Below are 72,089 nucleotides of genomic sequence, written 5' to 3' on the forward strand. Positions count from 1 at the left end.
ACACGCGAAAGGTGAGCGCGAGAGGCCTCGGTGCGCCTGCTCGCTGCTGAAGTCAAAGTAAACTTTATTGCTGCTTCCGAATAGAGCACATTTCATTCATAATGTTGTAAATCCAAGCCCATCATGTATTCATGATTTGAATCCTGGGTTGTGCGAAATCCCAGAAATAAACCTTAGACAAAGTGAATCTGTGAATTAAGTTCATACTGGAGTGCAAAATTAAAACCAAGATGGACAAGAAAAGTTCAAAGCCATCAGGTGCTCAGTTTAGAAAAAAGAGAAAAGAAGAGGAGGAGAAACGAGCAAAAGATGCAGGTAAGCAGATGTGTGATTGGATAATGGCAGCTCATCCTGAAACAATCAGAATCAGAATACTTTATTAATCCCTAAGGAAATAATGTGTGTTACAGTTGCTCCAAGAAGAAATGGTAAAAACAGCAACAGTAACAGACTAAACTCCAAACAATACATTATGTTACAGGTTTTACACATTTAAGAAACAGCACTAATATATACAGATCACTCAGTTATAAATATCAAGGATTAACAGAGGTGATTATAAATAAATATCAAGAAAATTGATGAGAATATTCCAGAGTAGAAAAAAGCGTGTGCAAAAAGGCTGTAACTGTTGCAGTGTTCACAGTGTGTTAGATGGAGGAGCTGTACAGGGAGCCACAGACAGGAATGATTCCTGTGTCGGTCAGTGGTGCATTGTGGGTAATCTCAGTCTCTCACTGAACGTGCTCCTGTGAGTAGCCAGCATGTCATGGAGAGGGTGGGAGGTGTTATCCATGATTGTCCTTATCTTGGACAACATCTGCCTTTCAGACACCACCCTAACGTCCAGCTCCATCCCCACAACATTACTGGCCACGTGGATCAGTTAATTTAGTCTGTTGGGGACAGTGAAAACTTGGGCGCTTCTCTGGCGCTGATAGTTGGCGTCTGTCTTGTGTCAGTGACATAAAAGACGGATTTAATGCGACATGACGATCAAACAGCAGTCGCTTTCTAAAACATCAGATATGTATCGGATTCAGCACCCAAGTCGGATTTGTGCCGTTCACACTGTCACACCATGATGGGATATGGGTCGCATAGGGTTTGGCAAACAACATATGTTCATTACCCAGAAGGAATTAGACTTGCCGAAGGTTTCCTTGAAGCTAACAGCTTGTTATGTGAAGGGGCTCGTCCGGGATATCGCACAGGGTCAAAAAAGTCGGATTTGATGCGCTTTCGCCTGCAGTGTGAACGTAGCCTTAAGCTTAGGCACAGAAGCGCCCGAGAAGACATCGTGAACGCTTCCTGGCCATCCAGTGTAGATGTTAGTGAAACTGTTGGGAAGACAACGTTGGAGAAACGGGAACATTTTATTTGTAGTGTGAACAAGCAGACAAAAAAAAGCAGATTTGATCAAAAAATCGGAATTGAGCATTAAGACCTGCAGTGTGAACGCAGCCTTAGAGATGAAAGAATTTGGGCTGGTTTTAACTTTCAGCCATGCTGCTGTGTATGTTTGAGTTTGGACCAGGAAATAGCCGATGACGTCACAAAACTGTGCAGCAATATTCAAGAAAAAGTTCCAAAACATGAGTACAATCAGTCAAACAAGAAGCTGGACTTGGCGACCTGCTCTGACTCATCACAGAATCTATGAGAACTGACGGCACGGAGCCGTGCTCGTCCTGACAGCAGTCACTGACAGGTGAGACCTTTACTAACACCTCTTTTTTCCTCAAAGCTCGAATTTGTGGCCTTCCTGTAATGTGATCCTGTATCTGTCGTCTTTATCCTTCTGCTGCTCGGAGCAGCGATCTGCTGCTGCAGAAGTGAGCTGCACATTTCATTTCTTTTGTTTTTATTTAAACTATTGAAAAATATAAAACTAAATAGGAACGAATTTCCCAGCAGTCGGGAGTTTTTGGGGAAGCTGTGAGAGGGCTGAATGACACAGCTTTAGAGCTTTAATTTACAATTAATATTAGGAAAACATACAGTTGATATCAAATGTTAAAAAAGTATAAATCCAATATCTTGGTTACATTTTCCAGTCACCGGCATGCAGCCAGTGTCAGCCGCTCCTGCTCTTTTCTTAGTGTTTTACTCAGTATTGGAGTGCTGGTTTGTTCCCCTCAAACGAGTGGGTTGAGACAGTTTTGGTTCTCCTTGATGCTGAGGAACTGTTGCTTTCATTGAGGAACGTGGCCGCGGCGCAGCAGATACACACTGCACGCTTTGTGATTGCCCTGATGGCGCCGGTGTTCTGACAAACCATCCTACTTTTGGCAAAACGTCCTACCATAAGTAGTTTATGCACATTTCTGCTGTCACAGAGTAATTTCAGCACCAATTTAAGTAGGTATGACGGTTTGCCATGTAACTGTGCCCATCACAGTATGCTTGTAGCTCATATTCATAAAGCCAGGACGGTTGGCCACTTCATTTTACCCGTGAAAGTATGTTTGTAGGTCACATTCACAAAGGTAGCATGGTTTGGCACTGAATTTTACCCGTCAGAGTATGTTTCTAGCTCTTATAAACAAAGGTAGGATGATTTGGCACTGAATTTCGTGTTGTGCGTATGCGCAGAAATAACGGGTAGGATGGTTTGTCAGGTAGGATGGATTCCCTGATGTGTCAGCAGACTCACGGCTGACATCAGGAGACTAACACATCGCAGGTATAGAACGATCAAGTGCTGATTCTGGTTAAAACATTGCTTTACTGAGTGTGCACTGAGACGTCCATCCATCATAACACAACAACAGAGAAAACAACTCTACGATCCTGCTGCTGTAAAAGTACTGCAGTGATGTAAAGCTGTGTCACCTCAGCGTATTGTACGCATGAACATAAACCCGTAGACGACTTTTCCTCCCTTTTCCCTGTTATTGTGAATTAAAAAAAACACATATAAACCGCAAAAAGTAACCACAACATGTTAGTCGTGGGTTTGTCTCATAAGGGAATGAAGGTGAAGTTAACCAAGGTCACTTGAAGAGCAGTTGAGTATGGGGAGCAGTTTGTAAAGTGAAACATGCTGAAATTAACGGCAACATTTTTCCACATTTAGCTCAAAGCCTTACAAAAACATATTTTTTCGAGTAATTTTTTACAACATTTAGTAAAATATTTGTAACTTTTCATCAGATGTTAAATGTAAAATCTAAATATTATATTTAAATCTAAATGTTAAATGTTAAACCTAAATGTTTAGGCTAATATGCAAATGTATTGTACGGATCAACGGAAATACCAAAATAAAAGCTTCCCGAAAACCTCCGGTGCAAAAGTGTGCCGGTGTTGTGCCAGAAACTGATTGCCGTCTGCGGGAGCGCGCGCAGCTGCTTAAAGCTGCAGCGCCCGGATTACTTGCGTTGCCAGCTACTTCCATGCAACTGATATAACGGGCGGGGGGGGGCAAACAAACACATTTATGCCTTTGTTATTAGGCAAAGGTATGCATTTATGGAACTTCAACGTTTCTTGTAACTGAATTATGACGCTTTTCAGAACATTGCTTTCAGTGTGTAGCGCAGTCACGAATGACTACACGCATCAGGATGGAATAATTAATGCCTACAGGTTTAGTATGTCTACTCTCGTTGTTCATATTTGTTATAAGACTGTCGAATAGTAGTTAAAACAATAAAGACCTATTGTGCCAGTATCACCATGACTCTTTCTTGTTTGTTCAGAATAACGACTGAGAACATGGCATTTTAGCTCTACCAAAAAGTGATTGTGGCCTATAACTCGTCACTGATATTTCTGCTTCAAACTTGGCGGATGTCATTCAGAAGGGTCATATGTCAAATATTACATCTCAAACAGTCCCTTAGAACTGCTGGATAACCTGTAAAGGAACATTAACATTGATAATATGCCATTTTCAGCCTGCCAAAAAGTGATTGTGGCCTATATCTTGTCACTGAAACAATGTTTCTGCTTCAAACTTGCTGCATGTCATTCAGAAGGGTCCTATGTGACAAATTATATCTCAAACATTCTCCAAGAACTGCTGAAAAACTTTTAAAATAACATTAATACCGATAATATCTCATTTTCAACCTGCCAAAAAGTGATTGTGGCCTATATCTTGTTAATGAAATACTATTTCTGCTTCAAACTTGCTGCATGTCTTTCTGAAGGGTCCTATGTGACATATTATATCTCAAACAGTCCCTTAGAACTGCTGAATAACCATTAAGGGAACGATAAAACTGATAATATGCAATTTCCAACCTGCCAAAAAGTGATTGCCGCCTATATCTTGTCACTGAAACAATATTTCTGCATCAAACTTGTTGGGTGTCATCCAAAAGGGTTACATGTGACACATTATATCTCAAACAGTCTCTAAGGACTGTTGAATAACTATTAAAGGACCATTAATACCCATAATATGCCATTTTTGACCTGCCAAAAAGTGATTGCCGCCTATAACTTGTCACTGAGATACTATTTCTGCTTCAAACTTGTTGGGTATCATCCAAAAGGATGATATGTGGCACATCATATCCCAACCAGTCTCTAAGAAATGCTGAATAACCTTTAAAGGGTCATTAATACCCATAATATGCCATTTTCAGTCTGCCAAAAAGTGATTGCCACCTATATCTTGTCACTGAAACAATGTTTCTGCTTCAAAATTGTTGGATATCATCCAGAAGGGTTACATGTGACATATTATATCCCACACACTCCCCAAGAACTGCTGAATAACTTTTAAAGGAACATTAACATTGATAATATGCCATTTTCAAGCTGCCAAAAAGTGATTGTGGACTATAACTTGTCACTGAAACAATATTTCTGCATCAAACTTGTTAGGTATCATCCAAAAGGGTTACATGTGACACATTATATCTCAAACAGTCTCTAAGGACTGTTGAATAACTATTAAAGGACCATTAATACCCATAATATGCCATTTTCGACCTGCCAAAAAGTGATTGCTGCCTATAACTTGTCACTGAGATACTATTTCTGCTTCAAAGTTGTTGGATGTCATTCAGATGGGTCATATGTCAAATATTACATCTCAAAAAATCCCTCAGAACTGCTAAATTACCATTAAGGGAACAATAAAACTGACAATATGCAATTTTCAACCTGCCAAAAAGTGATTGTGGCCTATATCTTGTCACTGAAACAATATTTCTGCTTCAAACTTGTTGGGTATCATCCAAAAGGATGATATGTGGCACATCATATCCCAAACAGTCTCTAAGAAATGCTGAATAACCTTTAAAGGATCATTAATACCCATAATATGCCATTTTCAACCTGCCAAAAAGTGATTGTGGCCTATATCTTGTTAATGAAATACTATTTCTGCTTCAAACTTGCTGCATGTCTTTCTGAAGGGTCCTATGTGACATATTATATCTCAAACAGTCCCTTAGAACTGCTGAATAACCATTAAGGGAACGATAAAACTGATAATATGCAATTTCCAACCTGCCAAAAAGTGATTGCCGCCTATATCTTGTCACTGAAACAATATTTCTGCATCAAACTTGTTAGGTATCATCCAAAGGGGTTATATGTGACACATTATATCTCAAACAGTCTCTAAGGACTGCTGAATAACTTTTACAGGAACATTAACATTGATAATATGCCATTTTCAAGCTGCCAAAAAGTGATTGTGGACTATAACTTGTGACTGAAACAATGTTTCTGCTTCAAAATTGTTGGATATCATCCAGAAGGGTTACATGTGACATATTATATCCCAAACACTCTCCAAGAACTGCTGAATAACTTTTAAAGGAACATTAACATTGATAATATGCCATTTTCAAGCTGCCAAAAAGTGATTGTGGACTATAACTTGTCACTGAAACAATATTTCTGCTTCAAACTTGTTGGGTATCATCCAAAAGGATGATATGTGGGACATCATATCCCAAACAGTCTCTAAGAAATGCTGAATAACCTTTAAAGGATCATTAATACCCATAATATGCCATTTTCAAGCTGCCAAAAAGTGATTGTGGACTATAACTTGTCACTGAAACAATATTTCTGCATCAAACTTGTTGGGTATCATCCAAAAGGGTTACATGTGACACATTATATCTCAAACAGTCTCTAAGGACTGTTGAATAACTATTAAAAGAACTTTAATACCGATAATATGCCATTTTCAGCCTGCCAAAAAGTGATTGTGGACTATATCTTGTCACTGAAACAATATTTCTGCTTCAAACTAGGCGGATGTCATTCAGATGGGTCATATGTCAAATATTATATCTCAAACAGTCTCTAAGGACTGCTGAATAACTTTTACAGGAACATTAATACCCATTAATGTTCCTGTGGGGCGACCGTGGCTCAGGGGGTTGGGAAGTGCATCTGTCGCCGGTTCGTTCCCCGGGCTCTCTGTTCTGGTCGTTGTGTCCTTGGGCAAGACACTTTACTCTACCGCCTACTGGTGAGGGGCCGATGGCGCGATATGGCAGCCTTGCTTCTGTCAGTTTGCCCCAGGGCAGCTGTGGCTACAACCGTAGCTGCCTCCACCAGTGTGTGAATGTGAGAGTGAATGAATAGTGGCATTGTAAAGCGCTTTGGGTGCCTTGAAAAGCGCTATATAAATCCAATCCATTATTAATGTTATCATCTATAGGCCATTGTGTAAGCCAGTTCTTGTCATTTAGTTAGTATGACATGTATTTCTTGTCTGTGTGTTTCTTGTTGTCAAGCCTCCCTTGTTGGTTCGTGTCATGTCTGTAATTTGTTATACTTGCTGTTTTACTTTGACAGTCCTGTGCTTCTTTCTTCTTAGTGCTTAATTTTACTCTTCTACTGTGATGTCATAATTTTCATTTCATTAAGCTGTTTCCCTATATGTTTCCAATGTCCATGATCACCTCCTGTCTGTATCTCAGACCTTTTTCTTCCTTTGTTTTGCTGTCAAGTCATCTGTGTATTTTACCTTCACGTCTCATCACAATACTCATTGTAGTCATCATAGATAAGATAACATAAGATAGGATAGGATAAGACTTTATTGATCACACAATGGTGAAATTTTTGTGTTACCTCAGATCAAGTAGGTAGGTATCAGAAGGAAAATACAAAAATAACAATAAATACAAACAAATATAAAATACACTTTATACAACGGTAGCATACAAAGTATGTGCTTATGGATGTGCTTGTGGAAATATCCAAGACATAAACTATATAGCTTAACATAACTATTCTACCATTACTGTTCCTGTGAAGTAATAGATATCTATACGTATAGACATGTACATGAACACACACGTAGACAATAAATATACATATGTATACATACATATATACCTGCACACCTCCATAAACAGAGAAGGTGCATTTTGCATTAATTTTGACCATGGATGACCACAAAGTCCAGTGAATTATGACATCGTCATTGAGGAGTTATAGAGTTTAACTGCTGTTGGGATGAAAGATCTGCGAAAGCACTCCTTCCTGCAGCAAGGATGTTTCAGGAAGGAGCTGTGATAGTTGTCTAAATTGGTTTATATTTAGCATAGTTTCATAACAGTTTTCATAATTATTTTCCAACTTTAGTTGTTTCTCCTGTTCCATCTTTGCTTGAGTTTTGTCATGTTTACCTGCCTTAATAAAATCACTTGCTTTTGGTTCTAGTCTCTGCTCTGTCTCTTCCAGTGTCTCCATTTGTGTCCTCTTTCTTGTTCAACACAAGCACTTACTATGATTTTCTAAAAATAAATATGATTCCAATTTTTGGAATAGCAAATGTTACTTCAAATAATGACTGCATTGTTATATATTTTATTCACAGTTTGCAGAGTGCATCTTAAAAGATGTTCCAGTAGAGTTTGAGAACTCTGCTTCAAGTATTGCAAGTCTGAGACAACAGATTGCAATATGTCTTCTTGAGAATACAGGTATCATTACAAATATAAATTAAATAGTAAACTACAAATTGTTTTATTGAACGTGTTTTTAACATTGTTCTTTTATTGCTATAATCTTATTATGTAGTCATGCAAACAGATTTCATTATTATTAAAATTAAAGTAATTGCTTCTTGTTGTTGAAGATGACCTGACTGACCTATGCCACTATTGTGGGAACCACGATGGTGACACCGATTGGGTAAATGCTTATGTTTTACATGTCCATAGCCCATTCAGTCTAAAAAGATGATAAAAAAATCACGAAACAAAAATATAATTTTAAAAATGTTACAAACTATGTGGATACATCATCTGAATTATTGTAGTTGTAATGAATGGTGGACTGCTTTATGATCTGCGTATTTTGCAAAATTGTTATTTAAATACTTCTTTGTATACCACTATTAACATAATACTTGTGTTTCCTTGTTTTGTCTAATTCAGATTGGCTGTGACATTTGCTCACGGTGGTACCACAGGGGCTGTGCAAAGAAGCCCCGCAAGAGCACAGAAAACAAATTTGTCTGTGAGCATGCTGGTCAGACAGTTAGGTTCTCTGGCAATTTTTCTAAGGCTTTGAAATGTGTGTTTTGTATCGTTGTCTCCAATAATATTAATTCGTTGTTTATTTATTGATTTATTCATTCATTCATTTATGTTTGTGTTGCTGTGTGTGCTTATGTATTGTTAACAACATTAAAATTCAGCTTTGATTTGAATTAGTTTGTAGGATTATTCAATTATTTCCTGTTTCCTAACATGTTAGCATTATAGTTACTGTGGGAAAAGAATTAATATATATGTTGTTTCATGGTTTACTGGTGTTCAGCTTCCACTATACCCCCTGTTTCTGGTATATTTGTTAGTTTATTTAAATTGGTGGTTTCTTCTTTAATTGGATGTTATTGTTATTGTTTTTTGTTTTTTGTTTAAATTAATAAGTGCCGTATTGGAATGACATTTTTTTACCTTTTGTTTTCTCTTTCCTATTACTTATTGTTCCTAATTTATTTATGCAGATCTCCTCCCAGCTGTTTCCATTTGGTGTTATATTTGGTTTTATATTTGAAATTTGACATTTTATGCGCTGTCCAATAAAGGCTTTATTTAAATTTTCAGCAGAATGTGTCACATATTATCCTTCTGAATGACATCAGTCAAGTTTGAAGTAGAAATATTGTTTCAGTGACAAGTTATGGTCCACAATCACTTTTTGGCAGGCTGAAAATGGCATATTATGGGTATTATTGTCCCTTTAAAAGTTATTCAGCAGTTCTAAGGGACTGGTGGAGATATAATATTTGACATATGACCCATCTGAATGACTTCCAGCAAGTCTGAAGCAGAAATATTGTTTCAGTGACAAGATATAGGCAGCAATCACCTTTTGGCAGGTTGGAAATTGCATATTATCAGTTCTATTGTTCCCTTAAAGGTTATTAAGGATTTCCTACAGACTGTTTGGGATATGATGTGCCACATATGATCCTTTTGGATGATACCCAACAAGTTTGATGCAGAAATACTTTTTCAGTGACAAGATATAGGCCACAATCACTTTTTGGCAGGCTGAAAATGGCATATTATCGGTATTAATGTTCTTTTAAAAGTTATTCAGCAGTTCTTGGAGAGTGTTTCGGATATAATATGTCACATGTAACCCTTCTGGATGATACCCAACAATTTTGAAGCGGAAACATTATTTCAGTGACAAGTGACTTTCCCTGGAATAGCCTCCCACTGTCGTTCTCTAAACCTAAAAGAGAACTATGGATTTGATCAACTGGTCTCTGAATGCTATTGACTCCCTTTTCTCAACGAGAAATCTGGGCTCGGGAGAGCCTGAGTGCCCTGGAGGGACTTTCCCTGCCGGATACACGATGGACGGGTGGCAGAACTGGAGGATCATGTGCCTGGCGGGACTGTCGATCGAGGACGCTGAAGATATCTATCTATTCGGAACCATGATAACAGGGTTCATGCTGATCGGAGTTGGCTTAGCCCTGGTTTATCGGAGAAATAAGAGAGCGGAACCGGCTGTTCAAACCCCCCCCCAAGGCTGCCCGCTGGAATCGAAATGGAACGAGGCGCAACCTCTCACAACGAACGTAATATGGTCAACACCTTGGAGACGCTTGCAGCTGCTGTGAAGGCTCAAAGCAACAACATTGAGCGTATGAGGGGATACATCAGAGAGGGGCCTGCTCAGAATGGGACCCTTGAGCGACAGTTGGAAAACATCGCGGAACGGATCACTGCAGCTGTGAGGTCTCAGAATCAAAAGAACGATAACACCATGGAACAGAAGTTTGATACCATCATGGGGAGGCTCCCGGCTCTCCAACGGGAGATCGAGAGGCCAGTGTCGGAGTGTTAAAGAGCAGCCTGAAAAATTCTCCTGGGCTGCTCGCATGAAAATTAACAAAATCAACATGAACATTGCGGACCCCCATAACGCGCCAGCTGCAGGCCCAAGGCTGGAGCCAAACAATCACTCCCTGATAACGACTGTGTACGGCTATTCTTCCCATCCCATGCAAGGACACCTGGATTGGCTGGAGGACTGTTTACTTAGCCTGATAGGCCGAAGGACACTGTCTCAGCTGAACTATGGACACGCACACACATACACTTACACTGATAAGCACTCACTCATCCCCCCTCCCTTTCCAACGCCTTCGATGCTTGTTTCCTGCGAGGGAACACGGCGGGTCTGAGCCCGCGCTGGAATGATAGCGCTGTGCAGGGCGGCTGCTGTGTTTGCTTCGGATTACTCCTCACCCCCCACCCACCCCTGTGGCTTGTCATGTCTTCACAATGTTGTGCTGTGGACATTTATGTGCTTTTTTGTGCAAAGGAGTTTTTTTCTCTGATTCTACCAATCTCCGACCTGTATCCCCATGTAATGTTTGTGCTATATGTGTAAGGTCGGGGGGGGGGGGGGGGGGGCAACCTGCATGTGACGAATAAAGCTTTGATTGATTGATTATAGTCCACAATCACTTTTTGGCAGGTTGGAAATTGCATATTATCAGTTTTATCGTTCCCTTAATGGTTATTCAGCAGTTCTAAGGGACTGTTTGAGATATAATATGTCACATAGGACCCTTCAGAAAGACATGCAGCAAGTTTGAAGCAGAAATAGTATTTCATTAACAAGATATAGGCCACAATCACTTTTTGGCAGGTTGAAAATGGCATATTATGGGTATTAATGATCCTTTAAAGGTTATTCAGCATTTCTTAGAGACTGTTTGGGATATGATGTGCCACATATCATCCTTTTGGATGATACCCAACAAGTTTGAAGCAGAAATATTGTTTCAGTGACAAGTTATAGTCCACAATCACTTTTTGGCAGGTTGAAAATTGCATATTGTCAGTTTTATTGTTCCCTTAATGGTAATTTAGCAGTTCTGAGGGATTTTTTGAGATGTAATATTTGACATATGACCCATCTGAATGACATCCAACAACTTTGAAGCAGAAATAGTATCTCAGTGACAAGTTATAGGCAGCAATCACTTTTTGGCAGGTCGAAAATGGCATATTATGGGTATTAATGGTCCTTTAATAGTTATTCAACAGTCCTTAGAGACTGTTTGAGATATAATGTGTCACATGTAACCCTTTTGGATGATACCTAACAAGTTTGATGCAGAAATATTGTTTCAGTGACAAGTTATAGTCCACAATCACTTTTTGGCAGCTTGAAAATGGCATATTATCAATGTTAATGTTCCTTTAAAAGTTATTCAGCAGTTCTTGGAGAGTGTGTGGGATATAATATGTCACATGTAACCCTTCTGGATGATATCCAACAATTTTGAAGCAGAAACATTGTTTCAGTGACAAGATATAGGTGGCAATCACTTTTTGGCAGACTGAAAATGGCATATTATGGGTATTAATGACCCTTTAAAGGTTATTCAGCATTTCTTAGAGACTGGTTGGGATATGATGTGCCACATATCATCCTTTTGGATGATACCCAACAAGTTTGAAGCAGAAATAGTATCTCAGTGACAAGTTATAGGCGGCAATCACTTTTTGGCAGGTCGAAAATGGCATATTATGGGTATTAATGGTCCTTTAATAGTTATTCAACAGTCCTTAGAGACTGTTTGAGATATAATGTGTCACATGTAACCCTTTTGGATGACACCCAACAAGTTTGATGCAGAAATATTGTTTCAGTGACAAGATATAGGCGGCAATCACTTTTTGGCAGGTTGGAAATTGCATATTATCAGTTTTATCGTTCCCTTAATGGTTATTCAGCAGTTCTAAGGGACTGTTTGAGATATAATATGTCACATAGGACCCTTCAGAAAGACATGCAGCAAGTTTGAAGCAGAAATAGTATTTCATTAACAAGATATAGGCCACAATCACTTTTTGGCAGGCTGAAAATGGCATATTATCAATGTTAATGTTCCTTTACAGGTTATCCAGCAGTTCTAAGGGACTGTTTGAGATGTAATATTTGACATATGACCCTTCTGAATGACATCCGCCAAGTTTGAAGCAGAAATATCAGTGACGAGTTATAGGCCACAATCACTTTTTGGTAGAGCTAAAATGCCATGTTCTCAGTCGTTATTCTGAACAAACAAGAAAGAGTCATGGTGATACTGGCACAATAGGTCTTTATTGTTTTAACTACTATTCGACAGTCTTATAACAAATATGAACAACGAGAGTAGACATACTAAACCTGTAGGCATTAATTATTCCATCCTGATGCGTGTAGTCATTCGTGACTGCGCTACACACTGAAAGCAATGTTCTGAAAAGCGTCATAATTCAGTTACAAGAAACGTTGAAGTTCCATAAATGCATACCTTTGCCTAATAACAAAGGCATAAATGTGTTGGTTTGCCCCCCCCCCCCCCCCCCCCCCCCCCCGCCCGTTATATCAGTTGCATGGAAGTAGCTGGCAACGCAAGTAATCCGGGCGCTGCAGCTTTAAGCAGCTGCGCGCGCTCCCGCAGACGGCAATCAGTTTCTGGCACAACACCGGCACACTTTTGCACCGGAGGTTTTCGGGAAGCTTTTATTTTGGTATTTCCGTTGATCCGTACAATACATTTGCATATTAGCCTAAACATTTAGGTTTAACATTTAACATTTAGATTTAAATATAATATTTAGATTTTACATTTAAAATTCTGTTTTAATTATGAGAAGTTACAAATATTTTACTAAATGTTGTAAAAAAGGACTTGTTTTGAGCTAAATGTGGAAAAATATTGCCGTTAATTTCAGCATGTTTCACTTTACAAACGGCGCCCCATAGTTGAGGTGCTGCTGGAGTGGGTGCAGTATGACTCCCTTCAAACCCTCTGAGGTCCCGGGTATAATCGGCTGTTTTTGACTACTTCTGATTTTGCATTTCACCTTTAAAAGCGGTTTCCTCGCCTTGTTTAGTGTCATTCTTTGAGCACAACGTCACAGGTCTGAATTTACTGTTATTTTTTCATTTTAACTGTATTAAGAAAATTGAAAACAAAACAACATTTTAACAGCACAAATTTTGCAAATAGCAAAGTTACAACTCCTTACCTAAAAATGGAGGCAATACATATTTTTTTCTTTATCATAATTCTGGTTTAGGGGCGTAAGGGTTAGTTAGTCTACACATGCTGACATGGAGACTCAGTGTGGCAGCATTTTGTTGCTGTGGCATCTTTAATCGGTCATGTGAGTTTGAGTGGTAAAGCTGGACTCAACATATATGAGACCAGAAGCAAGAATTGCTAAACTCATAACATATGTTTCAAAACTAAACGATATAAAGCTGCTAAAACACATAAAAACGATGACTTCATGTCCAGAAACAAATCTGGCACTTGTGTGTAATACCAGTTTATTCCACAAGATGGTGCAGCGAGTCAACGAGCCTCTGGAGGACACGTCTGGAGGAGAATTTTAAAAAGAAGCTGGTGGAAGTTAAACTTAGTATTGTTGCACCTTCAGATGCTCAGCTGATATCTGAGTCTTTTCATGTCCTGCAGCCTGAACGAGCACACAGCGAGGCTTCTGCTGAATGCTTCTGCCCTGTTTCCCCTGTAATGGCCTGAGGAGCCACGAGATGGCTGCATTCTTAAATGTTTGATGGAGAAGACGCAGGAGGCGGGTCCACAGGGGGAGGAGAGTGAGGCTGAGGAGGAGGCGCAGATGCAGAAGCGGGCAGAGAACATGGACAGGGAGCTGGCCACGCTCTTCCATCTGATGAGGAAAGTTTCCACACAGTGTGCAGAGAGTAGGCCTCCCTCACCTCCTTCCTCCTCTCAGCCCCGGCTCTGCCTCCATCCCGGCCTCCTCTCCCTCCCCCCCTGCTCGCAGGCAGAGTGATGAGTGTTTCCTGCCAGCCTGCAGACAGACGTGGACGCTGCTGCTGCTCTCACCGCCGCAGGAAGCAGGACGATCAGCCCAGAGCTCCGTGCCACCTGAACCCGCTGTGAGCCGCACATGTGAGTGCACACACACACACACACACACACACACACACACACACACACACACACACACACACACACACACACACACACACACACGCACACTGATGTCTGTGAATGAGTGTGTGTGATTGGAGCTGCGATGGTGGTTCCAGAGGATCGGTCAGGTCAGTAATGAGAAGCAGACGCTGCTGAGATCACAGAGAAACCAGCAGAAAGCTGAGTCATCATCCGTCTGTCCTGATGGCCGCTCACAGCTAAACCCACAGACTCACCGCATGTTCTGACCTCGTCGGGTCATCGCGTCCAGGAGCTTCAGCATCAAAGTAAACCCTGAGCTCACTGGCTTCATTTGAACTCTGAATTCATTTCTTCCATCTTTTAACAATCAGGAGCTCCTGCAGCAGCCAGAGGGCTGATCCTCTGACGGTAACGTGTTGTGAAGCCAGCGCAGTTTCACGCTCCGCGCTTGAGTCTGTGGACAGCCCACATTTTACTGACTTTTTACGTGTGCGCTGTTAGAGCCTGGCCAGGAGAGCGGCTCAGAGAGATTCACTGCTGTGAATGTCCAGCCTCTATATGTGCTCATTTTAAAGCTTCAGCACACTTTGAAGAGGATCTGAGACCTTCAGGTTCCACAGACACAGAGAAACACTTCTTCACACAGATGCAGCGGATATCTTCATATTCCAAGGAAGTCTCTCACAAGTGGATACAAGAACTCTTAATGATAAAAATCTATTAGTCATTTAAAGTAACTTGAAGATGGAAAGATTGTAGAGGTTTCTTTGAGGTAAAGTCCATATATGCACTCTTCTTAAATAATCTCACTGTCAGATCGGATGTTTGACCCTGTGAGAGGTCGTCTGGATGGATAGATGGATGGTGCCCAGGTATAAGAGTCTGGACTTTAGTTTCACAGCCTGCCGTCTACTTAAAAATAAAGAGACCACAGTCTCAATGTGGGGAAAAGTATGGGGCAGGGGGCGTCTGCAGCAGCACAGATTTAAACCTCCAGTGAACGGCTGATGGAGGTCAGTGACGCGTAAACACGCTCCACACACAGGAAGCTCTTCATCAGCACTGAAACACCACTTGTAACCACGAAGAAGGGAGACGCTGAGAGCCTCACAGCTTCAGTCATTTCTCTTTACTCAGCTGGTCTTAGAGATGGAAGTGCAGATTAACCCGATACGCCTCAGGCTGCTCGACAATTTCCCCCAAATTTCCCCTCAAACATCTGCTTATATTGGTATGAGAGAAAAATCATTCTGCTGCTGGATGTAAGCTTTCTGGGTCTACGTCTGGATCTCTGAGCCTTTCTAAACACATGCAGCCCCAACGCTTCCAAACTAGAGATGCACCGCTCGTGCATTCAGACTTTTCTCTAGCAATGACCTGCTGACGCCGATATTCTTTCCAAGAACTTTATTTTCATAATGAAAGAAATGCTTAAACTTTATGATTTCCCCCAAACTCCAGTCAGTTCCAGGATCTGCTCTCAACAGCTGACTGCTTTCATCCTTTCATTGCTCATACCGAGGCTCTGGACAGCTGTAGCCTTGTTTCCTTTGTTATCTAATCTAAAATATCCCTGTTCGGTTGGGTGACAGTGTCAGTGTCTCATTAGGTTTGTTGTTACAAACATTGTGGTTTAATTAGGTCCCACTGACAGGAGAGTGACGAGGCTAAAGACATGTTAGCATGTGCACCGCTCTGCATGTTACACTTGCATGAAACGGACGACTCGCACTCGGACATATGGGAGGCTGACCAACCGAGAACACTGGAAACCAGCAGATTATTATTCATGGATGATTACCCGGGCTTTTCTTTGGCCTCTCCTCGTTCGCCTCCCCGCACATTGAGATTACAGATTCTGATTTTTGGAGTTTTTTGATTTGAATATTTTAGCCCGTACTTGTTTTTAGTGTTTTTTCGTCTAATTGTCTGATGTCTTCTTTAGTGTGGGTTTTTCACACCTGAGCTGGTTACTCAGGTCGGATGAGATCTCCGCTCAGTTCCAAGCAATCGCCAAAGCGCTTCATTTGTGGTGTGTGGCGTACACAGAGGGTACCTGTGTTTACCTTTGTCGCTCCTGCCTCAAACACACCTGGCCAATAAGCAGACTGGACGTTCCCACCTGGTTCATAGTGACGCGTTGCGTTTCACTCTGTGTGAGCAGACACCAAAGCTCCGACTGATTCAGACCACAGCAGGCAAAAAGCCTGATCATTAGCTTCCTGCGTTCCTTTGAAGGCTGATCATCTTTTATTGTTCTCCTGATTCTCTTCATCCTCGCCTACATCGATCGACCTTGTAAACTTTACTTGGACCTTGATAATAACAATGAATGACTTTCTCTTCTTATGCTTCGGGATTTGTTACCATAACATATGTAATCATCACAGCACAGCCTCCATAACTGTGATGGTAGGAAGATAGAATAAAAGTGCTGGGCTCATATAATCGATGTTTACAGCAGGTAAACTGTGTTTTAAGGTGTTCAATCATCATCAAAGCCAAAACGTGGCTCTCGCTGTCAGACATGTCTGGGCTTGTCTTGTTGTGCTGTGGGGAACACAGTTTTTTAACCAAATTTAAGTGTCTGATGGATGATGGTGTGGCTGTGAGCTGTTTTAAAGACGGTTACCATGAAGACGCCACAATAAAGGCCTGAGCTTGGTGGTTAAAAGAGCACATGATGCAGCCCACTGGGTCACAAGAACACGGTGAACCGCTCGGGAATAAACCAATAAATCATGTTAGATAATCGGTTTTACGTTCAGTGTTCAGAGCTGTGAGTCTTTCAGCTCTGCCTGTGAAGCTGCAGCTGCTCAGAGGGAGATGGAGGAAGAAACGAGCTGTAGCTGGAAGAAGGAGAAAGGAAGGGCGGATTAGGGTGGGTGCCTGTGGCGGAGCATGATGTCAGAGGAATGTGCTGAGCCTCTCCTTTAACGAGCAGCGGCCACCTCGCACTCATACGCTTCAACCCCGTCCAGCTCGTTTCGCTGTCGCTTTTCTGTCCTCGGGTCGCCTATTGTGGTCCGAGCAGCCCGTTTGTATTTGTCGCACACATGTGACAGATATTTACTGAACAAAGATGCTTTAAAAGAGCACAAATATGACACGCAATCACATGAGAGGAAGAAGAGTGTCGTGTCAGAGTGTGGAATGTGTTTTCAGTGGTCGATTTCCAGCATCCGGCCCTGCAGCTGCAGCTCGTTGCAGGATTACAGATGGAGATGGAGGAAAGGGAGTGGAGAGAGCGAGGGAACACACACAGAAAGTGACTGGTATCATGAGCGGGAGGGCCAGATGCTGGGAACAGCTGGAAAGACTATGACTAATATTAGCAGTGAGGTAAGACGGTGGAGGATGGAGGGGACGGAGGGCAGCTGCTACTGTAAACCAGCCACGCTGAAGTCACGTTTATTTATAGCCACACAGTCATCTCACCAGAATCTTTCATGGTCGACGGCTCGATTTACTCTACAGACTGTATATAAAAGATGGAGGTGGCCACCGTGACCTCCTAGAATCCAAAGTTTGACAAATCAACACCTGCCACCTTGTTACCTGCTAATTAACATCCAAATTAAACACTTGAGTTTAATTAGTGCATTCAACTGGAAAAAAGAGCAGACGCCAGCCAACGCTGCAGTTCCTCTAACGTCCAGCAGAGGCTCCAGCAGGGAGGCAGTCCCCCAGACTCCCATGTTAGAAGATCCAACTTTACAGCAGAAACAAACATGAGCCTGAGGCCTTAAATCAGAGGCGTGGCCTCTGCCAGGTGGATGGTGACACAGCTGGCTGTAGCTGCTAGCTGTCTGCTAGCTTCACATGAACCTGACCTCTGAACCGTGTTCGTGCTGTTGGATCATTTTTAATGGCATCATGTGACCAATAATATGGCTGCTGTGAGGTCACTGTACCAACTGCCCAGGAAGCCTGAGTGATTATGAAGCGTTGTGAACAGGTGTGTGTGTGTGTGTGTGTGTGTGTGTGTGTGTGTGTGTGTGTGTGTGCGCGCGCTATGTTCCTATAACTCCTAACTAAGCTAGCTAGCTGATATCTTAGCACTGCACCCTCTGTTCAGCTCCAAATAAAAGATGGTGCTGACCGTGAAGTGTCTAAACTAGTGTGTGATGTCATGGCGAGACTATCCAGCCTTTATAAACGAGTAAAAGGTTGACTTTACTTCACACACACGCGCGCACACTTGTTTACACTGCACTGAAATCCATAAAAGGCTGGCAGGTTAACAGTTTGTGTTCTGAAAAAAGATCTTCTCAGAAACAAAGTCCGGGAACATTTCTATAAATAGCGTCCCCTGTGGCTGCTAAAGCGGTGTGTAGAGCTGAGAAGTGTTTGCCGAATCCGTGAGTGCAGAAGCACCTCGAGCAGAGCTGGGTCGGCCTCGTAAAGCCGCTGATCGCTTTATATCCCAACAGTCTGCAGTCGGCTTCAAACGAGGGAGCAAAACACGATAAAACCGAGCGCGATCCCAGAGTGAGACGGATCCCACTGAGCATTTAAATACAGCCCGAGTGAAGCATTTAAACTGCGTCAGCACTTGGAGCACAAGCTCAGCACAGGCGTGTTCTCAACTACAAACTGACCTGGGATCAGTGCAGCTTCAGACACACAACACAGAAAACACCACAACACAAATATGTGAAAACCTCTGAAAGGTCTGCCTCACTGATGCTTTCAAAGCCAACATCATGTTTGTTGTTGACATTTATGACATCTCCTTAATCTCTGGTTTTCCAAAGCTCCCAAAGAAACAGTGCTGAGTAAAACGACAATCTGAAACACAACAAAACCGACGAAAACAGAGCGAAGAACAGGAGAGATTTATTAGAAACATGAGCAGGTTAGCAGAGCAGCACAATATCACCTTAAAATCGTGCCTCAAGAGTTGAAAGAGAGCTGTGATAATGATATTTATGGTGGTAGGGACATACTGAGTGATGGCAGACCGTATGACATGTAAGCACAGGCATCGCCTTAGTGATGATTTCAGTGGAACAGCTATTTAACCGTTTACTTGAACAACAACTAGACTAACTAACCACACTCTGTCACAGGATGAAACTGAAACTTCCTGTGATGTTGTCTCGGGCCACTTAAAGCTTACCTTTACCACCGTGTGACCACATCATCACTTTCCATCTGCCGCAAGCTCTTCCTGTCTCGTGGAGCGCAGTTAGCGAGCGTTTCCTCGATGTGTTTACATCGGGGTCATTGCCAGTGGCTCGTACCTCCTCCTCGTGTGCCCTCACAGTCTGATCACGTTTCCAGAGCACTGTCATTTGTTGGTGGTTGTGGCTCATTGGAAGCTGGCGGGAACATGAAAACTGTTCTTTCAAAAAAAAAAGTCAGTTCCAGGTAAACTGTTTTATTGGTTCACTTAAACATTCAGTAATCCTGATGTTTGAATCTGTTTGTACGTCTGTGTGGACACAAACCAAACCAAAAGCAAACACAAACTTGTGAGTCTGGATGTGCTCACTGTTTCATTTGGGGCATAAAGCGAGTAAATGAAATTATTTTAATGAATGTAAACAGGAAGCTGAACATCTCGCCACAGCTCAGCTCTCACAGACTTCAATTTAAAATCCCAGAACATGTGAAGCAAACACAGCGAGGTGTTCCTGGTCCTGTCACTGATGGATGGATGATGGACGGATGATGGATGGATGGAAGGATGATGGATGGATGGTTTGATGGATGATTGATGGATGGATGGTTTGATGGATGTGTAACGCGCGGCAACACTAAAGCGGTCGCGCCAGAATGTCACGCTAAAAAGAAAGATTCTTTAAAATACAAGGGGGAGCAAGCGAGTCAGATACCACGGGCACAGAGAGGGAGCAGGTCTGATCAGAAACAGTTTATTACTGGGCCAGGGAGCACAAATAAAACACCCTTAAAATGTACGTAATAAAATGTTGTCTCTCTACTAAAAACAATTCTAAAACACGTAAAACTACCATTTTCTGCATTCACTAAAACCCCCCCTGCTATAATTATGCCACATGTTCATTATGGGTCCATCAGCAGGCCAGGAATTCCTCCTTTAGAGCAGAGTCCACGCCAGCCTCGTCTTCGGCAGACAAGAAAGAGCCACCCATCTTCTTGTCCTTCCGCTGGCCCATCACTTCCCAGCCCGGCTTGCGTTCTGCACCCGAATCCATCATGCGACCACCGCCACAGCTCCCCTTGCGTCGGTGTCCTGTAAAATAACAAATAGGGGCCAGAACAATGGTCCCAGAAGCGGCCCTGGCTCATGGCGACCCTCTCCCAATCCAGCTGCACCCAGTAAACAACAGTAGAGACCCTACTCACAAATGCAGGCAGAGGTAAACCTCTGCCCTGCTGCCAATCACAGCGTCGTCTCTTACTGTTGCCGTTCCATCAGGTCAGGACTTGGTCGCCGCATCACACTGGCCATCTCGCATTAACCTTCCAGTCTGGGGCCTCCCTCCTTCAGTGCTCAGCTAGCCTGTTTTTAAAAGGTCTTTACACAGCTGATAGGTCACCTCTGGACACACCCCTGCCTCAGCAGGTGGTCCCTATCAGCTAATTTGTCCCATGTCCACAGTGGATAAAAACCATGTCACATAAAACACTAAAAACCATGCAATAGAAACAGAATAAAACCATGCAAATAAAACACTCATAAATAAACACTAAAAATCAGAATAAAAATAAAATACAAATTTCCACTGTGTGACAGATGGATGGATGATTTGATGGATGATGGATGGATGGAGTTCACATGTGAAGAATTCCTCCTTCCTGCTCGGGTTGTCCTCACAGCACTCAGTGTGGGAACAATGATCCTAGTGTCTCAGGTTCTGTTGGAGCAGCAGGAAAATTACTCCGAGTGCCGACGGGAGAAGTGAGCACATCATTGCGTTCGTCTGATTGTCATTAAAGTGTTTACAACAGCAGCAGGGTCTAAAGTGACCCCTGACCTTTCCAGGACAACGTAATGATTTCAGGTTTCAGACGTGTCACAGGTCGAGCGATGTCTGCAGAAACTTTGCATTTAAAGTTATTAGTGAAGAATAAGAAATGGCTGTGACCTTCCTGAATGCATCACTTGTTTGTGTTTTTTGGAAAACTGATTCGACTTTGTCCGACATAAACTCTGGAAAGAAGAGGGGAAAGTTTCGCTCTGGAGGTCTAGACTGCTTATTCAGTCCACTTTTCCACGACTGAGCCGGAGAATAAAGAGAGCAGTGTGCTCATTCCTGAGCGTTTAACACGGTGGGACGCAGCCGCGCTGACCGCAGCGCAGCGTGGCACAGGAAACTTCCATCAACCCAGCGCCAGCCCGAGGCCTGGAAGGCAATCAGCCCATAAAGCTGTGTGTGTGTGTGCACCATGTTCAGAGATCTTTGTGGGGACCAAAAACTGGCATGCTGCTATACTTGTGAGGACCAACAGTCCTTATGCAGACAAAACGCCGTCACCACGAGTTTGAAGACGTTTCTGAGGCTCAAAATGTGGTTTTAGTGTCAGGGTTACAGTTATGGTGGGAAATGATGTCATGATGATGGCAACGTCATTTAGATCCTTACTTACTTAGGTCCTTACTAAGATATGAATGTGTGTGTGCGCGCGTGTGTGAGCGTGTGTGAGCGTGTGCGTGTGAGCGTGTGTGAGCGTGTGCGTGTGAGCGTGTGTGAGCGTGTGCGTGTGAGCGTGTGTGAGCGTGTGCGTGTGAGCGTGTGTGTGTGTGTGCGTGCGTGTGAGCGTGTGTGTGAGCGTGTGCGTGTGAGCGTGTGCGTGTGAGCGTGTGTGTGAGCGTGTGCGTGTGAGCGTGTGCGTGTGAGCGTGTGTGTGAGCGTGTGCGTGTGAGCGTGTGTGAGCGTGTGCGTGTGAGCGTGTGTGTGTGTGTGCGTGCGTGTGAGCGTGTGTGTGTGAGCGTGTGTGTGTGCGCGTGTGTGTGAGCGTGTGTGTGTGCGCGTGTGTGTGTGCGCGTGTGTGAGCGTGTGTGTGTGAGCGTGTGTGTGTGCGCGTGTGTGTGTGCGCGTGCGTGTGAGCGTGTGTGTGCGCGTGTGTGTGTGCGCGTGCGTGAGCGCGCGTGTGTGAGCGTGTGTGTGTGTGTGCGCACGAGCGTGTGTGTGTGTGAGCGTGTGTGTGTGAGCGTGTGTGTGTGAGCGTGTGTGTGTGTGTGCGCACGAGCGTGTGTGTGTGAGTCAAGCTCTCTGGTGCTGTCCATGCTAACACCCTGCCCCCCCCCCCCGTGTGTTCTCAGGTTGGTCCTCTCCTTCCACCTGGTGAAGATGTAGTCTGTTTGGTCTCCATGGAGATGTCTCCAGTCTCATTCTTTGCCCTGTTGCCATGGTCACTGTGCTTGCTGTTCTTCCTGACTGCCGCCCGCCCCCAGACGACGAGCTCCGCCCCCACACATGCAGCTTCCCCGAGGGCCAATACGACGCTACTCTACGAGAGCGGCGCTGCGACTAGCCGCAGCCTGCGTAACTGCAGTTGCTCCGCCCCCGTCACGGACTGCGACGAAGTGCTGGCGAACTCTCTGTGCCGCTGCCACAGCGTGCCACGCTCCGCCCTGCCCCGCGCTGGGCTGCGGGAGGCGGGGCAGCTGGCGGTGTGGGTGAAGGAGCTCTGGGTCCTGGAGGAGCTGCTGAACGGCAGCTCGGTGGGCCACCTGCGCCTGTCGTTCTGCGGGATCAAACCTGTGGACAGCCGGTACCTGGCTCTGCGGGGTCTGCAGACCCTCGGGATCCACAGCGCCGTGCCGCAGACTCCATACCCTGACCAGGAAATGACCCTCTCCCCCCCAGCGGGGGTCACAGCGGAGCTGGACGCCCTTTCCTTTGGCTCCTCCTCCTTCCTGCACATGACCTTCGTGGACGTGGCCGTGCTGAACGGGCTGTCCGCCCTGAAGGCGTACAGCGTGGCAGGACCGCCTGCCCCCACCCTCTCCCAGCACTTCCCCCTGCTGCCCGTTTCCCCGCCCCCCTCTGATGACCCGGCTGAGATGGCTGCAGACCGCCTGCAGGACCTGCTGGTGACCTTCGTGTACTGAACCTCGACACCGATGGCACTTTTTTGTGGGACGCGTTCCCTTCCTGCTGCTGCTCCTGTCCTGGAGATGTAGTGCCCTTTGATGCTCTGATCCTGTAACGAGGTTTGGGAATGTTTGCACTCTGATTGGATAAGAGGACAGCTGCCACAGAGGTTTCACACGCATGTACACACTCTGACCGTCCACTGTGGTAACGCACCGCAGTAGAAACTCGTAGCTTTATTAAACATCATAGGTTAGGTTTGGGCTTCATGTGAGGTTAACAGGAATTCCCACTACCAGGACCTGCTGGAGTCTCATGAGTCTAAACATCTGCAGATGCTTCACGGCTAACCTCTCAGTGTCCGTCAAGATACTCTGACCTGTCACAGATAATGAAAATTAGCCTTTTTAGCATTTTACCAACAAAACCAAACAGTAAGCTGAGCCCAGCGATGTTCTCATAACTCACTGATGTGCTGTTGGTGTTAGTGGTTCATAAAGCCTTTCACTCACAGTTTATAACGAGTGTCTCATCAGGAAACTGAAGCTGGGGGATTTTAATGGTTTGGTGTGTGAGTGGCATGTAAGTGATCTGTAAATCCTTAGTAATAGTGGGCGAGGATGAAAAAATGTGTGAAACAGCTGGAAGGGGACGAGGTGCTAACATGACTCAGGCTGCAGGCGCTGCGAGCGCTGATCTCTCCTGTCTCTGCGCTCACTTTTCTCCTCCAGTTCACATTCAATCTGTCTGCGTTTCATGAACTGAAGGTTCACGTCAGCGACCATCGACCGCGAGCCGTCTCACAGCCTTTAGACCTCGCTCAGACTTTATGGACTGCAGCGTAACTGTTACCAAAAGCTGTGGTTCATTCAGGTGCCGTACGGCGATTAAACGACTGTAATTGTGAAGTCATTACTGGGCAAACAGTCTGCAGGCTTCCTGAATCTATGAGACAAACAACACGATTGTTCCCGGAGACAGAAGAGCTCTGCCTCCAGCTGCCGGCTGGGTGTTAGCGCTCCGTCCTGCCCAGGTGCTCCGTCTCTTTCTCAGTTCTTAGACTTACATGGGCGACAACTTACAGCAAAAACACAAATCAGAAAAACAGCAGGGCTCCCTGCACACTTTTACTGATGAGCCACGCCATCCTCATCATCACAGCAGGAATATCTTTACAAAATAGATTTCATAGCAGATCTCGAGTAGGGTTGGGCGATATGTAAAAATATTCCAACCGACAATCATCAGTCCAATAATCGGCGATGGGCGATAAATTCGTGCGTCCACAGACTTTTTGATGGGCGGAGCAATGTAATCATGCAGAAGTACAAACATGGACGAACTAATAGGGCTGTCGGCATTAACGCAGTCGTCACGATTAATGCGATTAAACTTTTTTTAATGTACTCAACCCATCTGGAGCGCAGAAAGAAGGGATTTTGACTCAATCTGTGTTCCAGATGGGTTCATTGTTAATCGTGTTAGTCATGATGATGGCGCGTTAAAGCTGGCAGCACTAAAAACATATAAAGTCGCCAATTTGGGATGAAAGAGGCAAACCTAAGGACGTAACCAAAGCGGTGTACCACTTGTGCAGACACATAGTACGAGCAAAGTACTCAATAACCCTAATCCCTAGAGACTTGCAGAACCTCTCAGAGGCTCACGGCTCCAGAGTTCATACTTCAAAAGAGCCAACAATAAACCCCATACGAAACCTCTTCAGGTGCATCCTGGGCAGCAGCTCAGCACTCAGTTTTATTTGGCGAGATAATAAATCAACATTAAGACTGTCTGAGAATGAATTTCCACCACAAAGCGCTGAAGCCGCTCTCAGATTCACGTCTGTACTTTAACTCCTCCAGTCTCATTCCCAGAGCATCAAATGATGAGTGCTGAGCGGTTTCAAACTCAAACCAACGTTCAGCAGCGCTGCGGATAGAGCGAGGGCGCGTTGGCTTCCTGCAGGTCTGCGTTACATAACGGCCTCGTGGAAGAACATTTGTGTGCCACATGATGAAATCCTGTCGGTGCAGATTATGAAGATGAAAACAAGACGTACTGGGGCAGCTGGCCGCAGTGAACGCTGTCCAGAGCGGGACGAGCGCGTCTGCCGCTCTGTCTTTGAAACATGACTCAAACACACCGCTGTGTCGGTTTAAGGACGACGCCTCTGAATGTAAACATGTCCGACAGCAGCGGGGTCTGCTGAGGCCAGAGAGCTCGGCAGGCGCTGTGCCGCGTTTTCCCAGCTGCTCTGATTGAGAGCAGATGGCCTCATAAAACAAGCTGTTTTGAAACAGGTTAAAATGGACGCCGAACAACACGAGTGCCAGCGTTAGGATCCTCCGTCAGCAGCCAACACCGCGCACTCGCTTGGACGGCGACCATGACTTGGGCTCTGCTGAGCTGGACGGGGCTGCGCAGCTGTCGCTCAGCAGAGCGCAAACAGAATGTGTTTGTTTCACACTCGCTTTAAGGCCGAGGAGCTTGCATGCTCTCGCTGTCCTCCTGCTCGAGTCCTGAGAGGCTCTGTGAGACCTGCTCACACAAACGTGTGTGTGTGTGTGTGTGTGTGTGTGTGTGTGTGTGTGTGTGTGTGTTAAACCCATGCAGTGAGGATTCAGAGCAGAGAGTCAGAGTTCAGGTCCACGCCCAGCACACGCTGGCCTCTATGCTTAATTACACGGCGGGACTTTGCACGCTGCTCAGCGCCTCTGTGTGAGGAAATGTTCCCGCAAACAGAAACTTTTAAAACGTGCACAGAGCACGGCTCACTTTTACAAACACCAACCTTAGAGTCCAAAATGATGTGCGTCAGAAATGCTTTGATTCGCTTCCAGGTTCTAATTCTCATTCACAGCAGGACAGCTACAAAGTGCACACACATGGCCAGAGTCCAAGCTAGCACGTTCGACTTAATCAAGGCCGGGTGGAGGGATTAGCCCTTTTTCTTAAACTGGGTTTGATCTCATGCACAAACATTTGATGTGAACAGAGGGTTCAGTTTCCTGGAGTTTCTCTGTTCTGAAACAGTTCAGTTTTGGCTCTGCAGGTGTCGCTGTGCTGCAGCCACACGACAGAGGATGTCAGGCAAATCAGTGCATGTTTGCTAATGTCCTGGTAGTTCCTCACACTCTGGTGGTCAAAGGCAGAACTGAAAGCTGCTCCTGAGTTAAACCATAAGCTATAAAGATACATTTATCATTTCTTATACTGTAACAGTCCATATAAACCTTTGATGGGCTGTTGCTGTTTGAAGCACCCCCTAAATGACCAAAACAAACGTTCTTCTTTATTTTCTGGCTGTTTGCAGCCCTCTAGTGGTTGTACGTGGAACTTCAGTTGAAAGTGTAGACATTTAAACCGCTAATCCTTTTCCAGAAAAACGAACGTGCAGATAAACACTGACGTTCAGGCTTGATGTAAGCGCACATTATTCATGACCTCTCCGCCTATTGGTTAGTTAAATGCCTCAGCAGTGACCAATGACTCGTGGTTAGCCGTCCTGACAGCAGACTCTGATAAGCACCCAGAGTCTTGCAGGCTTTGGGATCTGGTCTCATATGAGCAGCTTTTATGACATAATTATAGATCATGTGGTGTGAAGTCAGGGAGGGGTCAGGGCTGCACGCCCCATCAGCAAACAAACCCAGCAGCAGTGACACACGGTCCGCTTGATTTTTCTCCATGTAACATGAAAGATGCTCAGCCTGTGAGTGTCTGACTTCATCAGAGGGTCTCTGCACTTGATTTTCATGCTTACATCATTTACACTTAGCATTTATCAGACAGTCAGCGACTGCACGGAAACCTCCGATTGTTAAGGAAAAATGTGAATTCTCCACCTGGTTGCTGGAAGCGGTCACAGGGAGGTTTAGTGCTTCTCCATCCAGCTGGTGAATCCTTGTTTTTCCGGGCCGACCTGTCCGGTCTCTAGGCCTGTCCAACAGCTGACGTCACCTGGTTAGTGGTGAAAACCTAAATTTAAGAAGCACTGCTCATGAGAAGAAAATGTTTAAGATCACTTTGATTTGGAGGGGGCGGGGTTTATAACTTTTGCCCCAACCTGCCACCAGAGGGCGATTGCCATGCTGTCCATCTTTATATACAGTCTGTGTTTTCAAGTTTACCCAGTCAGGAACAAGGAGAACCGCTGGGTGAGTTTGCCCTCCTCGGTGACTGTCAGGCTCCTCCTGCTCTTCCTGAGCACAAACACTTGTAGTTATGCAACAGGCAGAAGTCTGTCTGTGAACGCCATCTGCTGTGGCAAACGCAAACAGAGCAGCTCACATTTCCAGCGTGCAGCGCTCTGACACACTGGGATTTTTCCACAGCTCTTCCCATCTGCTAAACTGGGCTGTAACACACCTCCATAATGGTTTTCAGGCAGTTCACAGAGGACTGGCACTGAAAGTCAAAGAGTCTGGAACTTTCCACCACAAAATGGGTGAAAATGAGCTCAGCGGGGTTTTTGGGTTTGACGTCACTCCCTCGTCCTGTCTCCGTTTCCTCTCCTGGTCTCTGTTCCAGCACCTTAACTCTGCATCAGGGAACGTGTTTTGCTTTCGGATGATTTGCACGCTTGTTGCAGGCTTCGTGATGACTTGTGTTTAAGGAGCAGGTTGTGTATTTGGAAACGGCTCGGCACCTTTGATTTGTATATAATTTGGAGTGAATGTCATAAACACGTCATCATGTGGAAGCTTTGTGTAGTCTGACAATAAAGTTTGAAAACGTGTTGTGATGTTGACTTTGTTACAGCTTCATGCCTGCACTTCACACCAACAGTAATAAACAACAGTCACAGTCAGACCAACAGGCTTTGATTCTAAAAACTTTATTAAAGCGAGTCGCTGAGACATTTCCTCACAGCTCTGCAGCTTTTCAGAGTTCACAGAAATAAAAGCGTTTAAAAAACTCCTAACTAATAAACTCCCACAGCGCCCTCCAGCGGCGGCCCCCCAAACAACAGCCTGGAAACCACCGAGTGACGTTTGGGAAGCGCAATCCGGTTGTTCAGTCTGACGTCACTAGCCGTGTCTGGGTCTAAACTCCGCTGCAGGTCCATATATCAAACGATCACTATGGCATTACTGAGAGTTGAAAAACTGTCTAAAGTCTTTCATCTTTAATAAAATGATCAGCGTTCTGCTCTACCAGGTGTAACAATTGAGTTTAACATCCAGGCATCCATGAAAATGGAATTTATGACATTTAACGGAGTTAGAAGTTAGCAGGGAGTTAGCTCGCTAGCTTCTATCTAAATACAATATAGCATGTCCTGACTGCGGGGTTTTGGAAACAAATTAAAACGTACAGCTCTGCTATCACTTCCAGCATAAATGAAGACAGAAAACTAAACAGCAGTGACGTTTGTAGGGTTACTGAAGTTGGGCTAGCTGGTATATAATGATGTGCTACGTGACCGCTAGCGACACAGCTATGTTAGCATAATATAAACAAGCTAACTTTTTTTCCACTCGATAAAAGTTACCGTGAGTGTTCTCGGTGGTCAGGAACAAATGTAATCGCATGGCAGGATGCTGTGAAAGGACCAAACTTCAGCCAGGAGAACAACTGAGATAATCCATCCACAATACGAGGTTAGTCATTCATATACTGCTGCATGGGCTGGGCTGTAGTTACATCCTAAGGTTTTAAAAACTGAGCTTAAATAAATGATTAGTGGTAATAAAAGCCGAGGGAGGTCAACAGTGGTCGCTGACTGTTTTAGGAGCTTTTTGAGATTAAATAGAAGAAAATACATAACATTGAACATGTTAACAACACAAATGCCATATTAAACGCAGCTACTTTAGACCCGGAAGTAGGATTCCTCGCGTCATCACTGAACAACCGGATAGCAGCGAGACAGGAAGCGGAAGAACTTCAACGTAAGAGGACTGGGTCCTCCTGCGCTTTCTGCCGCCTGTCCTCAACTAACGAACCAGCAGAGGGAGCCCAGGGCTTTGTTTTCACACAGCGGGTGAAAGGAAGAAAAGTGACAACACGATAAATCACAAAGTCTGAATATATTCAAGTATTTGTACAATTATAAATACAAAACCTTCTGTTTTCTTTTTCGTTTTATTATCTATTTATTTAATGAAAAAATAAAATCCAATAAAACTTTGTTTTCTAAAAGCACATCGAGTCCTTTCACAGGAAAACAGATTCTTAATGATTTTTACTAAAAATCATTATTATCACCAACAAACCGAGAGAAAACAAACAGGGAGACGCTGTTCTTATTCATATCTGATGAACACATTCATTTCCTCCATTCACTCGCATCCATGTTTAACATGTTTCAGAGCACAGAGGAGGACAGCAGTCACCGTCTGGCTTAAATGAGTAGAGGACACATTCGTGGACACAGATCCTTGTTCACTGCGCTGCTGTTTACAGGTTAAAGTCTTCATCAGAACAAACACTGCTAACTGTACTTTGCTGCTCGCTGTCCTTGAAAAGCAACAGCTGACACGATCCGCTCAGTAAATGTCCTTTTACCTGTAAGCCTGGTTTAGTAACCTGTCCTAATAAATTTGTGTTGTATTTCCTATAAGGGGCAAAGTGGTGTCAGCCCTGCGCTGAGAGGGCTGTGCTCATCCATCCGCCCTGTTCTAACAAAGACACGTTTCAGGAACACCTGTAGTTCCCTTTTATTCATATAGCATCAGTGAACAAACACACGTGTTACTGTAAGGTGAAGACCCCACAGAGTTAATGCAGGACAAACGTTCACTCGGATTCATTGATGAAGTGAATGCAGGACTACATGTGTGTCCTTCTCATGAGTGGACACACATGGATGTGAACCACGCGTGTTTGGCTGAGCCAAACAACCGCAGCAGTGATTCGAACCTAAAGTACTCTGGATACTGTTACTGTACAAATACTATTACATGTTTGTTGGTCAGGTGTCCTGTAGGAAGAAAACACGTGAATGTGCATGAACGCGTTTACATGAGGACAAAGTGACTTCAAGGGAAATACAAATCTTCACATTTTGATGTCTGTCAGTTATTTTGTTCATGAAGTTTTAATTTACGAATTTTTGAGCAGATGGTGTAAAAGGTTGTAACTGTATCGAAGTGTAAAGATATAAAGAAATTAATTTAATGAGTTACAGTGAAAACCAGTGTCTGTAAATGATAAACACGACTTTCAGTTTTTCTATTCATACAAATTTTATTGTGAAGAAACGGAATTTTCCGTTTTAGAGTTGAAGGAATGTCCGTAAATAGTAGAGAAATTCTACGGAATCTTCTGTTTTACCGGAAAAGTTCGTGAACTTCAGTAAAAGATCTACGATTTTTTTTTTTACCCGAGCGAGGCCGCATCTGTCCACGCCAGTATAAACCACAGCACAGGATCCACCCACTGCAAATTAACGACACTGCACACTGACAACCCCAACTGCGACTACACCTCCCAGCCACCTCCTCCCAGCTTCCCCGACATTAAAATACCGAACTTATAGACCCCCCACACACCCCCACACCCCCAACCTTTCCCCTGAACAAGCATCCTTTATAGGATGCTTGTTCAAGGCTGCAGTTGGTCCAGAATGCTGCAGCTCGTCTTCTGACACGTACTAAAAGATGTGAACACATTTCCCCGGTACTTGCCTCCCTTCATTGGCTCCCTGTCCGCTTCAGAATTAATTTTAAAATTTTATTGTTGTTACAAAGCCCTGAATGGACAGGCTCCCGGGTATTTGTCTGACCTCTTGCAGACTTATACCCCCTTAGATCTCTTAGATCAAGTGATCTTTTGCTTTTAGCTGTACCAAGGTCGAGGCTGGTTCATGGAGGTGATCGAGCATTTGCAGTCGTAGCGCCTAAGCTGTGGAGTAATTTACCCCTACACATCAGACAGGCTCATACTGTCAATCTTTTTAAATCTTATCTTAAAACACATTTTTATTTACTGGCTTTTAATACAGCATGAGAGTTGTTTGTTAATTCATATTTGGTGTTTGCTTTTAATACTCTAAGTTGTTTTATTATGTATGTTGTATTCTTGTACAGCACTTTGGTAAACGCTCCTGTTGTAATTAAATGTGCTATATAAATAATTAAACTATTAAACTATTAAACTATATGCATGCGCGACGGGATCCCAGAGACAGCAGCTGATCCGGCGGGGTCTGGAGTCCCTACCTAAACACGGCACCCATCCTCCCCTCCTCACCCCCGAACATAACAGCCTTTCCATCCAGCTGGATCGCCGGTGTGGTGCCAGGGTTGGTATCCCCAGACGATTTGTTTCCCCTGCGTCGGGAGCGCGCACAGGGGCTGTCCGAATCACGGATGAACACTATCTGTCGTTTTTAGATTTAGTTCACAAACACTTCTTATAAAGACGTATTACTGCTGAAATATTAGCGGCGTTGGCTCTTTAAACAGTAAAGTTACAGGATACAAATAAATATGAGCCACGGTGTGGAAATGATGCGCCGCGTGAGAACTTTTAATGCATCATTTTCTCCTGTAACCCACAAACACTCATCAGTGCGCGCTCCCGACGCAAGGAAAAAATTCTACCCTGGCACTCTGACACGCCCACGCGTGATGTTAACCACTCAGTTCCTACTGTGAGAGGTCCACAGTTCATCCCGATCACATTACAATAATTTAATAACATATTATTAAGATACAGAAAACTAGATCCAGCTTAAGGAAAAAAAGTCCACGGAGACCAGTGTAGAACTGTGTTGGTGCGGGAGGCTTTTACTTTGAAGGGCGTGGCAGGAAGCGGTGGTAGGTTTGATGTGGAGAGCTGAGAGGAGCCCGTCTGCGTCACAGTGTAAGGAGAGTTTCTGGGAGCTGCTCGTCTTTCTCCGAGGCTGTGGAAGCTCCGCTCCGGGCAGACAGGAGGTGAGTGACCGGGCAGAGGGCCACCGAGGCCGGCCGAGCATGTCCACGACACCGCTGTCTGTGTGTGGCTGTGTCGGTTCCGCAGGGAGCAGTGACCGGCGGGCACTCCGGGGCCGGTTTATGGTGTTTAACTACCGACTAGTAGGGGAGACCGGGGATGGTTGTAACGTGGGTCAGTTGTAACACTTCCAATTTCTCCAATCAGGGCTAAGTTTCAAATGATGTGACTCATCCTGTGCATGCCCAACTCAGTTCTGCTATCACATGTGAAAAATCAGCACATTTTGTCAAACACAGACAATTTAACATGAAAAAAAGTAATTTGTATGCCAAAAAGTAAGTTTTTCTACTTTATTTCAATGTTTAATAGCATTATCTGCTTTGCAGTTAAACTCATCAAACTTAAATTATGTTATTTGTATGTCTATGGGGATATATTCTGTGTAGGTCTTTAGTGCTAATGTTTTAGCCATTGGCTGTAATGTTAGCTAGTTCATGGCTATAGGAGTCTGGGTCAGTTGTAACAATAATGCAGATGTTACCACACTATTACTTTAACTTATATTAAACAAGTTGGGGCAACGACACCAGCAGAGAGAGGTTCACTGGTCACCTTTGTATATGCGGTTAATGCCATTGGCAACACAATTCCTCCACTGTTTGTGTTCTCACACATACATTATGCAGACCACTGTGTCAGACACCGCTGTCTGTGTGTGGCTGTGTCGGTTCCGCAGGGAGCAGTGACCGGCGGGCACTCCGGGGCCGGTTTATGGTGTTTAACTACCGACTAGTACACGCGAGCAGGGGCCAGACTGTGGAGCGGACACCGACCAGCCGCGTGAAGTGATAACAACAACAATGATCATCATGATAACAATGATAATAGGGATAAGTGACTGATCAGAAAGTCAATCAGGGTGTCCGTGGTCACTGAGACTGTGTGTTGTGTTCCTCTGAACAAAGCGCTCATTAAACTAATCTGGTTTTGCCTTTTATTGTTTTAAACGTGGGAGAGTGGACAGGTTTCACCGTGGGCTCAGATTATTATATCACGATCTGTCACTCTGACAAACACCACGCTGACTAAAACTACTGTAATGCGCCAAATCACAACAACAGCGCCTTGAGGCGACTGTTGTTGTGATTTGGCGCTATATAAATAAAATTGAATTGACTTAAGTGCACGAGACTGTCCAGTTATTATTATTATTGTTGTTGTTTAGCAGCACGGTGGCGCGGTGATTAGCGCTGTTGTCGGGTCTTTCTGCGTGGACTTTGCGTGTTCTCCCCGTGTCTGTGTCCAGTCTGGTCTGTCTCAGACTGGCGACCAGTCCAGCGTGCAGGGTAACTGGGAGGCTCCAGCCCCCTGTGACCCTGACAAGGATCACCAGATGATGGATTATCGCTATTGTCACTGTTATTGTTGTTGACTGTGTTGTGAGTAGGGCTGCTCAATTAATCGAATTTTAATCACGATTACGATCTGGACTTTCAACGATCATTAAAAATGACTGAGCCGATTATTAGCCCCTCCCTCGTTTATCCGCGACACCTTAAAGGCCGGTCCGTGAAAATATTGTCGGGCATAAACCGGTCGTGGCGCAAAAAAGGTTGGAGACCGCTGATTAAGAGGACCCGAGGGAAGCTCGGAAAGCTAAGCAGGAGTTATTTGGAGAGGAGAGTGACTGCTGTTGGTTGAAAAGACAGGTAAAAAAAACTTCAGTGGTGTTGCACACTATGTTATATTATTTTTTAAAGTCATTGTTAACCCTTTAAAGCCGGTCAGAGCAGCACGCTCCGTTTTGTGTAACTATTGTTAAATCCCTGTAGAACCGGAACAGCGTAAGCTAGCGCAATAATTTGTTTTGCATATGGGCGATCGTGGCTCAAGAGTTGGGAGTTCGCCTTGTAATCGGAAGGTTGCCGGTTCGAGCCCCGGCTTGGACAGTCTCGGTCGTTGTGTCCTTGGGCAAGACACTTCACCCTTTGCCTACTGGTGGTGGTCAGAGGGCCCGGTGGCGCCCCAGGGTGGCTGTGGCTACAATGTAGCTGCCATCACCAGTGTGTGAATGGGTGGATGACTGGATATGTAAAGCGCTTTGGGGTCCTTAGGGACTAGTAAAGCGCTATATAAATACAGGCCATTTACCATATGAAACCGGAGGAGTTGTACTTACATCTGATGCCATCAGCTTGTCCTCGGTCACGGTTTCCTTCCACAAAAAGCTTTGCAAAAATTGCATAAAAAGCGCTTGCAGGAACAAAAGCATAATATTCCAGAAACAGGCTTCGCCGATCAGCTGTTCTTAACACTTCCCACCGTGAAACAGACGTCAGCGCGAACTATCACATGTCCGCCATTTCCTGGCCAAAACCGGAAGTGACGTCATTTTCGCGGAAATGTAGTTTTTTTACTTGTAGGCCTTAAAAGCCTCTACTGGTCATGTTTGACTTTTCTGAATAGTTGCTGGGATGCTTAGAACTCGAATTGCACAGCTGGAAATAGTTTATTTTGATGCACCTGCTGTTTTCTTTGCAAATTTGCATCATAGGATTGTTTTTTCGTTTTTCCTGCAGTGTATATAAAAATTGCTGTATCTCCAAAATAAAACTATGAAGACACTCAAAATAAATTTCCTGTTGTAAACTATTTTTTGCAACTTTTTTGTATTTAAAGTTTTGAGGGACAAACCTCTTAAATTTCTCCAAGTAGAAATATATGTAAAAAAACCAAAAACGATTTTCAATTTGTTTTTTGTAGTTTATTGCACTTTTTTGCAATTAATGTAGTTACTATGGACTTAATGCATACATATTATTAAAATATGGGCTATAACAGTTGTATAGCAACTTGAAATGCTCCCATAAATGGCACTACAACATGTAAAAAATGAATATAAGCTCTGGCGGACTTGGTTCTATAGTAGGTCTTAAAGGGTTAAATAAATATCGTCAAATAATCGAGATCTCAATTTCAGTGAAAATAATCGTGATTATCATTTTTGCCATAATCGAGCAGCCCTAGTTGTGTGTTTTTCACGTGTGGTTTTTCAAACACCATACAGTAAACCTTTGATGTCCTGGTGTTTCACGCTCATGAACCGTCCTCATCGTGATGTTTTCACTGAAAACAGGAACTGGGAGACTTTCACAGCGGTGCTGAGGCTCCCAGCCTCTGGACCAGACTCGGGGTCCTGAGCGTGTTTCCAGTCAGTCTGCACGGCTCCTGTTTTTGTAAAAGAACGTCAGTTTTTTCTGCAGCTGCCGTCTCGTGAACACTGAGTAAAAAGTTCACCTTCAAGCTTTAACTCTGGTTTCTAATAATGTGGTAGAAGTGATGCACGTGGGAGGATGTGAGAGTGCTGAGGCAGCAGGGCTGGGCTCAGCGGCAGAGGAGGAAGAGGAGGAAGAGGAGAGAAGGTGCCAGACTTGCTGTGATGTCATCATTCATGCTTGATGCAACATGTTGACGATGTTGCCCACAAGTCTGAGAGTCTGTCTCTCTCTGAGCGTCCTCTCCCCTCTCTCGCCGTTTGCAGTGCGTCACTAAATGTTGTCTTTTTAGTGTTTCATCCTGTTTCCCTGCTCTCTTCCTGTGAAAAGGGGTTTTTGTCACCGCTGTCTGATGGTGGGGGTTTTCTGTCTTCAGGATGAAGCGGCTGCAGTTGGGCAACTAACTGAGTTTATGTTTAATTGACTGAAAATCTTTTCTCGAACTGAAACAATCCGAAACATTACAATCGTCTCGTCGATGAGATGTAAATGTAGATGATGTTTCGCTGCAGCTGGACCGCGTGGTGCTTCCTGGCTCTCAGCGCGTTTGCAGACGTGACGATGAATCCTGCCCACCTGTGACGATGGCCTGTCTGCCTCTGCTGCTCTGCCTCAGCTTGCTGCTGCACTCAGGTGAGTCATGTAAAAGCAGTCAGGTGTTCAAATACCGTCCTGCCCCACCCACACACAGGCTGATACCTGTCAGGTATACTTTGGATCCTCGTGACTCATCAGATTGCCTCACATATTTTCTCTTTTCTTCCTCTCGCAGAGCTCGCTCATCCGCCTCCCGCACCTGTTAACCTTTCTGTCGACTCTCTGAACTTCCGCCACGTCCTTCGGTGGAAGCCCGGCGACAACACGCCCCCTGGGACAGAGTACGGGGTCTTTGTGAGGTAATTTGTCCGCCGTCTGTCCTCACGTCCTGTCACTCTCAGCCTGGTAACATGAAGACGATGGTGCTCACATCAAACCCCAAAAAACCTCTGAGCTCTGTGGGTGATGTAGAAACGCAAAGTTCAGACGCTTGAAGGATCAAGTTCAAGCTCAGCTGTGACTCCAGGCTTTTATTAACACACACACACACACACACACACACACACACACACACCTGAGATAAAGGACAGGATTAAACACCTGTAAATAAAAGTGTTGCATCAGCTGCGTGTTTTTGTCAGATGCTTCCTGTCGAAGTTCAGAACACGATATTTTTTCTAAAGGAGGGTAAAAGTCCCCCCGTAGCCTGCTGGGAAATTCCACTGTTGCTTCTTCTTTTTTACCAAAAGAACGATTCAAAAATAGATTTCCTGTTTTATTTTGTAACTCACACAAGTTTGTCTGCACTTTTCTTCAGATCAAAGAAAGAAATGAAACAACAGAATAATTTCCTTTTTAATTATATTGTAATTATGCAGCTATACAAAGTTAGTTACAAGTTTTTTTGTTCATATTTTATAAAATCAGAGGAAACAGCTTCATCTTTGCAGTTTATCCAGAAGAACAGATTTCATGGAGACAGACGTTCTGGTCTTTAGACCCGGTGTCGTGTCCACGTGTGACGACATCAGAAACATTCGAGCCAAACTCGTCGTGACATGGGAAACATAAGCAGCTCGTTCGTACGCGTAAATAAAAAGACAAAGTGTGCTGTGATCGTGAGACGATGGAGGATCAGGTGTGTGAGTGGGGGCGTGACCTCCATGCAGGTTTATGATGTGTGGTAAACATGAAGCAGCCCTCCCTGCTGCCTGTGATGGCGTGCACGGCGTGCTCTGTGGGACGATGAGCCGCCGTCTCTGAGCAACTGCTGCACAGAGATCAGCTGGTCCAGGCTTCAGGGAGCGCTCCTCTCAGGCATGGAGGAAACCCCTGATAACAGACGCACACAGGCTCGAGAGCTTGAACACAGCTTACAGCTGTTTTCCATTTACGCGCACACACACAAAGATGTTCTAGCACACAGATCGTGGTTATTTTGGAGTGCGTGGAGATGAAACAGGAAGTGAAAGCAGAGCGGCGGGCTGAGGTTTGTGGGGACCTCTTCAGACCAGGGTCACCAACCTCTTTGCCCTGAGAGCTACTTTAAGGGTACTGAGTACTCCGAGGGGCGACGTGTCCGACACAGAGCTCGCCTTTAATATTCTAATATTATCAATAACAGATATTAGTGTGTGTGCAGGGACGACTCACACACTGACAGTGGGAGTTCTCACAGCTGATATCTCTGTGAACATGTTTGTAGGAAACCATCAGCTGATATGTAACCATGGAGACTGCCCCACGTTTGTACACGTCCTTCATATTTGAATGAATCTTCTAACATTTGTACCGATCACCAAATCTGTTGCATTTCCATCATTTTTCACGTTTTTCTACACTGTTTGACTTTGATTGTTTGGGCCGCGTTGCTGTGGTGATGATCTCCTGCTGGTGAACCGCGACCTTTAATCTGCTCACGTTTTCAGTCAGCTTCACTGGCTCCTTCTTCTTCTTTGGTGGAATATCTGCCTGGGCGGGGTGCTTTCTCTCTCCTGGGCGGTTTGTTCACAGCGAGCAGCTGGGATGGCTCTGACGCCGTTTCAGTTTCAGCACTCATCGTGAGGGTTCGCTTTACGTTTGCAAGGTTTAACATGAATACACTGAAACTGCTCGTGGCTTCGTGTTTTTCAGCTAGTTCAGAAACTGTGTTCTTCCTCATACAGCGTCCTCGTCACCAAACCACAGCCTGTGGGTCCAACGAGTCTTTATTGTCTTACAGCTAAAACGCAGCAGCATCCGGCTGCCTTCCTGCATGTCTTAGAAATGATTTTCAGGTTTCACTGAGTCTTCAGAGCCGGTGTGCTGGCCTCAGGTGAGCCAGCTTCAGGCCTCAGATGGGTTTCCATCAGGATCTGAACGAGCTATCAGAGGGGATAAAACCTGTGATACGTGGTGCGTTCACTTGTCCTGTTTTAGCTCTGAAATATTGGCGTTGTGTCATATTCCCGTCTTAAGCACCCTGAATGCATCATCTTTTATCTGGAAACACGTCTACAGGCCTCAGCAGGTTAAAGGTCACAGCCTCGACAGCACGGCTTAGGTTTGAAAAGCTGCGTCTGAGCAAAGCAGCAGACTTCTGAGCTTTTTAATTAACATCTAAACTCCTCTCTTATTCATGAATGGTAACCTGACAGTAAACGTCCAATCAGAAATCAGCTTTCGTTTGAATCTAGGACCAGCTGGATTCGAGACATGAACAGCTCATCGTCGCTGTTTGAGCAAACAGTCGTAACACAAAGCAAATGTTTCTTTTACTGTTTTTGTCCTTCTGATCTAAAATGTTCTGTTTGTCGTTGTTCAGTGATAATAGAAAGAAGTGGAAACAGCAATGCAACATACCAACGCAGCCCCAATGCAACCAAACATCTGGAACATCGATGCCGCTGATGCTACCAGAGTGGAACTTTCATTATTACCTGCACGTCACAGCGTTCTTCAACCAAACCTGGTCTCCGAGGTCCAAAATAATTGTGTTTGTCCCTTACAAAGAAAGTACGTCAGCATGAGCGTCTTCTGGGTTTCACACTGGTGCATTTGGATTTAAGTGTGTCCCATAATCCAGATCAGGCTTTGATTGAACTAAAATCTCTGGACTGGTTGAATCTTTACCAAAAGGTGACCGCGTGTTTTCTTCTGTTTACAAGCTAAATTAGGTCCTCCAGAGGTCTCACTGGTCGGATATGAAAACTACATCCAGATCAACATTTCACTGCCTTGGCCCGATGACCTGCCAAACTTTCCCAGTATCCAGCAATATAACGGCTTCAGAGTCTCATTTCGGATCGGAACCGATGGAGAAATCCAGGTAAGACATCCATTTCATCCCAACATCAGCGTGCAGATTTAGACCTCAGCTGGTATCTTCATTCTAGAGTTCCTTTAAACCTGTTTGAGGCTTCAGTCACATGGGCCTACAGGCCGGTCAGCAACCTCTCGCCATCCTGTCCCTGAGCCAGCGGTCGCTGACTGGTGTCCAGGCACGGCTGTAAAACACATATAGTACATATACGATATAAAAATGGAAATGCAGCCAATCACACAAAGGTGCAGATTTGGCTTAAAATAACCTGGTTGCACAAATATGCACACCCTTAAACTAATACCTTGTTGCAGCACCTTTGCCTTTTATCACTCTAATCAGTCTTTTTGGGTAGGAACCTATTAGCATGGCACATCTTGATGTGGAAATATTTGCTCACTCTTCTTTGCAAAAAAAACGTCCAAATCGGAAAGATTGCGAGAACATCTCCTGTGCACAGCCCTCTTCAGATCAGCCAACAGATGTTGGAATTCAGGTCTGGACTCTGTCTGGTCTCTTCCAAAGCCTCAGTCTTATTCCGGTGAATCCATTCTGTTGTTGTTCTGGATGTGTGCTTTGGGTCATTGCTGTGCTGAAAGATGAAGTTCCTCTTTATCTTCCGCTTTCTAACAGAAGGCCGAAGGTTTTGTGCCAACACCAATTGGTAACAGTAGTTCATGTTTAGAATAAAAAATCCCAGCTCACTGATTTGATTGGGGCAATAGTGCCTAAAATGTTGCATAATGTTGCTGAGAGATCTTTTACTCTGTGGTCATCTTTCGTGAGTAGTTTTATGGACAAAACCCAGCAGGTCATTCAGTGTTCCCTTAGTGCTGATGTAAAGAGATAGCTTATGTAGGCAAGTATATTTCTCCTTTTATCAAGAAGCAAAGACAAAAAGGGGGGAAAAAGAAACAGGGCAGGGGTCGGTGGTTGAATCATCCGTCCCCACCAATGCCACAACCAAATCTACGCCCTTGCAATCACAGCAGGCTTCTGCCTAAAAGCAGGTGTCGGGTTGATTGACATGAGGAGACTTTGACTTTGAGAGTCACCTGTCAGAGCAGGTGTTGCACACCTGGTCAGGCCTCCAAAGGTGTCTTCATGGCCGCGTAGAGGTCAGAGGAGAAAACGATGCTGAGGATCACACCAGTGGGTCGTGGACAAATCCCAGATGTGATTTTAATGACACGTTTCCTCCTTCTTTGACTTGCAGACGCTGGAAACAGAAAATAAAAGTTTTATCCTTGAAAACTTAAAGAAAGGGGCGGAGTACTGCATAGAGGTGAAGCTCAACACCAGAGAACTAAACAACCATGAGCCGTCTGCCTGGAAGTGCACCTTCACCACGGCGGTGGACCAGCAGAGAGGTGAGCTGATGTGCAGCCGGTAAGGCGGGCGTTGTTGCTGAATCAGAGCATAATGAGCTGCCACAATTCATCTGCCTCCTTATCTGTGTAAATATGCAGAGGGAGTAATTACTAACACATGCCAGGGCTGCCCCTCTCGCCAGTGGGACTCCTCCCCCAGCCACCTGCTCCACCCATCCCTCCCACAGCACAGCCACAAACCACACCCCTCCGCTGTACTTCGGCTGGTTCAGACGGTCGTCTGCATGGAATAATGTGTGTCTGTGTGTCTGCAGGCCTCACTTTAGGTTTGGTCATCGGCGTCCCGATGGTTGCCATCTTCATCGTCACGAGCTGCCTGCTCCTCCTCTTCTACACGGGAGTCATTTGTAAACTGAAGGAAACTGTGCCCAGAGCTCTAATTGTAAGAAATCCAGTTTCATGTGCACTCTAACACCTGTGGTTTGAGAGATTTTATAATGATGTGTTTATTTCTGCTGTGAAGTTGAACATCGCCTTCATTTCATCCATGAGCGTCTCTCAGAGGACAAAGTTCAAACGCTTTGAAGCTCCACAGTCGTAAAGCTCCTCCAGCATATTGTGATTTGCATTTCCACAGAAGGACCAAAGTCCTTCAAAGGTTAAGCAAATGAGTCAGCTGAGCTGAAAACGACTTCTGTTTTGCCCTGCTGCTCTGTGTATATCTTGCTTCAGTCTTAAATATGATCAACCTATCTCTAATAATCAGCTGTGTACCACAGGCCTTCAAGCTGGCTGTAGTTAAACCTTTACTCAAAAAGCATCTCTAGACCATCTCTAGATCCTTGAAAGAGTAGTTGTCAAACAGCTAACAGATCACAGTGACTGTCCCCAGAAAACAGCTTTGGCTGATGTGTTTGTCCTGCATACTTAGACACAGCTGTGACTCGATGATAGACATCTTCAGCAGAGTTTGCCTCTGTTCCTCCTTCTCAGAGCTTCTTTCTCTTCTCTTTGTAGACGGCTCTAACCAAAGGCTACGTCCTGGCCCCGCAGCCCACCGTCCCAGATCCCATCTCAGTTACCTCGGAGACCGGGGAGCATAAGAATCACACAACATCACCTTCTGCCAACATTGACGATGTCTCAGAGGACGACGATGATGGCAACTATGTGAACAGAGCAGTGGATCTCTCCTCGGGGGAGAGCTGCTGCTGTGAGGAGCTGTCTGGCAACATGTCAACGAACAGCGAGCCAACGGCAGCACTGGACGCTGGAAGCTCAAGGTTATTTGCTAAGGTGAAAGTAACGGCGCTGCCTGCAGAGTCTGACGAAGGCCAGGTGGAGACGGAGGTGGAGGGAGCGCAGCTCTGTTTGGTGAAAGACAGGAGTCGAAGTGGAGTCTGGGGACAAAGTCAGGACGAGGAGGTGACGAAGTCCAAAGAGGACAAGGAGGTGCGGGACATCTCCGGCAATGTCAACCTGTTCTCAGTCACCCTCGCCTCAATGGCTGCACGCGATGGAGATGAGGAGGACGTCACAGGCTTTTTGAAAGAGTCCAGCCTGGAGGGTTTACCTGCCACAGACTCACAAACTGAATCAGATCACCTGACACCTCAAGTATTCCCGACACACACAGACCGCACTGCGAGCAGATGTGAAGGCAACAGCACGGACACGCTAACTGAAGAGGAAGAGGAGGAGTTCTCGCCCTATTTGAGAAACAGATGATACTGATGTGTGCTGCTCTGAGCGTCGATGACTCGCAGGGTCTCCTCGTGTTTGTAGACCAGCTTATTATTTGGTGCTGCAGGTCAGAAGATCTGCAAATGAACCAGCCGGATTTTCTGTGTCCGACTTTTTGACTTGTTTGACTGTGAACGTAAAACTGATGCTGCCAAATGGGGTCCAGACACTTTTTAATGTTGTTTGAAAATTAACATAAGCATTTTAAGAAAATCAAAGGAAACTGTGACATTTCTCTTTCTAATGTTCTTCATTAAATATAGATTTTAATGTTTGCTTTTCTCCTGGTTTCCATTCTCTGTACTTCATAATTAAGTTTGGGTCATCTCACGCTGGGTCTCAGGAAAAAATAACCACAAACTATATCACATGACTTCTCAAAGGTACTGGGAGCCTGTCAGGTAAGCGTCCGTGCTTCCACAACATCACGTGATTCATAGCTGGACTGGCCCGGTATGCCCGATGGCGATTTTTTGTTTTTTTTTTAGGAAGGCTTTCAATTGAACTCAGTTACACAGCGATAAAAAGAAACACAAAAAATGTCAAGAAGCTGTTGTATTATCAACTGCAATAGCCGGTCGCATGACAGCCACGGGAAGCCGACGGGTAAAGAGATCGGTTGTTATCGGATTACGTCGTTGAAGAGAAATTGTTCGAGCCATGTTTCCGAAGTAACAAAGAGGCGACTGGATATATAATGAAAGGTGTTGGATTGGCCAATTGGTCATGATCGACTCTGGGCTGGACCAATTACAGCCGAGGAGGCCGGATGCACCCTCCCCCTTGTTTAGCAATCACGTGATTTTCGCGCATTGCATGCCGGGAACTCGTGGCAAAACAATCCAAGTACCGCATCAAATGCAAGCATTTGCAGCACCGCAAAACGTTCATTCTCCGGTTCCAATGCCTTCTTGTTTTTTCTTTGACGCACAAAAAAAGGAATGTACAAAACAAAAGGAGAACAATGCCGGTCCGTACAAAGACAGACTCGACGAAAAGACAAAGAAAAGATACAAGAAAAAAATCAAAGGAGTGAAAGGGTTAGACCAAGCCTATTCAAATGGCGGCCCGCGGGCCAAATGCGGCCCAGAAGCAACCTGCGAGTGGCCCTGCCTGTGGTCCTGGCAGAAACACAGAGAAAACGCAAAAAATGAATTTGTTAATTAATTTAAAAAAAAATTAAAATTCCTACAGCGTAGTGTAGACTGTGAATGCAACACTCCTAGTAGCCTAGCAATATTTAACCCACAATGCACCGTGATGTAAACATATTAAACAATCATCGTAATATATGATGCGACAACAGCATGTCTCTCTCACTCCAAAAGCGCAAAATTGACAATGAAAACTGTCGGTTTAACCCTGCCCGGACTGACAAATACTTATTCATTTTACCGAGTTTAATAATCTTACAACCGGAGTTGTACTACCATGGTGAGGGTCCTGTACAGCCCAAGAGAGCTGCAGCATCTTCCCTTCGTGTTTGCTTCTTGGCGAAGAAGAAAAGGCCTTTCACAGATTCTGAAACAATGAAATACTGCATGCTGGCCGTGGTGGATACGGTGAAAAGTGAGTGTGACATCTGCTATTAAAAACGTACCCCTGTAGGACAGTTCAAATATTCGTAGAATTGAAGTTCTGGCGTCAGACGAGTTTGAAATGCTGTTAGATGACCTGAAGAAAACTGATGTAATGTCTATAGCAGGAGATCACAGACAGAACTGATAATGCGTATATGTCCTTTTTTGGATGGGAAATTGCTCGGCTTACTACCGTTAGAGGGACAAACAGCTGGCGAAATGATGTTTGAGAAGATTTAAGCTCTTTTTGAGGAAAATGGTCTGGATATGAAGCGTGTCTGTATACTTGTGATCGATGGGGCTCCATCCATGGCAGGAAAAGTGAGTGGTCAGCGAAATATTTATTTTAATTTGAAAGGGAATTATCAAAATGTTTTTGTTATTATTATTATTATTTCAAATGTGCAAAAAATAGTTTAGTTATAGCTCCCTTTTTTTTAAATGGACCTTTTGGTGTGCATTTGTGAGAGGTCACCACCAGATTTATAGGGGAAAAGGAATAAAAAAAATACTTGTTTTTCAGTACAGTTGTTTGGGTTTGAAATTGATCATGATCTGCTGCTTACTGGCTTCAAAAAAAAATATCTGGCCCAGATAAATTCCTCGGTTTGAAAATCTGGCCCAACTAACTTCGTAGTTGAATAGGCATGGGTTAGACCCTCACGAGCACACAGCGTGCTGCCCAACTTTCACCACGCTCAGATTTATAATCATACGGTTCTTGGAGTGAGTGCATACACTCATGAAGTTTAGTAACTTCAGGTCACTGCAACAAGCCCAGGTACAGTTTACCGACGGATGGGTGCAGGACCTTGAAATGCACCATGTAGAACGAAAGACCATCGTACGAACAAAGGTAAGTTTACCAGTCTCACAAATCGTCGTCATAAATACACATTCGTTAACCGTTTATTAATAGGACCTTTGAGCTCAACGGTAATTAATTAGTAGTGGAAATAATTTCTGGTAGCATCACAGAAATGTAGCAGTGACAATAATACTGTATGCTGTAATCGTACTGGGCAATTAGTGATACAAAACAACTGTTTTATCCTGTGAATAAAAGTACATGTTTTTGTCAGTGTACCATAATAACAGAAGCGAAACGCAATACTGTGTCAGGACAATTCACTATTTATGCACAATAAACAAAGGAGCATAGCGCGACAATTTCTGTTCAGCGCCAGACTTGCTTGTAACCTATATCACCAATTATGTTAAGAAAAATGACGCATTAACTACAACAGCAGACTGACCTTTGTGGGAATGCTTGGAGCAGACTAACCTGTGAGCTGGAGGGTTCTGAGACGTTATATTTGGTATATCCAGACCATCCGTCGGCTCTTACTTCGGAAACATGGCTTAAAAATTTTCTCTTCAACGACTTAATCCGATAAAAACACTCTCTTTACCCGTCGGCTTCCTGTGGCTGTCATGCGACCGGCTATTGCAGTTAATAATACAACAGCTTCTTGCCATTTTTTGGGTTTCTTTTTATCGCTGTGTGACTGAGTTCAATTGAAAGCCTGCGTGCGCTAGTACCTCTTGCCACAAGTTCCCAGAATCCTTTGCGGTTTTACCCCTGAATGACGTCACATTTTCAATCTTTATCCTGGTGGGCCGGTCTCTAGTCAAAATGCCCGGGCCGATTTTTTGTCCCAGTCCAGCCTTGACTGTAACCATGGCAACCGTAACGCTGCCGCCTGGAACGACAGAACGTAGCTGTCAAACAAAACCCAAACAGTCCTGACCCGCGACAAGATGAAACAGGAAAGTACTGCAGTGTAATCCATTTATTTCAACAAAGTAACTGTATTCTGAATACCACCTTTTTAAACGGTAACTGTAACGAATACAGTTACTCATATTTTGTATTTTAAATACGTAACAGCGGTACATGTATTCCGTTACTCCCCAACACTGTATATATATATATATCATAATAATCTGACAATACTATAATATTGGCCATATTATATTTACATTACCACAGTGAGATGATTTTAGTCTCATGAACAACATCAGCTAATTGTTATTTACTAACTAATCTTAAATGACTGTTCAGTACAGAAATGAAGCCCAACAATCATGTTTACAGTCCCGTGGTCTCAGCCTCAGATACAGCCTCAGAGGCACAATTAACTATTCTAATTTCCAGATTTCAGTTTTTCACAACATAAAGCTTTTTTCACCAAAACCTACAGTAAATAATATAAATATATAAACAGCAGCAGCCTCAGAGAAAACATTAGAACGAGGCATCTTCAACATATGTTCATACAAGGCAGCTCAGTTTACCATAAGTTGTATGGGTGTGCATCTATTTCTGCATATTTAGCAAAAATGTGCCATTTCTTCACTCAGTGAGGTGATGGTTCAGCTTCAGCAGCAGTTTGCTCTCAAGGTTCTTTCTGTGAAGCTGTGACTGTTCAGCAGTGAACAGGAGTCCTGCATGACTGAGAAGTCCTTCACAAGCTCCAATTGCAGGAAGCTGTATTGATTTTGATCAACAGCTTCTTGATGTGAGGAACGCCATGTAATAGAGCCACACCTCCAGTGAATGGACATGAAAGGTACCTCTCCAGCTCCCCTGCTTCTGGCTTTCCTGACCCCATGGATCCATCATCTTCGTCAGTTAGGCTGCTGTTTGTGCTGGCCTCATCCAGCTCTGAGTCTAGGTGATGTCTGATGAAGTGGAGACCTGTGGAAAGATGTAAGGTTTTCAAAAGAATTAGGTCTGGTCATTATAGTGCTGTAAACACTGCCAAGCTGCAGATGTTTGTTTGGAGCTAGCCTCCAAAAGCTGCCCATACACTGTGCGATTTTTGGCCCATTTTGAGCCGATTTTTCAGTCGCGCAACAGTTTTGGGGATCGGCCAGTGTTTTGCCTTCATCGTGTGTCGTGCATCGTGTGCATGGGGTAATGAGCAGTTAACACCTCACGACCAGCTCCCAATCATCAATCGTTTGGAGCAGCACGGCAGTGCAGCGTGTGATCTGGACACGAGAGATGGAGGCACAACTTGTAGGATGAGGCAAGCTCATCTGAGTACGTAAGCGTAGAGCTGGCACCCAGGCAAAAGGAAAATAGAGCTGTATCATGTTAGAACGAGAAAAGTTTATTGTTCTAACAATATACTTTTCATGTTTGAACAATATAATATTTATATTGTACGAACGTGATAGTTGTGTATATTGTAATAACATGATATTATATTGTTAGAACAATGATGTTGTTCATGTTGATGTTCATCTCTAAATGTTGTGCTCGTTGGTGATCATCGTCACGTTCTGCATCTTCATGCTGATCTCGACCGGGTTCATCTGTCTGAGCCGTCGGTTCTGGTAAGTTCAGAGTCAGAGCATCACACGCTGAACACGTCACCAAAGGAAGACGATTTATTCTAGCATCTGATTCCTTCAGGTTTCAGTCGTCAGCACTCGTGTCTGATGTTCGACCTTTGTTGTTGTTTCACAGTTTCAAAGAACGCCATCGCGATGCGTGTGACAAGTGGCTCTTATTTTGAAAGTTCAGTTGTTTTCAGTTATAAAATAAAGTTTCCATCCTGTACCCGCACCGCTAACTGGACCTGACCCTTCAGCATCCAGCAGCAAACGGGTCAGAGGTCCTGAGTTTGAGCCTTTGAAGCGAACTCGAGGACGCTGGTTCATGAGAACGTGATACGATCGTGCTGTGATAGTCACGTAGTTTCAGTCTCACTCCTGTCACTTCTCATTGCTTCATCACAGCAAAGTGTTTTCCACGCGAACAGATCCGCGTGTCTAAAGCACCAGAACGATCTCAGCAGAAATATTCCCGTTGATCTGCAGAGAACACGAGTGGGAACGTGTGAAGAGTTCTTTCTTTCTGTGGTTTCACATCTCTGTCATCTCACATCCTTTGATGCGTGTGAAGCATAAATCTGAGTGCAGATTACACCATCAGATGCTTTAACAGGACTCTAATGTGGTGGAATCGCCCAGGGTCGGGCTCTCTGCTACAGCTGGAGTCGCAGGCCAAACAGTTAACGTGCTGTTTGCTGTTTGTGGTCGAGCGGCGAGCGCTCAGCGTTTTCTGAGTAAAGACACAGGAAGAAACAGCAGCAGGTGGAAACTCTGCCAGAGCTGCGGTTGTACAAACAAAGAGAGACAGCTGCACAGACTCAGGATGCTGCTAAAGAGCTCGCGCACACAGTCAGAGCGTGCAGGCAGGATGTGCTTCGAGAGGTGAAACACAGCCATGTTTTGACAGCTCGTACCGCAGTGAAATCCCATTTGCTCCCAGTCACAGCAGCGCTGAGACCCGCTCGGCTGCTCGGTCACCGAGCCGCTAATCGCTCCGTTCATAACGTGCCGTGTTATTCCTGGTGTGGAGATGCCAGCAAACAACTTTTAATACTCCTGCATCGGCACGAGCCGTCCATGTTTAAAGCGCTCACCAGACTGAAGTGTAATGTTTGTCCACAGAGATCTCACAGTGATTCAGTTTCACAGTGTCTCACGTCCCTCTGGTCACATTTCAGACGCTTCATGATCAAAGTAATGTTTTCATATCAGGGCTGAGAGCTCAGAGCTGGAACGCAGGAAGACCCCGACCCCGGCCCGCTCTCCGTGCAGTGTTCAAAAGCTGCTTTTAAGTTTGGCTTTATTTTCTGCTTTGACCTCGAGCCTGCACTCAAACGTTGGCCACCCCTCTGAGGTGAAAGCAGAGCAGCGTTTCTGTGGTGTTGTGAGTGAGTGTTGTTTATCTGAAAGTTGAACGTCTTCGCCGTGTATCCGGGACTCCGGTGTACCCCAGGGTAGGGTTCTCGGCTCATTGTTCTTCTGAGTTTATCACAACCCGAAGCAGCAGAACGCCGGCCAGCGGCTGCTTCCTCTGTGCACAGGAAATGTTATCACATAAAAAACTGGTGAATATTTAAAAATGTGGCCTGAGGAGCCGCTGGTTCAGTTTGGCTTTGAACCCAGTGTAGAAATGTTCATCTGGGTTTATTCTTGGTGTTGTCGTTCTGCGGTGTTTGCTGATATATGTCTGTGTTGGCGTCTTGGCTGAAGTTGCTATGGAGACTTGGTGACGTGAGTCTCAGAGCAGAGGCTGTCCTGCACAGGGAAACACTTCGCATCAGGAAGTCTTCTGTGTTACCTGCTGTGAGTCGTTATCTCGTCTTCTCACGTGATTATTTATCTGTAACCACCTGTTTGCTGGGATCTAAAGGTCGTGTGGTTTATGAGCATGAATGAACCCCGGGCTTATTTTAAAGATGAGCTCCTGTTAACGTGTCGTCGAGTGCCGTGTGACTCGTCGTCACCTTTAGTTTGTGAAACCTTGAATTCATCTGAGTATTTTCTTCATGGAGGGTTTGGGTGCTCACCAACAGTTTTTTCCAAAACACGGCGCCGTGCCCAGCTCTCTGTCACACCGCACTTCTTTTAATGTGATTCAGCTACGTTTCCACTGCTAGGAAACACGCAAAGGCCACGCGAGCAGATGAAGCGCTCACAGCCCACAAAGGTCTGTTCAGCGCTTCGACCGTAACACCGAGCTCAGTTTGCTCGTAAAGCCGAGGTGAAGCCGAGATGAGCCAAGGTGAGCCTCTAACTCCAGGGATGAACTAGATGAACACGCAACATTTCAATTTTCATTTTAAAACGGATCTTCAGGCTCGTTGTGTTTGCTCGCCTCTCACAAAACACGTCATTTGCTTCTTTTGCTAAATCTACAAAAAAATGAAAAAACACAGTTTGACCTGAAATAGTGGCACCAACAGCTGTTAGCTGGAAACTTACCTGATCTCAGCGTGGTGTGCAGTGTGTATCTGACAGTCACGTCAGACAGGGTGCAAAGACCTGACGGTCGACAGGAGGTCAGGAGGAGGACAGGAGGAGGTCTGGAGGAGGATAGGAGGACGACAGGATAGTAGGAGCAAAGACCTGACGGTGATCAGCTGATCGTCGACTGAAACCTCATCAGCAATGGTCAGGAAGACGTTTTTACTGAAGAGAGACAGGAGGAGGAGAGGGGGAGGTAAGGAGGACGATGGGAGGAGGTCAGGAGGAGATTGGGAGGAGGACAGGAGGAGGTCTGGGACAGGAGGAGGTCAGGAGGAGGTCAGGAGGAGGTCTGGGACAGGAGGAGGTCAGGAAGAGGACAGGAGGAGGACAGGAAGAGGTCTGGAGGAGGATAGGAGGACGACAGGAGGAGAAGGTCTGGAGGAGGTCAGAAGGTCAGGTGGAGGACAGGAGGAGGTCTGGAGAAGGTCAGGAGGAGATTGGGAGGAGGACAGGAAGAGGTCAGGAGAAGATCTGGAGGAGGTCAGGAAGACGAGAAGAGGAGGTCAGGAGGAGGTTAGGAGGAGGACAGGAGGAGGTCTGGAACAGGAGAAGGTTAGGAGGAGGATAGGAGGAGGTTAGGAGGAGGACAGGAGGAGGTCTGGAACAGGAGAAGGTTAGGAGGAGGATAGGAGGAGGTAAGAAAGATGACAGGAGGAGGTTAGGAGGAGGACAGGAGGAGGTCTGGAACAGGAGGAGGATAGGAGGAGGTCAGGAAGACGACAGGAGGTGGTCTGGGACAGGAGGACGACAGGAGGAGGTCTGGAGGAGGTCAGGAGGAGGACAGAGGAGGTCAGGAGGAGGACAGGAGGAGGTCAGGAGGAGGACAGGAGGAGGTCAGGAGAAGATCAGGAGGAGCTAACTGGAGGGGGTCAGGTGGAGATCGGGAGGAGGACAGGAGGAGGTCTGGAGAAGGACAGAGGAGGTCTGGGACAGGAGGACGACAGGAGGAGGTCAGGAGGAGGACAGAGGAGGTCTGGGACAGGAGGACGACGGGAGGAGGTCTGGAGGAGGTCAGGAGAAGATCAGGAGGAGCTAACTGGAGGGGGTCAGGAGGGGATCGGGAGGAGGACAGGAGGAGGTCTGGAGAAGGACAGAGGAGGTCTGGGACAGGAGGACGACAGGAGGAGGTCAGGAGGACAGAGGAGGTCTGGGACAGGAGGACGACAGGAGGACGACAGGGACAGGAGGAGGACAGAGGAGGTCTGGGACAGGAGGACGACAGGAGGATGTCAGGAGGAGGTCTGGAGGAGGTCAGGAGGAGGACAGAGGAGGTCTGGAGAAGGACAGAGGAGGTCTGGGACAGGAGGACGACAGGAGGAGGTCAGGAGGAGGACAGAGGAGGTCTAGGACAGGAGGACGACAGGAGGACGACAGGGACAGGAGGAGGACAGAGGAGGTCTGGGACAGGAGGACGACAGGAGGAGGTCTGGAGAAGGACAGAGGAGGTCTGAGACAGGAGGACGACAGGAGGACGACATGAGGAGGTCTGGGACAGGAGGAGGTCTGGAGAAGGACAGAGGAGGTCTGGGACAGGAGGACGACAGGAGGAGGTCAGGAGGAGGACAGAGGAGGTCTGGGACAGGAGGACGACGGGAGGAGGTCTGGAGGAGGTCAGGAGAAGATCAGGAGGAGCTAACTGGAGGGGGTCAGGAGGGGATCGGGAGGAGGACAGGAGGAGGTCTGGAGAAGGACAGAGGAGGTCTGGGACAGGAGGACGACAGGAGGAGGTCAGGAGGACAGAGGAGGTCTGGGACAGGAGGACGACAGGAGGACGACAGGGACAGGAGGAGGACAGAGGAGGTCTGGGACAGGAGGACGACAGGAGGATGTCAGGAGGAGGTCTGGAGGAGGTCAGGAGGAGGACAGAGGAGGTCTGGAGAAGGACAGAGGAGGTCTGGGACAGGAGGACGACAGGAGGAGGTCAGGAGGAGGACAGAGGAGGTCTAGGACAGGAGGACGACAGGAGGACGACAGGGACAGGAGGAGGACAGAGGAGGTCTGGGACAGGAGCACGACAGGAGGATGTCAGGAGGAGGTCTGGAGGAGGTCTGGAGGAGGTCAGGAGGAGGACAGAGGAGGTCTGGGACAGGAGGACGACAGGAGGAGGTCTGGAGAAGGACAGAGGAGGTCTGGGACAGGAGGACGACAGGAGGATGTCAGGAGGAGGTCTGGAGGAGGTCAGGAGGAGGACAGAGGAGGTCTGGGACAGGAGGACGACAGGAGGAGGTCTGGAGAAGGACAGAGGAGGTCTGAGACAGGAGGAGTATTTTCTTCATGGAGGGTTTGGGTGCTCACCAACAGTTTTTTCCAAAACACGGCGCCGTGCCCAGCTCTCTGTCACACCGCACTTCTTTTAATGTGATTCAGCTACGTTTCCACTGCTAGGAAACACGCAAAGGCCACGCGAGCAGATGAAGCGCTCACAGCCCACAAAGGTCTGTTCAGCACTTCGACCGTAACACCGAGCTCAGTTTGCTCGTAAAGCCGAGGTGAAGCCGAGATGAGCCAAGGTGAGCCTCTAACTCCAGGGATGAACTAGATGAACACGCAACATTTCAATTTTCATTTTAAAACGGATCTTCAGGCTCGTTGTGTTTGCTCGCCTCTCACAAAACACGTCATTTGCTTCTTTTGCTAAATCTACAAAAAAATGAAAAAACACAGTTTGACCTGAAATAGTGGCACCAACAGCTGTTAGCTGGAAACTTACCTGATCTCAGCGTGGTGTGCAGTGTGTATCTGACAGTCACGTCAGACAGGGTGCAAAGACCTGACGGTCGACAGGAGGTCAGGAGGAGGACAGGAGGAGGTCTGGAGGAGGATAGGAGGACGACAGGATAGTAGGAGCAAAGACCTGACGGTGATCAGCTGATCGTCGACTGAAACCTCATCAGCAATGGTCAGGAAGACGTTTTTACTGAAGAGAGACAGGAGGAGGAGAGGGGGAGGTAAGGAGGACGATGGGAGGAGGTCAGGAGGAGATTGGGAGGAGGACAGGAGGAGGTCTGGGACAGGAGGAGGTCAGGAGGAGGTCAGGAGGAGGTCTGGGACAGGAGGAGGTCAGGAAGAGGACAGGAGGAGGACAGGAAGAGGTCTGGAGGAGGATAGGAGGACGACAGGAGGAGAAGGTCTGGAGGAGGTCAGAAGGTCAGGTGGAGGACAGGAGGAGGTCTGGAGAAGGTCAGGAGGAGATTGGGAGGAGGACAGGAAGAGGTCAGGAGAAGATCTGGAGGAGGTCAGGAAGACGAGAAGAGGAGGTCAGGAGGAGGTTAGGAGGAGGACAGGAGGAGGTCTGGAACAGGAGAAGGTTAGGAGGAGGATAGGAGGAGGTTAGGAGGAGGACAGGAGGAGGTCTGGAACAGGAGAAGGTTAGGAGGAGGATAGGAGGAGGTAAGAAAGATGACAGGAGGAGGTTAGGAGGAGGACAGGAGGAGGTCTGGAACAGGAGGAGGATAGGAGGAGGTCAGGAAGACGACAGGAGGTGGTCTGGGACAGGAGGACGACAGGAGGAGGTCTGGAGGAGGTCAGGAGGAGGACAGAGGAGGTCCGGAGGAGGACAGGAGGAGGTCAGGAGGAGGACAGGAGGAGGTCTGGAACAGGAGGACGACAGGAGGAGGTCTGGAGGAGGTCAGGAGAAGATCAGGAGGAGCTAACTGGAGGGGGTCAGGTGGAGATCGGGAGGAGGACAGGAGGAGGTCTGGAGAAGGACAGAGGAGGTCTGGGACAGGAGGACGACAGGAGGAGGTCAGGAGGAGGACAGAGGAGGTCTGGGACAGGAGGACGACGGGAGGAGGTCTGGAGGAGGTCAGGAGAAGATCAGGAGGAGCTAACTGGAGGGGGTCAGGAGGGGATCGGGAGGAGGACAGGAGGAGGTCTGGAGAAGGACAGAGGAGGTCTGGGACAGGAGGACGACAGGAGGAGGTCAGGAGGACAGAGGAGGTCTGGGACAGGAGGACGACAGGAGGACGACAGGGACAGGAGGAGGACAGAGGAGGTCTGGGACAGGAGGACGACAGGAGGATGTCAGGAGGAGGTCTGGAGGAGGTCAGGAGGAGGACAGAGGAGGTCTGGAGAAGGACAGAGGAGGTCTGGGACAGGAGGACGACAGGAGGAGGTCAGGAGGAGGACAGAGGAGGTCTAGGACAGGAGGACGACAGGAGGACGACAGGGACAGGAGGAGGACAGAGGAGGTCTGGGACAGGAGGACGACAGGAGGAGGTCTGGAGAAGGACAGAGGAGGTCTGAGACAGGAGGACGACAGGAGGACGACATGAGGAGGTCTGGGACAGGAGGAGGTCTGGAGAAGGACAGAGGAGGTCTGGGACAGGAGGACGACAGGAGGAGGTCAGGAGGAGGACAGAGGAGGTCTGGGACAGGAGGACGACGGGAGGAGGTCTGGAGGAGGTCAGGAGAAGATCAGGAGGAGCTAACTGGAGGGGGTCAGGAGGGGATCGGGAGGAGGACAGGAGGAGGTCTGGAGAAGGACAGAGGAGGTCTGGGACAGGAGGACGACAGGAGGAGGTCAGGAGGACAGAGGAGGTCTGGGACAGGAGGACGACAGGAGGACGACAGGGACAGGAGGAGGACAGAGGAGGTCTGGGACAGGAGGACGACAGGAGGATGTCAGGAGGAGGTCTGGAGGAGGTCAGGAGGAGGACAGAGGAGGTCTGGAGAAGGACAGAGGAGGTCTGGGACAGGAGGAGGACAGGAGGAGGTCAGGAGAAGGACAGAGGAGGTCTAGGACAGGAGGACGACAGGAGGACGACAGGGACAGGAGGAGGACAGAGGAGGTCTGGGACAGGAGCACGACAGGAGGATGTCAGGAGGAGGTCTGGAGGAGGTCTGGAGGAGGTCAGGAGGAGGACAGAGGAGGTCTGGGACAGGAGGACGACAGGAGGAGGTCTGGAGAAGGACAGAGGAGGTCTGGGACAGGAGGACGACAGGAGGATGTCAGGAGGAGGTCTGGAGGAGGTCAGGAGGAGGACAGAGGAGGTCTGGGACAGGAGGACGACAGGAGGAGGTCTGGAGAAGGACAGAGGAGGTCTGAGACAGGAGGACGACAGGAGGACGACATGAGGAGGTCTGGGACAGGAGGAGGTCAGGAGGAGGACAGAGGAGGTCTGGGACAGGAGGATGTCAGGAGGAGGTCTGGAGGAGGACAGAGGAGGTCTGGGACAGGAGGAGGTCTGGAGAAGGACAGAGGAGGTCTGGGACAGGAGGAGGTCTGGAGAAGGACAGGAGGAGGTCAGGAGAAGATCAGGAGGAGCTAACTGGAGTGGTCAGGAGGAGATCGGGAGGAGGACAGGAGGAGGTCTTACCTTTTTTAGCCATTCCTCGCCATCGGTCCCCTGACCATGGTCGGAATACACAAGGGGAGATGCTTACTCCAGGGCCGAAGTTTTGTCCTCCTTCTGGGTTAACTCCCTTCACTTTTGCGGAGTAGTGAGGTAGGCAGAAATCAGCCGAGACACTCAGGAGTACTGAAGAGATGAGGCTTTTGTCATGTAACGGTGTGGCAGACAGGAAAATAGGACCCAAACGCAAACTCACGGGAAAACAGGACTGAACTCAAAATGAAGCTTTAATGCTGACAAAAAGGTGACAAAAGATAACGGTGATACAAAAGCAATACAAAACTAAACTGGGAGAAGCCAATTGTAACACATACCAGAAAACACGGGGAGAATCACACACAGCATGAGGGACGACGCGACACTGACTCAGAGAAACACAGGGTTTAAATACACTGGGGAGTAACGAGGGGAATGAGACACAGAAGGAGGGCACAGCTGGGAGAAATCAGGACTGACGAGACAAGCAAAGCAGGACGCATTCACATAAGACACGGACCTTCAAAGTAAAACAGGAAGGATCACACAGAGACGCGAACATGACACAGTGGAGACAGCAACTAAGAAACACAGAGACATAAACCATAAGGCAGAGGACTCTAAGAACCAAAATACGCGGAGGGAAATACTCAGCTTGGAACACAAGAAACTAGACTAGAGGGAGTAACAAAAGACCAACCATGAGAACATAATGCACAATGCAGAGTGACAGAAAACAAACTCAAACATGCAAAGACACACAATTACACAGAACAGAGGGGACACATAGAGACATGAAGGGCAAGGGCTCAAAACTAGAAGCCATAGAATAAATCACACACATAAGTACAATAATACAAAAACCACAAAGAACTAAAAACGCTGGGTCAGGAGACCCAGGACCGTGACAGCTTTAATAACGGCACTGCACATTTCAAAACACACTGCATAGGCTGTAGCCCGTTAGAACGCTGCTCTCGGTCACCGCCTCTACCCGTGACATTCTTTTTCGCTTACCGCGTTTCCTCACACGCATGCTCTCACACACATCGCATACACGCCTCACACAGCACCCAGCCACACACAAGCTGGCAGTTCCTGCAACACTACCCCCACTCTGGATGGCAATTAAACAATAGTTCCACTCCAGAATTGTAATGCACAAAATAAAACATTTCAAGTGCTGTAAAGTAGAAAAGAAATTACACAACTGTAACTGTTACATGGCGACTATATATAATAAGAATAACTAACTTATCCTAGCATCTTGGAAGGCACAAATACAAATGCATGTACATAACCCCGTAGGTTCTTCAGATACTTTACTCCCCCTTTTTTAATGTAAACACTGGCACAATGAAAAACATAGCTCTCTTAAACCATTGTAGCTAACACTGTAGGAAGCTGAAACGATTTAAACTTGAACTGAATCTTCAGTCCTACTTGAAACTGTCCATGGTAGATAAACCAAGCTAAGTAACCCACACCCCATACCGGTCTGGTGCTCTGCGCCGACGAGTTGGTCACTGAAACTGTTGGCCCAGATGGTCTGGCTCACCCACCACACCCACCACACCCCCACCATTCTCATGGTCTACATGGGAAGGAGACGATGGGACAAGCACAACCAGAGTGGGATCAGCTGCAACTGAGACAGAGAGAAGCTGGGACCATTGCCAGTGTCTGTAGAGAACAGACTGTGCAGACCCAGATCACGGTCTGCTGGGTCATCCTCTAAAGCTGGTGGGACCTCTGTAGGTGACCACTGATGAGCTTGATCAAGGACCCAGGTATTGTCCAGGGGCTCACAGCAGCGATAATGCTTTAGCTGGTCATGGTGGACAACTTTCATTTTAGATCTTGGGTTCTTCTGGATCCGATAAACTAGGTCATCCAATTGCCCCAGGACAAAGAATGGTCCTTCATACGATGGGAGGAAATTTTTGACCTTGTTCTTGATGTGACATGTTCCTTTGATGAGATACCACACAGGATCTCCAGTCTTGTACTGTGTGTGGCAACAGTTCTTGTCATATTGTCTCTTTGCGCGCGTGACTGACTCACACAGGGCTTCCCTGACGATGAGGTGAGCCAGCTCCAGCCGCTGAAGCATTTGCTGCACATACTCTGGAGCTGAGGGTTGGTTGTCTGGATCGGGAGGTAAACCTGCGACAAGGTCCACTGGCTCACTCAGTTCTCGACCAAACATCATGAAGTTTGGGGTGAAACCTGTAGCACTGTGCTTGGTCGCCCTGTAGGCCATAACAGCGTACGGGATCATCAGGTCCCAGTCCCAATGACAACGTTCTGCTGTGGAGGCCAGGATCTTTTGGAGAGTGGCATTGAAACGTTCAACCTGGCCATCTGACTGGGGTCTGAATGGTGTTGTGTGAGTCTTGTCTATGCCAAACAAACTGCACACCCCCTGGAACACCTCAGATTCAAAATTGCGTCCCTGGTCACTGTGCACTGCTTGAGGTATCCCGTAGCGGCACACCCACTCAGATGCAACAACCTCAGCAACAGTTGCAGCCCATTCATCTGGGATAGGAAAGGCTTCAGTCCACTTTGTAAAGTAGTCTTGTATCACAAGCACATATCGGTTTCTGCGCTCTCATTCAGTGGTCCCATAATGTCCAGCGCAATGCGCTCCATTGGGGCTCCTATCCGGACAGTTCCCATCGGAGCTTGTGGTGTCTTCTGGGGTCGGGCTCTGGATGCACAGCTGGTACAAGTACGGCACCAAAGAGCAACGTCTTCCCTCATGTGATACCAATAGAATCTGTCACGGTCCTGGGTCTCCTGACCCAGCGTTTTTAGTTCTTTGTGATGTTTGTATTATTGTACTTGTGTGAGTTATTCTATGGTTTCTAGTTTCGATCCCTTGCCCTTCATGTTTCTCTGTGTCCCCTCTGTTCTGTGTAAGTCTGTGTCTGCATGTTTGAGTTCCCCTCTGTGTCTCTCGGTTCTTAGAGTCCTCTGCCTTATGGTTTATGTCTCTGTGTTTCTTAGTTGCTGTCTCCACTGTGTCAAGTTCGCGTCTCTGTGTGAAACTTCCTGTTTTACTTTGATGGTCCGTGTCTTATGTGAATGCGTCCTGCTTTGCTTGTCTCGTCAGTCCTGATTTCTCCCAGCTGTGCCCTCCTTCTGTGTCTCATTCCCCTCGTTACTTCCCAGTGTATTTAAACCCTGTGTTTCTCTGAGTCAGTGTCGTGTCGTCCTTCAGGCTGTGTGGATCGCCCTGTGTCTCTCTGTGGGTTTAGTTTGTGAGTTCCAGTTTAGTTTGCTTTGTATGACTTTCTCCTGCCAGCGAATAAAGCTGAGTTCTTTGTGTTTAAACCTCGTGCCTGAGTGCCTGCATTTTGGGTCCAACTCCTGCCTGCCGCACAGCGATTCATGACAGAATCGGGTTCGTAGTCTGGCCACAGTCCTCTTGACACCAAAATGTCCGCCCACTGGCCCTTTGTGCATCAGGCTCATCACTTCTGGTTGTAGCTTGCGTGGCAGTATGATTTGGAAGAACTGGGTCTCGTCAAGGCAGTAGAAGCAACGGACCAGAACTCCATTTCTGAAGTAGAGCCGTTTCCATTGAGCCCAGTGTGTCTTAGTGGCCGGGCTGCATGGTGAAACAATAGTCCATTGAGGACGCTCACTGCTGGCCTCCATCCAGGCACGTATGGGTGCAATGTCTGCATACTTATTTTCCACCCTGATTTACGAATAAATTCTTTACAAATCCTACCAGAATCGTGTTTATTGGCCAAGTATATGTGCAGACACATGTGGATTCACGGATTTTTTTTTCACATTCTGTCTCTCACAGTTGAAGTGTACCTCTGGTGCAAATTACTGACCTCTGTCATCATTTTAGGTGGGGGAACTTGCACAATCGGTGGCTGACTAAATACTTTTTTGCCCCACTATATATCTCCCATGGGTGGCTACACTCCCGAAGTGGCAACCCCCAACTTTGACATACACCAACTGCTCACAGATTCAGGGGAGGGGCAGAACAAATCTCACAGACACAGCATCAACGCACCTGAACCAGAGGGACCACAGTGTAGGACGGGTAGCTGCGGTCACATCAGCGGGCCTCGTGCCACTAACTTTTGAGGATATTTGTTACCATTGTTATGCGGACGATATCCAACTCTATATATCTTTTAAACCAGAAGAGGCTTCTAAGCTGCGGCTTTTAAATGTGTGCTTGGAAACCATTAAAGGCTGGATGGCTGAAAACTTCCTCCAACTAAATGAAAGTAAAACCGAAGTCCTCTTATGTGCCCCAGATAGACATATACCCAGTATAATAAATGCTCTTGGTCCTCTTTCAACGTTTGTAAAACCATCTGTCAGGAACTTGGGGATTATCCTTGATCCTGCTCTTACGTTAGATAGTCATGTTAAATCTCTTGTTCGGTCTTGCTTTTATCATTTAAGAAATATTTCTAAATTGAGCTCTATTATATCCTATACCGAACTGGAGATTGTTACTCATGCTTTTATCTCTTCACGACTGGACTATTGCAATTCCCTGTTTACTTGTTTAAATAAAGGTTCTTTGGAGCGTCTGCAGATCGTTCAGAATGCTGCAGCAAGACTTTTGACGAAAGCTTCTAAATTTTCACATATAACACCGTTGCTCATGCAGTTACATTGGCTTCCTGTTGAATTTAGAGTCCAGTTTAAGATTTTGGTTTTAACTTTCAAGGCTCTTCAACAACAAGCACCACCATATATCATTGAACTTTTACAGCCCTATGCCCCTAGTAGGTCTCTGAGGTCGAGTAGTCAGGGCCTACTTGTCATTCAGTATACGAGACTGAAAACTAGGGGTGATAGAGCTTTTGCTACTGTGGCCGCCAGACTGTGGAATTCTCTTCCTCAGGACTTACGATCCGCTGATTCATTGATTACTTTTAAAAAACAGCTAAAAACACATCTTTTTAAAACTGCCTTTTGCTAACTTTGTTTGTATTTTGTCTTTTTAATCTGTTATATCTTGTAAAGCACTTTGTGATCTCTATCTAGAAATGTGCTATATAAATAAAATTTTATTTACTTACTTACTTAACTCACCACCGACTGACATCAGACATCCACTGATTCCCCAGCAACACCACATGGCTGCGGGAGCACTGCCTACCCCAGCCCACGAGAGTGTGATTGCCCTTCGCGACCTGCCCCTGTTACAGAGGAAGGAATTCAAAATACATGGTGGGCAAATCAGAATCAGAATCAGAATACTTTATTAATCCCGAGGGAAATTAGGGTTACAGCAGGCAGCACGCTAATGGCGCATGCGCACTTACAAAGGAACCTTCTGACCAACTTTACACAAACATCACATTGGGGAGACATGTCAGAGAGGTCGGCTGATAGGAAAAAACAACGAAAATACACTACATGAGGTAAGAGGAGGAGAAAAAAACTCCACTCAGACTGAGCTCCTAGTGGGAGAACAGTTTGATAACAGAAAAAACACCTCAGCACAAAAAGCACATGACTATCAATACACCATAGAAACACAAGACAAGCAACAGGGGCGGGTAAAGGGTAAGAGAGAGCCGGTGTAGACAGCGCATCCGGTCCTGCAGCATCTGCGCTGGTCCAGTCGACTGCCATCTTCCCCGGGAGGAGACAAGCATCGAAGGCGTTGGAAAGGGAGGGGGATGAGTGAGTGCATATCAGTGTAAGTGTGTGTGTGTCCATAGTTTAGCTGAGACAGTGTCCTTCGGCCTATCAGGCTAAGTAAACAGTCCTCCAGCCAATCCAGGTGTCCTTGCATGGGACGGGAAGAATAGCCGTAACACAGTCATTATCAGGGAGTGATTGTTCGGCTCCAGCCTTGGGCCTGCAGCTGGCGCCGTTATGGGGGTCCGCAATCTCGATGTTGATTTTGTAAATTTCCATGCGAGCAGCCCAGGAGAATTTTCAGGCTGCCCTAACACTCCGACACTGGCCTCTCGATCTCCCGTTGGAGAGCCGCGAGCCTCCCCATGATGGTATCAAACTTCTGTTCCATGGTGTTGTCATTCTTTTGATTCTGAGACCTCACAGCTGCAGTGAGCCGTTCCGCGATGTCTTCCAACTGTCGCTCAAGGGTCCCATTTTGAGCAGGCCTCTCTCTGATGTTTCCCCCCATACGCTCAATGTTGTTGCTTTGAGCCTTCACAGCCGATGCAAACGTCTCCAAGGTGTTGACCATCTTACGTTCGTTGTGAGAGGTCGCATAACTGATACTGCATCGGACATTAGTTTTAACAGTATCTGCAAACAGATTGATGATGGTCGCAGGGAACAACACACAGATGACGACATAATTAGAGGAGTCCTACGCGTAATCAAGGGCTGAAACTTTAAAGACATGCTTGTGAACAAGGAAGACCTGACAGTTACAGAACTGAAAAGTTTCCTACAGTCCCATTTGAGAGAGAAAACCAGCACCGAGCTCTTTCAGGAACTGATGTGTGCTAAACAACACGAGAACGAATCTCCACAGCAATTCCTGTATCGCATGATCGGACTGAAACAGAGAATAACGTTAACATCCAAGCAGGCAAGTTCAGTCATAAAGTATGATGCCTCCACACTCCAGGGCGTGTTCCTGAACGCAGTTTATCAAGGCATGGGAGAAAGGCACGAGGACCTCAGGCGGGACCTGAAGCCGCTCCTGGCTGACCCCACTGTTTCTGATGAAGCTCTCTTAAGACAGGTTATCCAGACCACGATGGAGGACAACGAGAGAAAACGCAGACTGGGGCGTAGCACCAGCCGGAAGTTCACACAAGCCCACAGCACAGTTGCAGAGCCAGAGGGAATGACCGGCGTTGTGGGCGAGACTAGAGTCAAAGGTAAAGACAATGTAATTCAGAGACTGAGTGCTCAGGTCGAGGCTCTAATGGAGGCCATGGAGACACTGAGAAAGCTCACTACTCCAGCCCTGGTGCCTGGGGCTGCCCATCAAATTGTCCAACAGAGTGCCTCTGACAAGACCAAATCGGACAGAAAGACACAAAGATCATATGGGTGTCCACAGTGTGTAGCCCAAGGCAGGCCAAGCTGTAACCACTGCTTTTCGTGTGGAGAAGTAGGCCATCGTGCTATTGGCTGCTTGAAAAGGAATATGAAGTCGGGAAACGAGTGCCAGTCTGGGCTGAGGGGCAACCGCTGACCAATCCAAGGGACAAATCCCAGCCCCATGATGCCACAGTACTAGAGTTAGGAAAGAGGCACCAGTCTATGAGCTTACAGATGGGTAACCACCTACCCCCACCTGAGAAAGTTGCCCCACTGATTGGCCGAAAATCCCTATTGAAATGCAGCATTAACGGCTAAGCAGTAACTGCCATGTTAGACACCGGGGCAAATGTGAGCATCATAGACCACGCCTGGAAGAACAAGTACCTACCTGAAAAAGAGATCCGCCCACTGAGTGAACTAATGGATGAGGAACTCAGTGTAACTGCTGTCACGGGGGAGGCAGTGCCATATGATGGGTGGATGGAAGTGGTGGTAAACCTGCAAGGCAACAATGATCCAGATCTATCCATTAGAGTACCTTTTCTAGTTAGTCGGCTAGATTTAGAAAGACCATTGGTTGGTTTTAATGTCATCCAAGAACTCATCAAGAGTAATGAGAGCAGACCCAAAATCATGTCCATCCTCGTCAACCTGCTGACTGGTGCCCTAGAGATCAACAGTGCAAAGGCAGAGGCTATTGTAAGCTTCATACAGACCAAACCAAAAGTAGAACAGAATGCGACTGTAAAGGTGGGCAGGAAAGGTGCCACTATTAATCCTGGTCAAGTAGTGTATATTAGGTGTGGAGTATCTTTAGACATTAGTGGCTCTAGCCCACTCGTGCTGTTTGAACCTAACCTAGATGACACACCACTGTTGCCACTGAGTATAGGTGAAGGGCTATTGGCAATCCAGCAGGATGAGAGACCCTTCGTGAAGGTACCAGTTTCCAACCACTCTACCGAGACGGTGGTCCTGCCCAGCTCCACGGTCCTAGGCACCATTGAAGCCATTGATGGAGTAATAGGAACAGGCAGCCCAAGCGGCAAGCACAGTTAAGCCCGGGGCAACACTGACCCGCCACCAAGCTCCATGAGTGACCTACCCCCTACTACACTGTGGCACCTGCCAGTGGATGTTAGTCACCTAAGTGATGAGCAACAGAGAAAGGTGAAACAAATGCTATACGAGGAGTCAGGAGCTTTTGCTTGTGATGACGAAGACATAGGGTGTATTCCAAGCCTGCAAATGTCCATAAATTTAAAGGACAACATCCCAGTACAGCAAACCTATGCTGCAGTGCCCAAACCCCTCTACAAAGAGGTTAAAGAATATGTTGGGGGAAAACTCTGTAAAAGACCCAGGAGAAATAAAGACACAATGAGACAAAGTTACTTTCTTTATCAAACGTGTACACGGGTGAGCTGCTAAGAACAACTCACACCATGCACAGTGGCTTGGTAATTTTTATAGGAAAGACAGTGAGAACAGGATAAGAAAATACAAAACAAATAAAATAAACAACTCCATATGTGGCGCTAGTCTCGTCAGCAGAGAGCTGGGAGAAGGCTGTGAGAGATAAAACAATCTAAAACAATATGTCCCAAAACAGTATGTCTTTGCTGGGAAAGTCTAAAAAGATTATTCTAAACTAATCTAACCATAGGCAAAGGGCAGACAAAAGGCATCTTTGTACATTTAAAAGAAGTTAAAGAAACATAGAATCATTTTTCCTGTAACATTCCCCCCTGTTTAACTTATTTTAAATGTATACAACAATTGTCTATGAAAATCATTTATTAAGTATCTTAGGCAATTTTTAATTTCCAAAAATCTTCAAAATGTCAGCATAGCAGAAATGGCAGTCATTTGGTCTAAAGAATAAAACAAAAGAAAATAATAAAAAGAAAAACATAATAAAACAAAAGAAAATAAAAAGAAAAACATAGTAAATGAAAATCATAGTAAATGAAAGAACAAGTGGAAAAAACAAGAAAAAATAATAAAACTACAAAAAATAAAGGATAAAAACCTTATATTTTAAAACGAAAACTTACAAAAAAGGAAAGGATGAAAAGTAAAATGAAAACTTTATATTTGAAAATGATGAAAACCTAATATGTAAAATGAGAACTTCAAAAAAATACAAGGATGAAAACCTTATATTTAAAATGATGCAAACCTTAAATTGAAAACTTTATATGTAAAATAATGAAAACTTCATGTTTAAAATGAAAACTTCAAAGAAAATAAAAGCATGAAAACCTGCATAAACTACTAATGTTTTAATCAGTGCATGATCACTTGACAAGTCATTTTTAATCACCACGTCATTTATTAGCAGCTAGTACAAGTTCTCCTCTAACAGAATTGCAACGGGATGTTGTTCTTCTTGAGGCACGGCAACATAAGCAGTCATTGTAGTTGTTATCATCTTTGAAATCATTACTCTTAGGCATGGCAACACACACAACACTAATATGAGCAGTGCTATCATGATGAGACCTAGAAGAAAAAATGGCTTTGCTACAGCAGCCAGCCATGAACCGCTGAACAGCCAGTCAAGCCAGCCTTGTGCTGTAGCTGCTCCAGGTGTGTGTTCAGTGACATATTTTTGCAGAGCGGTCAAATTCTGCAAAGCTTCATAAATGTCTCCTCCAGTTTCGTATCCATCAGGGATAAAAGTGCAACATGTTTCCCCGATCAGCTTGCAAACTCCTCCTTGTGATGCTGTTAGCAGGTCTAGTGTCAGTCTGTTCTGCAGCACCATCGTTCTGATGGCCTGCTGTTCTCCTGCTAAGGCGGTTCCCAGGGTCTTAGTCAAGTTGATGTGTCGTAGCAGAGCATATCGGTTGATCTCCACGTGATCTCGCACCTCGGCAACTCCAATGCCGGGGATCAAGCTCTGTAAGAATTTCACTCCTCCTCCCCAGATGCGAAACTCTCCCGGCACTCCAGTGTCCACGGTAATGCCGAAAGAATTGGGGGAGGCGATGTCCACTTCACGTCTCTGCCGGCTGCTTGGGTGATGTGCAACACTTTGCATGAAGAAAACATGATCTGATAATTCCACCAGGGCGCACAGACCTCCCCAACCTTCAGGGAGTGACAGATAAGCCTTGTTGCCACATAGGAAGTACCAGTCAGCCAAAACTCTGGTTCCTCTGCTGCTGGGTGCCGTCCGTGCACATCCTGTCTGGTACTGAGTCTTTGTTTGTAGTGGCATTCGGTAGCTGTAGTCGGAGCGACAGTTTAGGCCCATCAGCGTAGTGTTACTGGCACAGGTGGCGTTGATTGAACAGGCCATACACTTCCTCTCGTTCCTTGGTGGGCAGAAAGTGTATATGTGCTTACATAGGTGAGTAGGCAGCTCCCCCACTGCCCGCGAGCCATTGTTCATCACACATACTGGCAGTTGTGATGCGTTCAGTTTGTTCAGTAGAATTACATCAGGCAGTGGGTCTGAGACTTGGGGCCAGGTCAGTAGGTAGGTCTGTCCGGAACAGTTCACATTTGTGAGTGATGATGACCTCCAGGTTGCTTTCGCTGGGATGCTGTAGTTGGCTTTGGACCAAAGAGTACCGTAGCCTGGATGTGTTGCCAGGCCCAACAGGCACCAACTGCGATCTTCAGGTATGCTGTACGGCCACAGGCCAGACGTCTGCGAGGATAGGGGCATATGGGTACATGCATAGCAGTCAGTTTTGTTATTCAAGTGAGCTGTAGTGTTCATAAACTGCCACCAGAAGTTGGTGGCGTATCCATGGGGAAACTTGGTGTACTTTCCTTTGTCATACAGTGTCTGCCTTTTCTCCATGTAGCGTGACTTGTTGTCCCTCATGGAAGCAAAGGTGAGGAGCCCGGCCATGGTCAGGGCCGCTGCAGTTATTAGGAGCCACCACCTCATGACAACAGGACACACCCTCCTGTCGTGAGTAGACCCCCCGGCCAGAAAGGCTGTTCCCTCCACCGGGCGAGATCACAACAATTGGGCGGGCCTGTGTCGACTGAGTTTAGATGGCTTCACTTACTCGCCTGCAGTGACTCTGATGGATCCAGGATGGTCGTTCCGCAATTTTGCAAGCGGTGGGCGTGGTGAGGAGAACCTGGTATGGCCCCTTCCACCTGGGTGTGCTCCAGTTTTTCCTTTGGAGCACCTTGATCAGAACCCAGTCACCGGGCTTTAGCCTGCAAGACACTGGAGAAACATCATCAGGTTGTTGATTATGTACAACGATCTCTTTGTTTTCTAACAGCTTAGACATCCACTCTGCTAATGTGTTTTCTCTGATTGCTTTGTCTATTGGTTGACTGGTAATAGGCAGTGGAAACGGCCTGCCATGAATGATTTCAAATGGAGTTAGTTTATGGGAGCCTTGTGTTAAGCGCATCCACATTTTCACTAAACCCAAACATTCAGGCCACGGCCTTCCTGTTTCTGCCATGCATTTCCTGAGCCTTTGTTTTATAGTGCCGTTAGTTCTCTCTACAAGGCCTGCGCTCTGAGGGTGATAAGCACAGTGGTGTTTTATGCTGAAACCGAGTGCTTCAGAGACCTTAGTGATGACATCATTTACAAAATGAGTGCCGTTGTCTGATCGTATCAAAGCTGGGATGCCATATGTGGGTATGAAGTGATTGCACAGGCACTTTGCTACTGAAATTGCATCTGCCTTTTTCACTGGATAGATTTCCGGCCACTTTGAGAACACGTCTATAACCACTAGGGCGTATTTTGACCCTTGACATTCGCTTAGTTCAATAAAGTCCATATGAATTGTGTGAAAAGGATGAGGCGGAGTTGGAAAACGGCCTCTTTGTGGTCGCAGGTTACCCTGAGCATTATATTTTTGACACGTCATGCACGTTCTGACAAATTGTTTTGCTGAAGTTTCAAAAGTTACAGTATAAAAATGAGTGTTGACAATACAGGTCATTCCCCCCGATGACAAATGCGTACAGCCATGAGTCACTAATGCCGCCATTTTGTGGAGCGATTTTGGCAACACTGGCTTGCCATAACACATCATTAAATCGTTTGTCAGAACTGCACCGTGTTTTAGCCATTTTGCCTGCTCTGCTGTGCTTGCTGCTTTTTGTTCATTTTTCAACACATCCAGTGGAATCTGATGTGTGTTTACTGCCATCAATGTCATGTTTGTCTTTTGTGCCGCCTGTTTTGCGGCTCTGTCAGCAAAATTGTTGCCTGTAGTAATAAAAGAGCTATCAGTTTTGTGTGCTGCACATTTACACAATGCGAGTTGTTGTGGTAAATGTATTACAGCCAGCAGGCGTTGTAAGAGGCTTGCATGCTGGAGTGGTTTACCGGTTGATGTAATCATTCCTCTGTTTTGCCAGAGCTTTGCGAAATGATGCACAGCAGAGAAAACATACTGGCTGTCTATATAAATGGTTATTTGTTTATCTTTGTGTATTTCACATGCGCAACAATCTCGTGTGAAGTGACCTTCCTCTCCACGGTTCTAGCAGGCGTTGTCTCTATGTTATCTGCTGTTTCTGCGTGGCTGTCTGCGGCCTTGGTGTTTGTGACTTTGCTCTCCTCTCTGTTCCTGATAGCCACCTGCGAATTAGTGTTTTAGTCTGTTGTCAACACGTCAGCCTTATTTCTAAGTTACAGAATGCTTCTCCCTTTTTTTGTTTTTTGTTTTTTTTTTGTTTGGGAGAATAGATGCAACTCTACATTTTCACTTAAGGCAGTTTTAGATAATTTCTAGTTCTTCAAACAATGCATGGATCTCACACATTTCAAACTTTCAAGTTAGGGTTGTTTCCCATTTATACAAATATATATATTTAACTTTGCATTGCTCACAGCTCATAGCTCACAGCTCTAAACCTAGGCATTTTTCAATCATATGCCTAATCACTATGTGTCACTGTGATTCTCAAGTATGGTCACAAGTTCGTTTAAATTCGTTTCCAAAACCAACAAAATAATCAAACAAAAACAAAAAACATAAACGTGTCAGGACACAAAAGAAAAAAGAAAAATGCTGCCACCCGAACAAGGCAGAAGTCTGCATATGTTGGCTTTTAATAGCATGCAGCTTGTAACATGGTAGACTAATGTGCCTGTGTTAATTCAGCTCCATATTATTGTGTGAAGTTGCACTGGGTTGGGAGTGGTTTTGTGTGTGTCACATTTTTGGTGAGCCAATGGCTGGAATGGGGTTGGACTAATTAGAGGCAGGTGTACTTGATTGCACTGATACACTGGTCTTCTTATAGCCCACACTACAAACACTGCTGTGTTGTTTTGTCTCTCTGTGCAGGTATGTAATGTGATGAAATCAGATATGATTGGGATGGATTGGTTTTGCGCTATGAATTTTATATTAAGTGTGTCGTTTTGTCTCTCTGTGCAGTCCAGGGCCTATTATATGCCACAGCCTAAAGGCAGCTGGGTTGCAGAGGCTTGAGTGACCACTGACTATATGCTTGCAGGGTGGTGGGTCTCCAAGGACGACTTCTAACCCTGTTAAAGGCAACATGTGGAGTGCAACTTGGCTGTGTGGCATAGCTGGCTCTGGCCTTGGGACTGTGTGTTTTTATACAATTCTTAAGTGGGACACTGGACTGTTTTATCTATTATCTCTGGATATATTTTTTGTCAATAAATTATCTTTTAGAATTTTATTGACTGACATCTTTTTGCCCACGACTGAGACGGTTGGTCAGACCTAGAGTCTTTCTTTGGGTGTGTTACAGCAGCTTCTGCTCTAAAAGAAACAAATAAATAAAAAGAAAAGAAAATGTGGAACATGCTCATCAGCTTAGCAGTGTCTACATATTTAATTCAGCTTCTCAATCCTGTAGTTGTAGCTGTTGTCTACAGGGTTTTGCTTATTGGTTGTTATTATAGGTGTGCTCTATCTCAGCAATGTGTCATTCTAGGATGATAGGTTTCAAGCTGGTCAAGTGCCTCTATGCACTTCATTAGTTTAGTTATTCTCCGTATTGTCTTCATCTCACATGTCATTACACTGAGTTTCAGCAAACCTTAAGCTTGATGCAGACTACTGCTTAACAATTATTCACCTCACATCATAACCGATTAAGGTGCCTCTTCATATTAATATTATGTCATTGTTAATATTATCCTCTTTGTCTTATATGACAGCAATAGCATATTATAATATTTTATCAGTGTGTACCACTATACTACTACTGAGCCAATTTGATAGTTAGGATCATCTTATTCAGCAAACAGATAATTTTGAATTCATCCAATCTGCGGTCACATTTGTTCTCTCTGTTGCATGGCGGACCAGGCAGTTCTATTATAATATATTATTTATATTTCATTTTGTATCCATCAAGGGCTTCAGATGACCTGCAGAATCATCCTTTTCCCAAGGTGGAGACAGTTACCTTTTCACACACTGTCCTTGGCTGAACAGTGACACAGCCTTAATATACCTTATTTATTTTATTAAAATATTTTCGTGTGAATTATTTGCTTTATATTCATTTTATATATGCTGGGCATGGTCATCATGCCAACTGTGTTTCATTGTTAATATCACTTTACAGGTTGTTATCCTTGCTATTATTAATTTCAAATACTCTAAAGATAATTTCTACTGTAATTTTCCCTTTGTTCATCTTTATTTCGTACTTTTTATATTTATATCTACTCAGTGGGGTCTGTTTTCAACCCTTTTAAACTACTTCAGACTACCGTGATCTCTAGTTTTCACTTAATAAGGGATTATTAAGTTCTTCCTGATATGGGTGGTGCTGCAGATGCGGCTGCAGGAATGAGTGATGGCTTTCTAAAAGGGTTGTGGGAACTGCACAGTGTCTCGTCTTCTGGTTTTACTAAACTGGCAGTTGAGTTCTGTTCTTCTGACTGTTTATATTTTGTTTTCTTAAATCTCTCAGTTTACAGACATTGTTTTGTCCGGCGTCTGGACTTTTCTTTTCTCACCACTGCTCGTCAGCAGGAGTGAGTTTTAATTTCACTTGCTTGATTACCCATCTTATTTATGTATTTACTTATTTTTGTTTAAGTAATATATACACAATACAGCTGCTATCCACCTTCGCTGGTATGAGGAATGAGAGTGGTTGTTCACACGCCCTTCTACTTTCGGACTATTTCCAAAAGCGGTGTGAACTTTACGAGACGGAACTCGACCGTTCTCCCAAGCCACCAGCACTTCAGCGAACAGCAGTGAAAGAAAAACACAGTAGGAGCAGCTCAGTCTCTTATTGGACCGTGAAAATTCAGCTTGCTCCGTTAATTAAAACAATACACACACACACATTCACATTCACAGCTTCGACGCGCGCGACCGGAACCCTTATAATAAGGGGAGCTCCCAGAGCTACTTACTCCCTAGACCCAGTCTAGACCCAGCTGGGGGAGCTACCCAGAGCTCCAAAGCTACCAGTCGACGAGCTCCCAGAGCTACCAGTCGACGAGCTACGCTACCAGTCGACGAGCTTCCAAAGCTACCAGTCGACGAGCTACTTCCGCTATTTTAAATTCCCTGAATTCAAAATGCGCTTTTACGCAAGATTGTGTCAGTGTGTCTGTATCTACCTGGTCGGTGTCGCCGGGTCTGGTCCACCTCGATCGGGCCCCACCACCGTGGGTCGCTTTCTAAGAACGTTGGCCAAGACTCGAATTTAACGCTCTTGGTCTTTTATCACACACCTAGTATGTGAGCTGTCGACAGGCGAGCAACGTGGACTGGTCACGGAGATGGGACACGATGGAGGCGATCCGGCTGTCGAAGGACCAAGAAATGTTGGGGGAAAACTCTGTAAAAGACCCAGGAGAAATAAAGACACAATGAGACAAAGTTACTTTCTTTATCAAACGTGTACACGGGTGAGCTGCTAAGAACAACTCACACCATGCACAGTGGCTTGGTAATTTTTATAGGAAAGACAGTGAGAACAGGATAAGAAAATACAAAACAAATAAAATAAACAACTCCATATGTGGCGCTAGTCTCGTCAGCAGAGAGCTGGGAGAAGGCTGTGAGAGATAAAACAATCTAAAACAATATGTCCCAAAACAGTATGTCTTTGCTGGGAAAGTCTAAAAAGATTATTCTAAACTAATCTAACCATAGGCAAAGGGCAGACAAAAGGCATCTTTGTACATTTAAAAGAAGTTAAAGAAACATAGAATCATTTTTCCTGTAACAGAATACATCCAAGATCTGCTTGCCAAAGGGTGGATAGTTAAGTCAAAGTCACCGTACGCAGCACCTGTCGTGTGTGTCAGAAAAAAAGATGGAACATTGAGATTATGTATCGCTTACAGGCTTTTAAATCAAAAGACTGTACCAGACCGCCACCCACTGCCTCGCATCCAGGACCTCATAGACACACTAGGAGGCCACAGCTGGTTCACTATCCTGGATCAAGGCAAAGCCTATCACCAGGGCTACATGGCAGAGGGATCCAGACACATGACAGCATTCATCACTCCTTGGGGTCCCTATGAATGGGTGAGGATCCCATTTGGGCTCTCCAATGCCCCAGCCGCTTTTCAACGCAGCATGGCAGGAGATGTTAGATTCCCTGCGTGATAGCTGCTGCATCCCTTATCTCGACGACATCCTCTGCTACGCAAAATCTTTTGACGAGCATGTCGAGGGAGTATGTCAGGTCCTGAGGTCTCTAAAAGCCCATGGTGTCAAGCTTCGGCCCACAAAATTTGAGCTGTTCCGGCAGGAGGTCAGGTATGTGGGGAGGCTGGTCTCAGCTGATGGTGTCAGGATTGACCCAAAAGACACTGATGCGTCTCTTGATGCTGCAAGAGAAAACACCCA

General features: G+C 45.7%; 2 protein-coding genes across 2 annotated transcripts; both read left to right on the forward strand.

Annotated features, from left to right (window-relative positions):
* Positions 1 to 1,650: 1,650 nt before the first annotated feature.
* Positions 1,651 to 24,707, forward strand: LOC113007931 (uncharacterized protein C21orf62 homolog). Its single transcript, XM_026144997.1, has 3 exons — positions 1,651 to 1,711; positions 13,943 to 14,401; positions 22,662 to 24,707. The coding sequence occupies exon 3, from the start codon at positions 22,710 to 22,712 to the stop codon at positions 23,451 to 23,453; it is 744 nt and encodes a 247-aa protein (XP_026000782.1). The 5' UTR covers positions 1,651 to 1,711; positions 13,943 to 14,401; positions 22,662 to 22,709; the 3' UTR covers positions 23,454 to 24,707.
* A 7,444-nt stretch (positions 24,708 to 32,151) lies between these two features.
* On the forward strand, positions 32,152 to 42,784 carry LOC113008132 (uncharacterized). Its single transcript, XM_026145311.1, has 8 exons — positions 32,152 to 32,321; positions 36,110 to 36,230; positions 36,370 to 36,493; positions 38,938 to 39,128; positions 39,281 to 39,441; positions 40,652 to 40,805; positions 41,081 to 41,208; positions 41,784 to 42,784. The coding sequence occupies exons 1-8, from the start codon at positions 32,214 to 32,216 to the stop codon at positions 42,492 to 42,494; spliced, it is 1,698 nt and encodes a 565-aa protein (XP_026001096.1). The 5' UTR covers positions 32,152 to 32,213; the 3' UTR covers positions 42,495 to 42,784.
* The last annotated feature ends 29,305 nt before the right edge of the window (positions 42,785 to 72,089 follow it).

The sequence above is a fragment of the Astatotilapia calliptera genome, chromosome 16, assembly GCF_900246225.1.
Source record: "Astatotilapia calliptera chromosome 16, fAstCal1.2, whole genome shotgun sequence".
Taxonomy (NCBI): Eukaryota; Metazoa; Chordata; class Actinopteri; order Cichliformes; family Cichlidae; genus Astatotilapia; species Astatotilapia calliptera.

What these genes read in the sequence shown, in the direction of transcription:
- LOC113007931 (XM_026144997.1), top strand. Translation starts at nt 22,710, where the DNA reads ATGGAGATGTCTCCAGTCTCATTCTTTGCCCTGTTGCCATGGTCACTG.
- LOC113008132 (XM_026145311.1), top strand. Translation starts at nt 32,214, where the DNA reads ATGTGGAGAGCTGAGAGGAGCCCGTCTGCGTCACAGTGTAAGGAGAGT. An exon ending in CAGCTTGCTGCTGCACTCAG is followed by an intron (nt 36,231 to 36,369) that starts GTGAGTCATGTA and finishes TTCCTCTCGCAG; the next exon opens with AGCTCGCTCATCCGCCTCCC. An exon ending in GAGTACGGGGTCTTTGTGAG is followed by an intron (nt 36,494 to 38,937) that starts GTAATTTGTCCG and finishes GTCGTTGTTCAG; the next exon opens with TGATAATAGAAAGAAGTGGA.